General features: G+C 42.9%; 1 long non-coding RNA gene and 1 pseudogene across 2 annotated transcripts; one reads left to right on the top strand and one right to left on the bottom strand.

Moving 5' to 3' along the window:
* Nucleotides 1-19324: 19324 nt before the first annotated feature.
* Nucleotides 19325-30743, bottom strand: LOC129524899 (uncharacterized). Of its 2 annotated transcripts, none has more exons than XR_008668858.2 (4): nt 30389-30743; nt 29803-30313; nt 28965-29348; nt 19325-19941 (listed from the first exon to the last, which is right to left on the bottom strand). It is a non-coding gene; the product is annotated as an uncharacterized lncRNA (long non-coding RNA). The 2 variants fall into 2 exon arrangements; XR_008668860.2 differs by lacking the exon at nt 19325-19941 and adding an exon at nt 24715-24851.
* On the top strand, nt 29176-30403 carry LOC101126340 (uncharacterized; annotated as a pseudogene).
* Nucleotides 30744-72089: the final 41346 nt, after the last annotated feature.

Raw genomic sequence — 72089 nt, 5'->3', positions numbered from 1 at the left:
CACCTGTGATCTAGAGAACTGTGATATAATACATTTGCGAAGTTTAGAATAAATTCCTGGTAATTCATCATGCAGCAACAGAAAATGATACACTCATTCCCTGAAGTTGCACCCCATCACTTCTGCCTTTTCTCTGTTTGTCAGAAGTTAGTCACTAAGGCCACCCACATGTCAGGGAAGGGGTCTGCCTATTGAAGAGAGTGTTCAAGAACTTGTGGACTTCCTTTAAACCAACACAGGCTGGACAGTGCGTGTAGTGGGACCGTGTTGATACACCCAATGTGGAGATGAGCAATGGCTAATCATTCTAACATCTAGAGTGAATTTGCACAGGGTGATAATGGACTTACATAAGGCAAATGAGCATTTTATTTTAGGAAGTGACAATCCCAACTACAATGTCGTAGGTTGGTGCTTTTTTTTCCCCTTTTGATGTCCCCTTGCAAGCAATCTACAGAGTAATTGTGTAGATACAGGAGGAGGATGGAGCATTTCTGCCTTTAATTTGGAAGTTATGATGCATTAATCAGCCCCAGTCTGAGCCTTGCAGGAGTGCTAAATTTGGGACGCGTTAGTAAGCATCTTCCAGATGGGGTGGGGGAGGAGGACATGGGTGGAGTTCAGATGACAACCCACAGGCAAATCTTTTGGGACACTTTTAACAGGAAAAGCTCACTGTCACCAAAGCTACATTCCACTTCTGAGCCATAAAACAGTTCTTGGCTCTTGGATTAACCAGTCTTCGATATTTGCCATCATGTCAGTGTTTGAAGCAACTGGGAGTTTTCTGGCTCTGCTTGGTCCATGAGAGATCATCCGATACAAGCACAAATGCTGGCTCAGGATTTCTTTAATTCCCACAAAATTTTCTCCTACATGGCTACACAGATGAAATGAAGACACATTTAACTCCCCCTATTCAAGCTCTGCCTTTTGTGTTCCTAAGACCTGTGGTCTGGGTGGGTGACAGTGGCTCAGAGAGCCATCACTGTTATAAACAGAGGAGGGCCACATGCCTGTGACTTTATCTTCCCAAGAAGGAGAGAAGAAGAGAAAAAAACAAACTGGATAATTTAAGAACGTGTCAGCAATTTGGCAAAAGACAGAGAAGTGAAAGAGCCATAAGAGTTCATAAATAAGTCACAGATCCCAGCTGGATTTAGTAAAAATCCCCAAAGGTTTTGTGTACTGACACCAGTCAGGTTGGTTTCATTTCATCTTAGCTCTGGCTGGAGGCCTGCATGAAGCAGGATGGATGGGGACACGAGCAAACGCAGGTTGTGGTAGAAAGGAAGAGTCCCCTCCCAGAAGGCCTCTGAGCCAGAGGTGCGAGTCAGAAGGAGCTGGGCTACCTCTTAGGCTGCCTAGACTGCATTTCCCATGGAGTCTATTAACATGGTTGCATTTTCAAAATGATGATGGTGAGGGTAGCAAGTTTTATGGCCAAGTGTCCCAAGACAAAAGTGCTTAGGGATAGGGAATGCACTTGGGTTGGGGCTCACACAGTACCTTTTTTTTTTTTTTTCTTTTTGAGACAGCGTCTTGCTCTGTCTCCCAGACTGGAGTGCAGTGGCACAATCTTGGCTCACTGCAACCTCTGCCTCCCGGGTTCAATTGATTCTCATGCTTCAGCCTCCCAAGTAGCTGAGACTACAGGTGTGTGCCACCACACCTGGCTAATTTGTATTTTTATTATAGTAGAGACGGGTTTTGCCATGTTGGCCAGGCTGGTCTTAAACTCCTGACCTCAGGTGATCTGCCCGCCTCAGCCTCCCAAAGTGCCACCCAGGATCTTGAACACCTGTGATCCCTCAATCTGAGTCCAAAGGGAGCTGCTCCTGCTCAGTGCACTGACCCTTAGATCTGGGTGCAGATGGAGAGCTGATGTCTCTGCAACACCCTGCTCTGGCCTCTTCTTCTGTAGGTCATGGTGTCTGTGTACTAGGGACACAAGAAACACAGGAAAGACATCATCTTGCATCATGGGCCATCTGTCTTCTGTTGGAGGCAAGTTTCTCACCTTCGGCACAGAGACTCCCAATTTTTGCCACTTTCTCAGATTGGGTAGAAGAAGATAGGAGGTGCCCACTGAATCCCTGGAACTTCCTGAACTGAGCTGGGAAACTGAATGGGAGCTGAGACTTGACCCAGACTGCTCCATGGACAGCAGGTGTCAGAAGGAGGCAGCCGGTCTGCAGCCCTCCTCTCCTGGGCCACGCCATGAATCCTCACCTGAAGGTGTTGTGCTGAGTTAAGGTAGAATGTGCATGCATTTTATCACTTAATCCTCACAACAATCCTAAAAGGTAGTGATTATTCTTGTCTTCTTTACAGATTAAAAAGTCAAGCAGCAAGTTGTCTTGTCCAAGGACAGAGGCCTACCTAGTAAGTGGTTGAACCAGGACTCAAGCCCAGGCCTTTCACTCTCACACTCTGGCACCCTCATATCCACACACTCCTTGAACAGTACTGTGGGTCTTTGGCCTGAGGAATCTCTGGGGACAAACCCAGCAAACAGATCTTGAATTGGCCCAACAGGCACACACAGGGGTCAGAGCTGCATGGAGTAATTCAGTCCAGGTGACTTAGCACCTGGCAAAGAGAAACAAAACTTACCTGGGATCTACTCACTGCTGCACTTGTGTGTTTCAGGGCAATTGTTTGTGTGGGTTGTGTTTCTGACACTCCTCTAATATCCAATATCTGACATCTGTCCTCAGTTACATCAAGGGGTGTAGTGGGGTGAATAGTAACCCCCCAAAGTTATATTCTCATCTAAACCCCAAGACCTGAGAATATTACCTTATATAGCAAAAGATGTAATTAAGGACCTTGAGAGGAGGAACGTATCCTGGGTCATCCAGGGCCCTAAATGCCATGTATCCTATAAGAGGGAAGCCAAGGGAGTTTTGACCCAGACCTGCATAGGGGACAAGGCCCTGTGAAGACAGAGAAGGCCTTGGAGAGACATGACCACAGCCCAGGAACACCACAGAAGGTGCCAGAACCTGGAAGAGGCCAGGAAGTCCTTTCCCTAGAGCCTCAGGCAAGAGCACAGCCAGGCCAACACTTTGACTTCAGACTTCTAAATTCCAGGCCTGTAAGATAATAAAGTCCTGATAAAGCTGCTGGGTTTGTGGCCATCTATTACAGCAGCTGCAGGAACTAATACAGTGAGTAAAGCCCCTTCCCACCATGGCCTGTTCCACCTGCACTTAACGTGGCCTGGGAAGGGCATGGGGTGACGACTGTCTGATTGCACCTGTGTGAACCAGTGAATGAGAAAATCAAGAAGCAGTCACCCAGGCCAGCTCTGAAGACCAACCCCAGCCCAGCATCACACAAGCTGCCCAGACAACCACAGGGCCTTCCTGGAGATGCTACCCCAGGACCCAACACCCAGGGCCTAGAAACCAAGACACCAGAGTTGCACTCCCAGGAGGAGACGGAGGACATAGGATCCTTGGAAGCATACTGTTGTGCAACTCTGTTTCTAAATTAACATTCCATCTGCTACTATGGGAAAAGTATTTCATTCCTTTTACTGGCTACATAGTATCTCATTGCAGGATGCCTTTAGAAAGAGGAAAGAGAAAGGTTGTGCCTGGACAACACAGTGAGACCCCATCTCTACCAGACAAATTTAAAAATAGCTGAGTGTGGTGATGCACACCTCTGGTCATAACTATTCGGAAGGCTGAAAAGGGAGGATTGCTTGAGCCCAGAAGGTTGAGGCTGCAGTGAGTTCTGTTCCTGCCACTGCATTCCAGCCTGGGTGACAACAAGATCCTGTCTCTGAAAAATAAATAGGAAAGGGCAGCTGTGCATGCAGCTTCAGCAGGCTTAAATGTTCCTGCCAGCTCTGAAGACAGCAGCAGATCTCTCAGCACAGCGCTCAAACTCTGCTAAGGGACAGACTGCCTCCTCAAGTATGTCCCTGAACCCTGTGTCTCCTAACTGGAAGACATCTCCCAGCAGGGGTCGACAGATACCTCATACCGGAGAGCTCCAGCTGGCATCTGGCAGGTGCCCCTCTGGGACAAAGCTTCCAGAGAAAGGAACAGGCAGTAATCTTTGCTGTTCTGCAGCCTCTGCTGGTGATACCCAGGCAAACAGGGTCTGGAGGGGACCTCTGGCAAACTCCAGTAGACCTGCAGCAGAGGGACCGGACTGTGAGAAGGAAAACTGACAAACATAAAGGAATAGCATCAACATCAACAAAAAGGACGTCCACACAAAAACCCCATCCGAAGGTCACCAGCATCAAAGAACAAAGGTAGATAAATCCACAAAGATGAGGAAAAACCAGCATAAAAAGGCTGAAAATTCCAAAAACCAGAATGCCTCTTCTGCTCCAAAGGATAACAACTCACCAACAAGGGAAGAAAACTTGACGGAGAATGAGTTTGACGAATTGACAAAAGTAGGCTTCAGAAGGTGGGTAATAACAAACTCCTCCAAGCTAAAGGAGCATATTATAACCCAAAGCAAGGAAGCTAAGAAACTTGATAAAAGGTTAGAGGAATTGCTAACTGGAATAACCGGTTTAGAGAAGAATATAAATGACTTGATGGAGCTGAAAAACACAGCATGAGAACTTTGTGAAGCACACACAAGTATCAATAGCCAAATCAATCAACTCAAAGAAAGGATATCAGACATTGAAGATCAACTTAATGAAATAAAGCATGAAGACAAGATTAGAGAAAAAAGAATGAAAAGGAACAAACAAAGCCTCCAAGAAATATGGCACTACATGAAAAGACCACTACGTTTGATTGGTGTACCTGAAAGTGATGGGAAGAATGGAACTAAGCTGGAGAACACTCTTCAGGATATTATCCAGGAGAACTTCCCCAACCTAGCAAGACAGGCCACCATTCAAATTCAGGAAATACAGAGAAAACCACAAAGGTACTCCTCGAGAAGAGCAACCCCAAGACACATAATTGTCAGATTCACCAAGGTTGAAATGAAAGAAAAAATGTGAGTTGGGAGCCAAAATGGCCAAATAGGAATGGCTCCAGTCTACAGCTCCCAGCATGAGCGACGCAGAAGATGAGTGATTTCTGCATTTCCATCTGAGGTTCCGGGTTCATCTCACTAGGGAGTGCCAGACAGTGGGCGCAGGACAGTGGGTGCAGCGCACCATGCACAAGCCGAAGCAGGGCAAGGCATTGCCTCACTCGGGAAGTGCAAGGGGTCAGGGAGTTCCCTTTCCTAGTCAAAGAAAGGGATGACAGACGGCACCTGGAAAATCAGGTCACTCCCACCCTAATACTGCGCTTTTCCGGCAGGCTTAAAAAACGGCGCACCAGGAGATTATATCCCGCACATGGCTCAGAGGGTCCTAGGCCCACGGAGTCTCTCTGATTGCTAGCACAGCAGTCTGAGATCAAACTGCAAGGCGGCAGCGAGGCTGGGGGAGGGGCGCCTGCCATTGCCCAGGCTTGCTTAGGTAAACAAAGCAGCTGGGAAGCTCGAACTGGGTGGAGCCCACCACAGCTCAAGGAGGCCTGCCTGCCTCTGTAGGCTCCACCTCTGCGGGCAGGGCACAGACAAACAAAAAGACAGCAGCAACCTCTGCAGACTTAAATGTCCCTGTCTGACAGCTTTGAAGAGAACAGTGGTTCTCTCAGCATGCAGCTGGAGATCTGAGAATGGGCAGACTGCCTCCTCAAGTGGGTCCCTGACCCCTGAACCCTTAGCAGCCTAACTGGGAGGCAACCCCCAGTAGGAGCAGACTGACACCTCACATGGCCGGGTACTCCTCTGAGACAAGACTTCCAGAGGAACGATCAGACAGCAGCATTCGCGGTTCACAAAAATCCACTGTTCTGCAGCCACCACTGCTGATACCCAGGCAAACAGTGTCTGAAGTGGACCTCTAGCAAATTCCAACAGACCTGCAGCTGAGGGTCCTGTCTGTTAGAAGGAAAACTAACAAACAGAAAGGACATCCACACCAAAAACCCATCTGTACATCACCATCATCAAAGATCAAAAGTAGATAAAACCACAAAGATGGGGAAAAAACAGAGCAGAAAAACTGGAAACTCTAAAAAGCAGAGCACCTCTCCTCCTCCAAAGGAACGCAGCTCCTCACCAGCAACTGAACAAAGCTGGATGGAGAATGACTTTGACGAGCTGAGAGAAGAAGGATTCAGATAATCAAACTACTCCAAGCTACAGGAGGAAATTCAAACCAAAGGCAAAGAAGTTGAAAACTTTGAAAAAAATTTAGACGAATGTAAAACTAGAATAACCAATACAGACAAGTGCTTAAAGGAGCTGACAGAGCTGAAAGCCAAGGCATGAGAACTACGTGAAGAATGCAGAAGCCTCAGGAGCCTATGCGATCAACTGGAAGAAAGGGTATCAGCAATGGAAGATGAAATGAATGAAATGAAGCGAGAAGGGAAGTTTAGAGAAAAAAGAATAAAAAGAAATGAACAAAGCCTCCAAGAAATATGGGACTATGTGAAAAGACCAAGTATACGTCTGATTGGTGTACCCGAAAGTGACGGGGAGAATGGAACCAAGTTGGAAAACACTCTGCAGGATATTATCCAGGAGAACTTCCCCAGTCTAGCAAAGCAGGCCAACATTCAGATTCAGGAAATACAGAGAATGCCACAAAGATACTCCTCGAGAAGAGCAACTCCAAGACACATAATTCTCAGATTCACCAAAATTGAAATGAAGGAAAAAATGTTAAGGGCAGCCAGAGAGAAAGGTCGGGTTACCCACAAAGGGAAGCCCATCAGACTAACAGCAGATCTCTCGCCAGAAACTGTACAAGCCAGAAGAGAGTGGGGGCCAATATTCAACATTCTTAAAGAAAAGAATTTTCAACCCAGAATTTCATATCCAGCCAAACTAAGCTTCATAAGTGAAGGAGAAATAAAATACTTTACAGAGAAGGAAATGCTGAGAGATTTTGTCACCATCAGGCCTGCCCTAAAAGAGCTCCTGAAGGAAACACTAAACATGGAAAGGAACAACTGGTACCAGCCACTGCAAAATCATGCCACATTGTAAAGACCATCGAGGCTAGGAAGAAACTGCATCAACTAACGAGCAAAATAACCAGCTAACATCATAATGACAGGATCATATTCACACATGACAATATTAATCTTAAATGTAAATGGGCTAAATGCTCCAATTAAAAGACACAGACTGGCAAATTGGATAAAGAGTCAAGACCCATCAGTGTGCTGTATTCAGGAAACCCATCTCACGTGCAGAGACACACATAGACTCAAAATAAAAGGATGGAGGAAGATCTACCAAGCAAATGGAAAACAAAAAAAGGCAGGGGTTGCAATCCTAGTCTCGGATAAAACAGACTTTCAACCAACAAAGATCAAAAGAGACAGAGAAGGCCATTACATAATGGTAAAGGGATCAATTCAACAAGAAGAGCTAATTATCCTAAATATATATGCACCCAATACAGGAGCACCCAGATTCATAAAGCAAGTCCTGAGTGACCTACAAAGAGACTTAGACTCCCACACAATAATAATAGGAGATTTTAACACCCCACTGTCAACATTAGACAGATCAATGAGACAGAAAGTTAACAAGGATGCCCAGGAATTGAACTCAGCTCTGCACCAAGCGGACCTAATAGACATGTACAGAACTCTCCACCCCAAATCAACAGAATATACATTTTTTTCAGCACCACATCACACCTATTCCAAAATTGACCACATAGTTGGAAGTAAAGCACTCCTCAGCAAATGTAAAAGAACAGAAATGATAACAAACTGTCTCTCAGACCACAGTGCAATCAAACTAGAACTCAGGATTAAGAAACTCACTCAAAACCGCTCAACTACATGGAAACTGAACAACCTGCTCCTGAATGACTACTGGGTACATAACGAAATGAAGGCAGAAATAAAGTTGTTCTTTGAAACCAACGAGAACAAAGACAAAACATACCAGAATCTCTGGGACACATTCAAAGCAGTGTATAGAAGGAAACTTATAGCACTAAATGCCCACAAGAGAAAGCAGGAAAGATCCAAAACTGACACCCTAACATCACAATTAAAAGAACTAGAAAAGCAAGAGAAAACATATTCAAAAGCTAGCAGAAGGCAAGAAATAACTAAAATCAGAGCAGAACTGAAGGAGATAGAGACACAAAAAACCCTTCAAAAAATTAATGAATCCAGGAGCTGGTTTTTTGAAAGGATCAACAAAATTGATAGACTGCTAGCAAGACTAATAAAGAAGAAAAGAGACAAGAATCAAATAGACAAAATAAAAAATGATAAAGGGGATATCACCACCGATCCCACAGAAATACAAACTACCATCAGAGAATACTACAAACACCACTACACAAATAAACTAGAAAATCTAGGAGAAATGGGTAAATTCCTGGACACATACACCCTCCTAAGACTAAACCAGGAAGAAGTTGAATCTCTGAATAGACCAATAACAGGCTCTGAAATTGTGGCAATAATCAATAGCTTACCAACGAAAAAGAGTCCAGGACCAGATGGATTCACAGCTGAATTCTACCAGAGGTACAAGGAGGAACTGGTACCATTCCTTCTGAAACTATTCCAATCAATAGAAAAAGAGGGAATCCTCCCTAACTCATTTTATGAGGCCAGCATCATCCTGATACCAAAGCCTGGCAGAGACACAACCAATAAAGAGAATTTTAGACCAATATCCTTGATGAACATTGATGCAAAAATCCTCAATAAAATACTGGCAAACCTAAACCAGCAGCACATCAAAAAGCTTATCCACCATGATCAAGTGGGCTTCATCCCTGGGATGCAAGGTTGGTTCAATATATGCAAATCAATAAATGTAATCCAGCATATAAACAGAACCAAAGACAAAAACCACATGATTATCTCAATAGATGCAGAAAAGGCCTTTGACAAAATTCAACAACCCTTCACGCTAAAAACTCTCCATAAATTAGGTATTGATGGGACATATCTCAAAATAATAAGAGCTATCTATGACAAACCCACAGCCAATATCATACTGAATGGGCAAAAACTGGAAGCATTCCCTTTGAAAACTGGCAGAAGACAGGGATGCCCTCTCTCACCACTCCTATTCAACATAGTGTTGGAAGTTCTGGCCAGGGCAATTAGGCAGGAGAAGGAAATAAAGGGTATTCAATTAGGAAAAGAGGAAGTCAAATTGCCCGTTTGCAGATGACATGATTGTATATCTAGAAAACCCCATTGTCTCAGCCCAAAATCTCCTTAAGCTGATAAGCAACTTCAGCACTCCCAGGATACAAAATCAATGTACAAAAATCACAAGCATTCTTATACACCCATAACAGACAAACAGAGAGCCAAATCGTGAGTTAACTCCCATTCACAATGACTTCAAAGACAATAAAATACCTAGGAATCCAACTTACAAGGGATGTGAAGGACCTCTTCAAGGAGAACTACAAACCACTGCTCAAGGAAATAAAAGAGGATACAAACAAATGGAAGAACATTCCATGCTCATGGGTAGGAAGAATCAATATTGTGAAAATGGCCATACTGCCCAAGGTATAGATTCAATGCCATCCCCATCAAGCTACCAATGACTTTCTTCACAGAATTGGAAAAAACTACTTTAAAGTTCATATGGAACCACAAAAGAGCCCGCATTGCCCAGTCAATCCTAAGCCAAAAGAACAAAGCTGGAGACATCACACTACCTGACTTCAAACTATACTACAAGGCTACAGTAACCAAAACAGCATGGTACTGGTACCAAAACAGAGATATAGATCAATGGAACAGAACAGAGGCCTCAGAAATAACGCCGCATATCTACAACTATCTGATCTTTGACAAACCTGACAAAAACAAGCAATGGGGAAACGATTCCCTATTTAATAAATGGTGCTGGGAAAACTGGCTAGCCATATGTAGAAAGCTGAAACTGGATCCCTTCCTTACACCTTATACAAAAATTAATTCAAGATGGATTAAAGACTTAAATGTTAGACCTAAAACCATAAAAACCCTAGAAGAAAACCTAGGCATTACCATTCAGGACATAGGCATGGGCAAGGACTTCATGTCTAAAACACCAAAAGCAATGGCAACAAAAGCCAAAATTGACAAATGGGATCCAATTAAACTAAAGAGCTTCTGCACAGCAAAAGAAACTACCATCAGAGTGAACAGGCAACCTACAAAATGGGAGAAAATTTTCACAACCTACTCAAAGGGCTAATATCCAGAATCTACACTGAACTCAAACAAATTTACAAGAAAAAAACAAACAACCCCATCAGAAAGTGGGCAAAGGACATGAACAGACACTTCTCAAAAGAAGACATTTATGCAGCCAAAAAACACAGGAAAAAATGCTCACCATCACTGGCCATCAGAGAAATGCAAATCAAAACCACAATGAGATACCATCTCACACCAGTTAGAATGGCGATCATTAAAAAGTCAGGAAACAACAGATGCTGGAGAGGATGTGGAGAAATAGGAACACTTTTACACAGTTGGTGGGACTGTAAACTAGTTCAACCATTGTGGAAGTCAGTGTGGCGATTCCTCAGGGATCTAGAACTAGAAATACCATTTGACCCAGCCATCCCATTACTGGGTATATACCCAAAGGATTATAAATCATGCTGCTATAAAGACACATGCACACGTATGTTTATTGCGGCATTATTCACAATAGCAAAGACTTGGAACCAACCCAAATGTCCAACAATGATAGGCTGGATTAAGAAAATGTGGCACATATACACCATGGAATACTATGCAGCCATAAAAAATGATGAGTTCATGTCCTTTGTAGGGACATAGATGAAATTGGAAATCATCATTCTCAGTAAACTATCACAAGAACAAAAAACCAAACACCTCATGTTCTCATTCATAGGTGGGAATTGAACAATGAGAACACATGGACAGAGGAAGGGGAACATCACACTCTGGGGACTGTTGTGGGGTGGGGGGAGTGGGGAGGGATAGCATTAGGAGATATACCTAATGCTAAATGATGAGTTAATGGGTGCAGCACACCAGCGTGGCACATGTATACATATGTAACTAACCTGCACATTGTGCACATGTACCCTAAAACTTAAAGTATAATAATAATAAAAAAAAATTTTCTCTTATTAAGAGTGCAGTTGAGACATTAGGAGCCATTTTCATCTATTTTTTGTGTCAACTGTCTGTTCATATCTCTAACATTTAAAAATAAAACAGTGCTATTGGCTTTTTTTAACCTCAAATTTTAAATGCTGTGTATAAAACAGGGCTATTTTAACGTTTTGTATCCTATGTTGCATTTTTTTTTCTAGTTTGTCATTTATCTTTTAATTTTGCTTATGGTGATACTGTGAAATGCAATATTTTTAAATTTTTCTTAATCAAATTTATCAATATTTTCCTTTGTTGCTTTTGGATTTTGAATTGTAACAAGAAAAGTTTTTCCCACATCCAGGGTATAAAGTAATTTACCTATGTTTTCTAAAAAAAAAAAAAAAAAAGAAAAAATGTTAAGCGCAGCCAGAGAGAAAGGTCAGGTGACCCACAAAGGGAAGCCCATGAGGCTAACAGCGAAGCCCTCTGCAGAAACCCAACAAGCCAGAGTGGGGGCCAATATTTAACATTTTTTTAAATTTTATTATTATTATACTTTAAGTTTTAGTGTACATGTGCATTCTCAAAGAAAAGGATTTTCAACCTAGAATTTCATATCCAGCCAAACTAAGACTCAGAAGTAAAGGAGAAATAAAACCTGTTACAGACAAGAAAATGCTGAGAAATTTTGTCACCACTAGGCCTGCCTTGCAAGAGCTCCTGAAGGAAGCACTAAATATGGAAAGGAAAAACTGGTACTAGCCACAGCAAAAACATACCAAATTGTAAAGATCATCGACACTATGAAGAAACTGCATCAACTAACGGGCAAAATAACCAGCTAACATCATAATGACATGATCAAATTGACACATAACAATTTTAACCTTAAATGTAAATGGGTCAAATGCCCCCACCTAAAAGATACAGACTGGCAAATTGGATAAAGAGTCAAGACCCATCAGCGTGCTGTATTCAGGAGACCCATCTCACGTGCAAAGACACATACAGGCTCAAAATAAAGGGATGAAGGAATATTTAACAAGCAAATGGAAAGCGAAAAAAAGCAGGAGTTGCAATCCTGGTCTCTGATAAAGGAGATTTTAAACCAATAAAGATCAAAAGAGACACAGAAGGGCATTATATAATGGTAAAGGGATCAAGGCAACAAGAAGAGCTAACTATCCTAAATATATATGCACCCAATACAAGAGCACCCAGATTCATAAAGCAAGTTCTTAGAGATCTGCAAAGAGATTTAGGCTTCCACACAATAATAGTGGGAGACATACACAAGTCAATAAACATAATCCACCACATAAACAGAACCAATGACAAAAACCACATGATTATCTCAATAGATGAAGAAAAGGCCTTCGATAAAATTCAACATCCTTTTATGCTAAAAACTCTCAATAAATTAGGTATTGATGGGACGTATCTCAAAATATAACAGCTATTGATGACAAACCCACAGCCAATATCATACTGAATGGGCAAAAGCTAGAAACATTCCCCTTGAAAACCAGTACAAGACAAGGATGCCCTCTCTCACCACTCCTATTCAACATAGTATTAGAAGTTCTGGCCAGGCCAATCAGGCAAGAGAAAGAAATAAAGTCATTCAAATAGGAAGAGAGGAAGTCAAATTGTCTCTATTTGCAGATGGCATGATTGTATATTTAGAAAACCCCAGTGTCTCAGCCCAAAGTCTCCTTAAACTACTAAGCAACTTCAGCAAAGTCTCAAGATATAAAATCAAAGTGCAAAAATCAGAAGCGTTCCTATACACCAATAATAGACAAACAGAAAGCCAAATCATGAGTGAACTCTCATTCACAATTGCTACAAAGAGAATAAAATACCTAGGAATCCAACTTACAAGGGATGTGAAGGATCTCTTCAATGAGAACTACAAACCACTGCCAAAGGAAATAAGAGAGGACACAAACAAATGCAAAAACCTTCCATGCTCATGGATAGGAAGAATCAATATCTTGAAAATGGCCATACATCCCAAAGTAATTTATAGATTCAATGCTCTCCCAATCAAGCTACCATTGACTTTCTCCACAGAATTAGAAGAGACTACATTAAATTTCACATGGAACCAAAAAGGAGCCTGCGTTGCCAAGGCATTCCTAAGCAAAAAGAACAAAGCTGGAGGCATCATGCCACCTGACTTCAAACTATACTACAAGGCTACAGTAACCAAAACAGCATGGTACTGGTACCAAAACAGAGATATAGACAAATGGAAGAGAACAGAGGCCTCAGAAATAACTCCACATATCTACAACCATCTGATCTTTGACAAACCTGACAAAAACAAGCAATAGAGAAATGATTCCCTATTTAATAAATGGTGTTGGGAAAACTGGCTAGCCATATGCAGAAAACTGAAGCAGGACCCCTTCCATACACCTTATACAAAAATTAACTCAAGATGGATTAAAGACTTAAATGTAAGACCTAAAACTATAAAAACCCCAGAAGAAAACCTAGACAATATCATTCAGGACATAGGCATGGGCAAAGACTTCGTGATGAAAACACTAAAAGCAAAGGCAAGAAAAGCCAAAATTGACATGGGATCTAATTAAACTAAAGAGCTTCTACACAGCAAAAGAAACTCTAATCAGAGTGAACAGGCAACCTACAGAATGGGAGAAAAATTTTGCAATCTATCCATCTGACAAAGGGCTAATATCCAGAATCTACAAGGAACTTAAACATATTTACAAGAAAAAATAACCCCATCAAAAAGTGGGCAAAGGATATGAACAGACACTTCTCAAAAGAAGATATTTATGCAGTCAACAAACATATGAAAAAAAGCTCATCATCACTGGTCCTTAGAGGAACGCAGATCAAAACCACAATGAGATACTATCTCACACCAGTTAGAATGGCGATCATTAAAAAGTCAGGAAACAACAGGTGCTGGGGAGAATGTGGAGAAATAGTAACACTTTTACACTGTTTGTGGGAGTGTAAATTAGCTCGACCATTGTGGAAGACAGTGTGGCAATTCCTCAAGGATCTAGAACCAGAAATACCATTTGACCCAGCAATCCCATTACTGGGTATATACCCAAAGCATTATAAATCATTCTACTATAAAGATACATGCACTTGTATGTTTATTGCAGCACTATTTAGAATAGCAAAGACTTGAAGCCAACACAAATGCCCATCAATGATTGATTAGATAAATAAAATGTGGCACATATACACCATGGAATACTATGCAGCCATAAAGAAGGATGAGTTCATGTCCTTTTTTTGTTGTTGTTGTTTTGAGACACAGTCTCGCACTGTTGCCCAGGCTGGAGTGCAGTGGCGCTATCTCAGCTCAATGCAAGCTCTGCCTCCCAGGTTCACGCCATTCTCCTGCCTCAGCCTCCCCAGTAGCTGGGACTATAGACGCCTGCCAGCACGCCTGGCTAATGTTTTGTATTTTTAGTAGAGACGGGGTTTCACCGTGTTAGCCAGGATGGTCTCGATTTCCTGACCTCATGATCCACCCGCCTCAGCCCCCCAAAGTGCTGGGATTGCAGGCGTGAACCACTGCGCCCGGCCGAGTTCATGTCCTTTGCAGGGACATGGATGAAGCTGGAAGCCATCATTCTCAGCAAACTATCGCAAGCACAGAAAACCAAACACCGCATGTTCTCAGTCATAAGTGGGAGTTGAACAATGAGGACACATGGACACAGGGAGGGAAACGTCACACACTGGGGCCTGTCAGGGGGTGGGTGGGTATTTTTATTCAATTTGCATTAGGAGAAATACCTAATGTAGATGACGGGTTGATGGGTGCAGCAAACCACTGTGGCATGTGTATACCTATGTAACAAACTTGTATGTTCTGCACATGTATCACAGAACTTAAAGTATACTAAAAAATAAATAAATATTAAAGTTTGTGTTAAGGCTGGAATTCAAGCTAGTGTTGAAATGCAAAAATTGGCCTAAAATCTCTTACTGTTGGCTTTTTGTCTAAGCAGAGGGCCTATCTCATGAAAATTGTAGAGAATACATTTCACCCGGAGAAATGCTGATTTAATCAATGTGACGTTTAACCGAAAACACGGGCATGTAAGGATCCAAAGCCTCAGCCTACACATAAACTGCAGTTACCCTGGAGGATATCCAGTGATGTGCCTAAGTAAGACTGGCAGGAAAGGGCCATGGAGGAATTCACAGGGAAATGAAATGATTAGGAAGAGAGTGTGAAATAACCCTCACCCCTCAGGTGTGTGTGTACCCGCAAGTGGAGCCAAAAGGGAGTGGGAGGTCTGGGTCCTAGTGCAAGGATTGTATGTGAGCTCAGGTTTCCCTGAAGTTTGGTGGGGAGGCATCTGCAGCAGAAGCCTGCAATGCAGAGGCTGGGCTGAGAGCTGGAGCCTGTGTGTTGCTGGGGAAGATAGAAGAGTAAAGATTTTACAGGAAGTAGGGGCCTGGAGACCATATATCTCCACTGGCTGGGCTCTCCAGGCTCTGCCGCACACCCCTAACCCACCCACCCACCGCAGTGGCCTGCACCTGGGCCTGCCAGGAGGTCGTAGGCTCCCCCATGGAGGAGGGAGGGCTCTGCTGCTCCCAGGCTCTGGGGATGCTCAGGGCTGCCACTGTGACAGGGCTTCTGCCAGCTCCTGTTCCTCTCTGTGAAAAAGCTCTGCTCGTGGCTCCTGCCCCTGCATCCATGCTCCCTGAGGCCGGCCATGACTCACCTCCATGTCTGTGGTGTCTCAAAAGGGCATACTCAATGCCATCTGCAGATAAATTACAATGGAGTGGTTTCATAGACCCTTGGCCTCCAAGGACCAAGATTTCAGACAGCTGTGCCCTGGTAACCACTCATATGATTAATAAAGCAGGCAGCTTTTATGCCTGTCTTTTTTTAATTAATTTTTTGCATTGCTTAATCTTTGTGGTAATGTCTTACAAAAATAATCAAAATATTATAAAGACAAATGTGAATCATTTACCCAAGTGGCTTATCTTCTCTCGTTAACCCATTACCTCCCCCTCAGTTTTGCTCTCTCCCCATTGAAGCATATTTATTTACTTCGTCAGGAAAGGGACATGATGAGGCAGGTGAAGACTACAGAATGGTCCTTCTGGGCTTGATCACAGGCCTGATGGAGACAGCTGAGCAGTGCTGAACAGCAATGCCTGTATGAATCATATGAGCAGCAGCAGAAGTGAGACACATGCCATTACAGCACCTGGGGAAGTGCACGTCCTCTCTGATCCTGCCATGCCCTTTCCCAGCTCCCAAAACCACCATCTGCATTTAAGATGCACTTTTTCCAATTGCATAACTATGCATGTACTATGTTTTATGCAGATCATGTTCACTATATATGCTGCATGGAAATTTAGTTTTTCACTTAAGATCCAACTGGCATCTTTCCATTGTAATTTGTATAATTGATCCAACTTAGTCTTTTCAATGGCAGCGTATTATTGCATAGATTATGCCATATGATTCCAGTGCTCTGTTGTGGCATAATTTGTTGAATGAGTTCCCTGTCAATGAAAAGTTGGGTTTTTGCAAACAAGACTGTGACATATTTCGTGTATGTTCATCTTTATATACCCCAAACATATTTCTGTATTATTATTCATAAACTGTGGTGAAAGATTGAGTATATTTTATTTTAACAGATTTGATGACATCTTCCACCATAAAGTTTGTGCCAGTTTATAGCCCCACTCACAGTATGTAAGAGGATTTCACACTGGCCCTTTCAGAAGTTCAGGAATCCAATGTCAAGACTCAGGAACTTGTCTAGATGAGGCCATCAAGATACAGGGACTCTCATATAATGGAGGATTTTCCTTAGAGAATTTCAGGATTTCAGGACTGAACAGAGACTGAGAAGGGTAAAGGGTGGTAGGATTAAGTGAGTCAGGCCAGAAACCTCTAGTTAGCTACCATGACAGAAGGAAAACATGCATTCAACTTATTTAATTAAACCAAGCTGTGTCGTTTTCTTGGCATCCTTTGCTTCCTTTTTATAAGGAAACTTTCGGGAAGGTAGCATTCATGCTGTCCCTTCAGGGAAGCTGATATCTCACCCAGGAACAGGGTGTGGATTTTCCTTTGGCCCCTTGATAGTGGATTTACCTACCAAATGCTTGTATTTTTGTAACCGTTTTTTAATTTCACTGTACGCACGCTAAAGAGGTGTTTGACTTTTTTCACATGTCTTTTATTAAAATGATTTCTGGAAAACATACTGAGCTGTGGATTTTGGAACCAATAGGAGTGGAATGCTGCCTGCCTCATAAAAACATAACCAAAAGCATGTTGAGCAAAATGGAAGGGCTTCCAAGGGCTGGCAAAGCACATCCTTGGAGAAGGTCCTGGGATCGTTCTATTGGACAACACAGCACTGGTTAAGCAACAGCAAAACTGTGTATTTTCTCAAGCCCAAATGCCAGCAGACTCCTTGAAAATTCTTTTTTGTGTGCTTGCTGCCCCTCCCAAGAACCTAGCGGCAGAAACCCTAAAGCTTTGCAGTTTGTGCTTTGTACCTGCTACCTGGACTTGGAGAGCATTTGTTTCTCTATTTCCTTCCACGAGCATCTGTCCATGATCAATAGGTACAGCTAAATGCAACCGAGGAGCCGAGGTCAGGAGGACAGTGAAACCCCAGGGCTCTCCCACACTGCTGGCAGACACAGCACCTCAGCTGAGGCCCAGGCATACTGTCAGGATCCCTGCTTGGCTGGGGTATGAGGTTCCTTGACTGGTTCTCTGGATCTAAGTCAAGTAATCTAAAACATGGCACCTCTTCTCACAGTGTGTGCCAGGGCCACGTCTGCCACGCAAGCTGACGGCAAGGTGACCACGTGGCATCTGTGTGAGACAGGGGAACCTTTGGAGTAGCAGGGCTAAACATCTGGAAAGGAGGGAAAGCCAGGTGGAATGGGGAGGGAGGTGGGAGGAGAACGGGACAGGAAGGAAAGATGGAAGCGGTCAACAGCACAGCATGCTGCCAACAGGAGACAGGAAGAGAGAAAAGCGCCTCACTGGGCTTAGCAATTAGGAGGTTACTCAGATTTTGCCAGTAGTGGCCTCAGCCTCATGGTCAAAGCAGGAGTCAGAGCTGTCCCTGCTGCAGCTCACTCCTCTATGGTTCTAATGGCCCTTCTTCCTCTCCATCCGGCAGAGACCTCTCAGAAACGACACTTGTCTTCAGAACAGCCTGGTTTGTCAGACACGAGGAGCCCCTGAGGACAAGGGTGCTGGGGACCCAGGCTTGCCTTTCTAGGCGGCTGGGGTGGGTAGAGGGTGGGGAGGTGCTCTGGGTCCTCTGCCCACAGCAGGACTGTGGATGGAATGGTCAGTGAAGAGGTGAGGCTGGAATTTCAGGCAGGGCCCAGAAACGCACAGCCCACGCCATTTGGCAGCCTCCTGCCTTGGGATGTGGGGACCACCTATGCTCTGTTCCCTTCTCTCTCACTTCCTTCTTCCACCACCCTCTGGTCTTTCTGCCAGAGAGGAGCCCACCCTCCCCTGTCAATTTTGAAACTCAGTCCAGAAACTCAGGTAGAGAGCAGCACCCAGCCTGCTTGCTGCCCAAACACAGAGCCCTGCCCTGAGGACACATGAGGACACAGCCCAGCCAGAAGGAGGTGGAGCCGAGGCCTGCCAGCACCTGCAGGCCCCAACCATCCTAAGGCTCCAAGGGTCCTGGAAGACAAGCTGGAAGCTGAGGACATTTGAGTTCATCTTCTGAGGGCCTCAGAGAGGAAAATACTAACAATCACTAAATTAATAGTCTGACTACGCACCTGGCCATAAACTCTTGGTATGCATTACAAAGTTACACCTCACAATAGATAACTATCCTATTTTGCCAACTTGACAGATGAGGAAACTGAGAAACAAGAACAAAAGTGAGGTCTTCCAGCCAGTAAGTGGCTGGGTCTGTATTCTTAAGAATTTCACTCTGTTGAAAACCATGGAGATAGGGGAGTCTTTGGAGTCAAACAGAAATGAATCTTTGCCTGGATTCCACAATTTACTGTATGTATTGTGACATATAGATATATATACACATACACATGCTATGCATGCTCTATATAACATGAAATGTAAAGATAGATGTATTCTAAAATGCATATAATTTCCACATGTAAATCACACATCTTAAATCTTTCCCACCTCTTCTTCACCTGTACTTGTAGTGTGAGTCCTTGCAGGTGTAGTATGTGTATGTTGAAAACAGGGGAGAGCTCAAAGCCCTGCCTCCCCATCTATGCCACACTGCAATGTGGGGAACGCATCTGCCACCCAAAGGACAGCTGGCAGGAGAAATGTCTGCAGGCCTCACATGCTGCTCAAATGCAGGTGACACAGACTGGCTTTGCTCCCAGCTTTCCCCCATCTCTCAGACAAAGGAGAAGCAGACAAGAGACATTAGACATGTTGATATAATCAAGTCACTTTTCAAGCTAGCCCAGCTTTCTTTTACTTTGCCAGCACCAGCTTGTGTCTTAGAGGAGCTGACACCCAACAGCAAACTAAAATAAACTCCCTAAGTCAGCCATGTCGCTTCTCAGGACTATAGGCAGGTGGGAAGTCTGCCATGTCATCCCACTGGGCCATATCTGTTCTCAGTGCCACACCTCCTGCCGTCCTGTGGGGAGCCCTGGCCTTGTGTGGCCACCTTCAAGCCTTCTTTCTTTACACATGGCCCTCCCCATGCTGCTGGCCCTCCCAGGTTCCTGTGGAGGTCTGTCTTCCTGGCGGCTTTGATGGTAGAGCTCTCTGCAAAGCTGCCTTGACAGTGATAACGCAGTGTCTCTAAAAACAAAGAAAAAAATAAGATCGCTTAGATTAAAGGAGTCCACTGAATGCTCAGCTTTAAAGAAATATTTGGTCAGTTTGATGACATCAAAATTGTAAAGTCTTATATGACAAAAGCAATAAAAAAGCAAATAATTGCAAACTGGACAAGAGATAAGAGTAGAGCATTCACAGAAAAGGGAATCCAGATTGACAACAAACATGAAAAGACATAATCTCCCTGCAAACCAAGGAAATGCAAATTATAACAGCAAGGCCAGACTGCTGTTCTGCCCATGAGACTTATAGAAATTAAAAAGAAATTGGCAGTGGCAAGGATACAATTGGTGAGAGTATCAATTGGCAAGACCTTTTGAAGATAAATTTGGCATTATCAGTTAAATTTTAGATGCACATTTCTTAATTCTGACATTTTAAATTCTAGGTGGCCATTTTAGAGAAACACTACATACCTGCTCAAAAAGACATGCATGAAATATCATTTAAGGTAGAATAAAAAGGAAGTGCTCCGAATGTTCACCAACATTTGCAGCATTTGGCAGTTCACCAACAGAGATGGCTGCAGATGGAATTGGCATGTATTTGCACTGCAGTTCAGCCATTTAAGATGATTAGGTACCTCTCTATGTTCTGATCTGGAAATATCTCTAAGGCATAGGTGAAAAAAGGAATTTGATGACAATGTGTGATACAATGCTAAATATGTTAAGATGTTTAACATAATATGTTATGTTAATATGTTTAATATGTTAACTCCTAATTTTTACGTGTAAAAATGTATATAAGAGGTCAGACATCAAACTGATAACCTTTGAAGATACAGCTACAATTAGAACGGGGGACAGTAGTAGCCAAGGGAACTTGTACTTTATGTGTAATTTAGAATAGTTCAAAATTAATATGTCCCAAAATGGTATATTCATGTATTTATATTCAGGATTGCTTTTTTAAATGATGGAAATCAGGAGAGGAAAAGTCAGAGACAGCAGGACAGGTCTGGGAGAGCTGCTCTGTTTGTTTCCAGGAGCAGGGCTAAGCCTGGCCCTCTGAAGGTGCTCCATGAGGTGGGGCTGCACACTCCAGCTCCCAGTCCATCTCAGGCATGCCGCAGTGTGTCCACGCTGCAGCTCCCCTGCTGCACCAGCAACAGAGGTGCAGGCCACCAGCATCATCTTCTGTGCCCCTTGAAAGAATGTAGCACCCCTGGAGCCAATCCTGGAGGGCATCCAGGGGCCTCCTTCCCTTTTACTGTGTCCCTAAAATGGACATGCTGGTCTGTCTCCAGTGCCCCTCAACCTGCTAAGACCAGATTCCTGAAGGCTTGAAGTTCTTGAGAGGGAAGCACAGCATAGAACAAATAAGCCAAACAACACTGAAGACTGAGTGTCTGCAGGGAAATCCTTTCACCTGAGCCTCAGCTGGGGCACGCCTGTGGACTCCTGGTCACTTTCTGCCCTCCTATCACCCAGGGAGAAGGTGAGTCCTTGGACACCTCCCTCCTGCACTGCATCTCCACCCCCACACAATCATTCCCTAGTTCTGCCCCCTGAGGCCACCCTTTGTGTCTTGCATCTGCTATCTTGGCAACAATTGACAGGAAGAAATTCCACTATCATTAGGAAATAAATGAGTTTATCCTGAACTGACAAGATCTGGATGTAGGACTGTGACATTGTGAAAAATATACAGCCATGTACTGCCTGGGATGTTTCAGTCAATTATGGACTGCGTATAAAACAGTGGTCCCATAGGATTATTGCCCTATACAGGTGTACATATTCAATCTTTTATACAGTGTTTTTACTGTACCTTTTCTATGTTTAGATACACAAATATCACTGTGTTACAATTGCTGACAGTATTCAGTACAGTAGGATGCTGCACTGGTTTGTAGCCTAGGAGCAATAGGCCGTCGCACATGGTGTAGGTGTGTAGTAGTCTATATCATCTAGGTTTGTGTAAGTATACTCTGATATTCAAACAACAATGAAATTACCTGCACCAAAGAACATATTTGTCAGAAAGTAACCAATAGTTCAGCAACCATTTTATTGTTTTCCCCTTTTCCTGGCTTACAACTTCTTAAGTCCTCGGAATCTTCCAAAACGTTGAGTGTCTTTTTATGCTAATGAGTAGGCTGATGTCTGGCAGCCCCCAGGTAGCTTCAGGATGGGATGCTGGTCAGCAGAAATACCCAGGCATGATTTGAGGGTTGGGACTTTCCCCTCCATCCCCCAACCTCCAGGGATGGGAGAAGGGCTGAAGTTAAGTTGATCACCAATGGCCAATGACCTAATCAAGCATGCCTACATAATGAAGATTCCATAAAAACCCAAAGGGCTGGATCTGCAGAGCTTCCAAACATCCAAACCTGCAGAGGTTCCTGAAAGATGGTGTGCTCTAAGAAAAGAAAAGTAGCTCAGGGCAGTCTGAGGTATGTGAGGGATGCAAAACCCATCAGGCCCAGAGAGTCCGAGTGTGGGACTTCAGTCAGGCCCCACTTATGCTGGAGGACAATGGTTTAAAGTCATTTTGTGATACAAATAAACAATGTATAGCTAATCAAATCTTACATTATTTTAATGTAAATTATTGGTAAAAAAAAAAAAACTCAGGAACTTCTTTTTTTCCTTTAGAAATTCACTTGCAAGTACTGCTAATCAGAGTGTACATTCAGGGCAACCTGAATTTGTGATCCTGATTGCAATTCTGAAGCTTAGCCCCCCCACACCCCCTCCAACCCCCCAAATTATCTGCTTATATTAATTTGGCCTCAGCTTCTTCCTTCTAGGTCGACATATGTGGTGTAGTTGGCAGGATCCAGAGCTACTCCCCCCAACCCTCCAGGGTTTCTCTCTGAAAGCCCTGCTTGGCACCAGCAGGAACCCATCACATTCTCTCTGCCTTCAGAAGTTCCAACAGGTATTTCAGGTAAGTTCTATCGAACTTGTGAGTTCTCTTGAATTTGAAGCTTCTACTCTTTTGTTGAAAGTCTAGATGTTATTTGGATCAGTTTTCAAAACCTCTTTTTCCTTTAAGACTGAGGGCTTCAGTCTGTCTTTGGATAGGAGGTTCCAATAAAGAACTCTGCAGAGAACTGGCTTTTTTCCGCCTCTACCTTAGGACAGAAGGTTTGGGTTTTTCTACCTTTGTCTTAGGATCGGGAATTCAGGTCATGGGAATGGCAATGTGGACCAGTGGTCTCAGTTGACATAGTATGCTTTTTAAGATTGCAGAGGTTTTCTATTGTTTAAGATTTCGGCTTGGTTTTTCATTTGTGATCAAATCCTGTTAAAACACCAGCTGAATTTGTATATAACATTTATGGCACTTCATCTTATAAATACCTAGGAAAGTCGACCCACCCAACCCAGGATGTTTTTAAGCAGCAGTAGCCAATATGGGGATCCTTTGAAATGTTTAAAATAATTCATTTGCATGCACAGTTGGAGAAAAAAGCTGGCTTTGATAACTCTAATGATAACAGATTTGATAACATTTCATGTAGAATTCTATGGTCAGAAGTTGGCTTAAATAAAAGCCCATATTTAAGGTATAATGTTTTTGAGTAAAAATAACAAAAAGGTTTTTTATCTTTTCCTTTTTTGGATCTTGTTTGTGGGAATTTTTTCAGTTAACTAAAACTCCTGTTTAAGAATGTTTGGCCTGTCTGTTTCTATCTTGCTGGCATAATTCTTGCTGAGAAAAATGTAAAAACTTAGTCTTTAAAAAAAAAAGACTCCTCAATTTGGCTCCTCTAAGACTTATTGTTCTATTTCCTTCCACTTCTGGTTCTCTATCTTTTTGCCGTTTTTTATACCACATGAAGAAATCTAAGGGAGACTTCAAATGACTGTGAGGCCACTTGAAAAATACAGAAAAAGACAGTCCCCCTTTTGAGAGTTTTCTGTTTTTCTCGTGGAGTACAAAGAATTGTGGGCAGGTTCCTATCAGGTCTAAAACTCTTCTGTCTTTTGCAATAAGTTACCTGATCTCTTTGGCTTTGGTGGGGGGTCCCAGGAATTACTTTGTACTGTAAGAGAGAACTTGACTTTTTGTGTGTGCAATGGCTGACAAGTCACTGGACAAAGCTGCAGTTTTGGAAGCAGCTGACAGTGGTTGTAGTGAATATTTGCTCCTCCAGGGGGCAACTTGTTTCTTCGTATGTTCAGATTAAAAGGCAGATTTGAACACTTGGAGGCTGTGGGAACACTCCCCATCAAGCAGTAAGATTCCTGTGGAGAACAGGCTGCTCTAGAGAGGCCTGCTTGGCACTAGGTCACCCACCAGGCTCAGGGGAATGTCTGTACCAAGGAGTACTGAGGAAACATTGCACAGCCTGGTCCTGTGGTGCTTCCCTTTTTTGGGGGTCCTACAGCTCCATATAGAAGTGGGGTCCTTGATTTTTAAAGATCTAGATGCACTGTCTTCCAGTTGTGCTGCTTTTTACATTTCAAATATTAGGCCAGGGAAACTGCAAATACTTTCTTTGCCCTATTCATTAAAGGGATCCACTCTGAATCAGTAACCTAACCAAGAAATAAACTAAGTTGAAAGACCCCCTATCTAACTAGATTGCTGGCATTTAGCTGGCTAGTTTGACACTCTTTATAGAAGAAATGTATATCTTTAAGGAAATCTCCATTTATAAGGGCACCTCCCTGCACAGGAGCCGTTAGAAACTTTTACAATAAGAAAGACATTGGCTTAACGTTTATACACCAAATCGTACCTTTGTTTAGGATACTTTTCCTGACAATCTTGTTTTGAGTGGGCCTTTATCCATGTCCTTTTTGTTTCAGCAAATAATGGTGTTTAGATCTAAGTTCTGTGCCTTGGAGATGTAAACTTTCACCTGAGTCATCCCTTTGAAGGTGTAAATTTAGGGTTGCTTAAGTAACAACTGTCTAGAGCAATGAAACAGGTAATCAAGAGATTAATAGTTTAAAGGGGGAAGAAAATTATTTAAAAACTGGCAAATAAAAAACTGTATAAAGCTATACAGCCTGTTTTTTATCCAAGTGTCTGAATGTCTGTATGTTTATATGTGTCATGTTTATGTGATATTTCACTATCAAAATATATAAAATATCTATTTCATTGGCTTAAGGAAAAAGGAACTGCTTAAATAAAATATTTTAGCAGAAAAATAGAAATTAACTCAAATGCCTTTAGTTCACATGACTTGGAAAACATTAGTAAATAACTCGTTTAACATTATTGGTTTAATGAAAACAGCTGTGTCTTCTGATCAGCAAAATAAACATGTGTTTAACTTTAGAGCTCTTTTTCACATGATAACTGCCTAACATTATGGGTTACAGAAGTGATTAACAAAGAAATAACTCGAGATGATGCCTGACTTTGTTTAATGAACTAGTCAAGCATAATTGTTAAGAATGAATACATTAAATAAATATAAACGGAATAACAGTTTATAAACAAAATTTTCATAATTTCAAAAATCTTTTTCAGAAACTTAATCTTAAAGTCATATTATGTTAAATTAATAGGTAATTATAAAATACTTGAGTCATTTATATGATATAGAAAAACTAAATATATTTAGATCTGTTAATAAGGAAAAGTTATGAAATAGTTTTCATCTACAAGTACTGGTATAAGAGTTCAAAATTTACTTTTTAGGTTTTTCACTGGAAATTAGGGTTACTAATGTTACCGGTGGAAGGTATCCAAGTTACCAGTGGTGAATCCATACAGATCTGCAGCAATCTCAGTTTTTGCCTCCTCAGAAGAAATAATTCAACTAAGGGGCATATAGCAGAAAGAGACTGAGGCAAGTTTCAGAGCAGGAGTGGAAGATTATTTAGACAGGCATTAGAACAGGAGAGAAAAGAAGGTTCACTTGGAAGAGACCCAAGAGGGCACCAAAGGTCAAGAGTGGTGTTTAACTTTGACCCTAAGACTTTATAGGCTGGCCTCTTTGCCATGATCCTTCCCTTAGGGGGAGCTGCCCACATACGCAGTGCCCTCCTTACCCTTGGGAAGTGAGCATGCGCAGTGTGTTCAGGAAGTTGTATGCATTGCCATCTGAGACTTTCCTCCCTTTTCCAGTGGTGTGGCCCCAGAAGGTCATACTTAACCATTTTGTCTCTTAATGTAGATGTCCAGGAATTTGCTTCTCCCTGGCGCCTGCATTCAGTTAAATAACATTTTAGTGAAACAGACTTGACCATCAGGAAATGGCCTCTCTCTGGTGCTTTTTATCACTTTTGTTTTGTTTATTTTACTTATCACTTTCAGAGAGACAATGTGATAATTGCCAAACCAGCACCTAATGTTCCTAGTGGGTAGGGAGCCCTCTCCTGCCCCACTCATGCCTGTCTAACTACCTGCAGCACTAAGAGTCAATGTTATAGCTAATATGTATAATTAAAACTACTTGCTATAGGAAAAACCTCAATTATAGAGCATATAAAGGAAGTAAGATGCAAAGAAAGTTGAAAAGAGAAAGTGATTTTTTTCTTTTACATGACTGAGGACTTTGTGGTCAAAACAATAAGGAAGAGAGAAAATCACATTTTTATAGAATCCCAATGCAAAAAGAGAAAGTATAAGACAAAACTGGAGGTTTAAGTAAGTTGTAGGTTTGTGAAAGATGAATCTTGCGAAAAGAATTTTGTGTGCGATCAAGTTGGCTAAAATTATACGAGAATTATTTCAAGTTTTTCTAAAGATTGAGCATTAATATGAAAAGCATACTAATGCAAGGCCAGAGTCCTGGCTCCTATGTTTGAACAATAGGGTTTTCCCTATAATTTTAATAGAAAATTATAAAAGATTATAAGAGGTTTATGGAAAGCTTATCTTGCATGGTCAAAACTGATTGAGACTGGATGGATTTATTTATGTCTTTATTAAACTTAGCTTTAGCATTAATAATATACTGACACAAATGTAGAATATGCTTTCCTCTTTTGAACAAGATTTTCATGTAGTATTAATAAGGATAGTAAAAGGCTTTTGTTCAAATTTTGAGTAAACTGCAAAAAAAGATCTTTATTAGGTCTTTTGATTGTTTAGGTCTTTTGATTATTTAGATAACTGAGTCTTCTCTCTCAAAGAGTAAAGGTTGTCTGAAATTTTTGAATTATTGCTTTGGTTAAATGAATGACTATTATTTACAGTGAACTATGATCCTAATTTGATCAAGTGTTTTAAACCTTTAATATTTGATATACTACCCAAAGTCAAATTTCAGTTTCTAAAATTAAATCTTTTCCAAAAGTAACCTCTAGAAATCTAAGAAAGATATATTTAGCTTATTTGGTATGTTAAAATCATATGGGAAGCATTGTCAAATCTCAAATAAATAATGGAGTTTAATTTTTTAGTCATATTTTTCTGAATGTTATTATTTTGATATATCATGATATATGTTGTCAAGCATAATTATGATTTATCCTTGGTAAAAATGGGGAAATGGGAGAGAAAAATTGCATTTCAGAAGACAAGTACAGTATGCCTGTTATCAGATTCTAGTCTTGCCCATTGTTTTTGAGTTTTTATTATTTTCCTACAATTTGGACTAAATCCTGAATTCTTTCTTGGCTGCAAGTCTTCAAACTAATGCTTTTGGACTTTTCTCTCATTTTTCTCACTTGGAATCACTAGAATTTAAAACTGCTTTTCTTGAAGCCCTGCAAACTAAAGTTAGACAACTTGATATAAACTTCAGGAGGAGTCAGCACAGCAACTCACATGTACACAGCCTTTGTGCCTGCTGATGTATGGGCTACTCAGGAAGTTCACATGAACATGTAATTCAAACTATAATCCAGGAAAATCTGTAAGATTGCCACTACAATCTGAAGATATTTCTGAGACTCTAGAAAAACTAGTTTATTATGGACTATTCCAGACATTAAGAAAAACCTTTGTTTCCATAGAAATGCCTCTTATTAAAGACCAGCTTGCCTGCATCAGCTGTAGAAGCCCAGCCCCTCTGTAGTGCCACCTCCTAGAATGGACACAGCTGTTTGACCGAATGCTTCTACTCTTAGGACTAAGAGACTGATTCAAGAAGATATGGGACAATATATTTATTTATTTTTCTTTTCTGCTTATCCCAATTTGTTTTTTCCCCTTCTTTGCCTTCTTTTCCTCTAACCCAAATCTCTCCATAATCACTGATTCAGCTGTTGATAATGTGAAATTCTAGGGAAGTTCCAAACAGGAGGATTGAAGGAGTGCAGGGAACTTGGCCCCAAATATGGCTCCCTGGTATGAGTATTTCCAATTAAAGTCCCTCAAGATCAACAGAAGCTGGAAGAGTCCTCTCCCTTATCTACATGAAGACCCTGCAGACCCACCAAAGAGAACAATTACTTTTCCTTCTCCTCCCTGTTATCTCATTATCTATTGCAGAAAAGAAAACCAACACGTGACCACACCTGAACAGACACTTTCAAAAAAAAATCCATTTCTCCAGCTTATGAAATTTTCAAAGAGAACCATTTATGAATAACTCTCTGTTTCTTGACCCATTCATTCTCCTTAATAATAATTTATTGCTCCTCAACAGAATCACCTACATTCCGCCTTCCACCCTCCTTTCTGAAAAAACGCTGTATAAGTATCTGGACCTCATGGGATATTGGGTAATCACCTTATTTGACCCGTGTACACGTTAATAAATTTGTATGCATTTCTCTTATTAATCTGCATTTTACACTTAAAAAGTATTAAAAGAGTGAAATTTATGTTATGAATATTTTATCACAATAAAACAATATTTTAAAAAACTGACAAAAATTCTTTTTAATTTCTTTCAAGTGAGGAATTACCAACTACTTAACAGGGTGCTTAGAATGGGGGATTTTACCAGATAAATGGCATGCTTTTTACAATTAACAATTGCTGTTATTTACTGAGTATCCACTTTCTCTGCCAGCTCCTGCATTAAGCACTTTACATATACTAATTCAAATCCTTAAAAAAGAAAATAAAGAAGAAAAGGAAAGAAAAATAAGAACATGTAAGGCTATAAGGTGCCTCACCTTTGCCAAATTCTACAGACTGGCCAGGAGACTGCAGGCCACTGCAGCTTCCTAAGGCCACTCAGGACAAGGCCAGTCCGCAATTTGTTTCACTGTGAGACGGCTGCGCGGTCAGAGCCCAGACACGGTCATCAGACTCCCCGACTTGGATTCAGCTCCACATGGTGTCACCCTGGGTAAAGGATGTACATCTCTGCGTGCCTGGGTTTGTATGGATGGCAGCATGGATGCTCAGGCAACTGACCGGTCAGGACTGCAACAAATGAACAGAAGCTGGGGGAGAGCGCGGGCTGGTGCTGTACGGAGCTCTGGCGCAGAAGGCGCTCACCAGGGGTGCCCAGAGCCGGGGTCTGTGCGCCGCGGGCTGGATCCGGGTCACAGGCTCTGGGTGGACAGAGTGAGAAGACAAAATGAGGATGTACTCCTCAGATGCTCACGAAAGGCCTCCTTCCCCTTCTTTGGGAACGACCCCCCCCACCCCCTCCCCGCGACAGGCAGTCCCAGGCCTCGCCAGGACTCGGACGCAGGCAACTCGGAGGAGCAGGAGCCCAGGGGCCTCGGGAGTCGGGAGGTGAAGGGGGCGTCGGGAGGGCCGCGGGTGGGAGGCGGGATAGGGAGACGGGGAGCGGGGTTGGGGAGGCGAAGAATGGAGGTGGGGAGGTGGGGAGGGGGGCTTCGGGAGGGCCGCGGGTGGGAGGGGGATGGGGAGGGGGTCCTGGGGAAGGTTGGAGCTCGCTGAAGGCAGGCGGTGACGCAGGCCCAGTGTACTTCTCCTGGGGCTCCTTTCTAGGCCCACGGAAGCTCCGTGTTGGTTTCTTTGTACCCATATCACACTCACTGTATTTCTTCTTTGCTTTCCTCTCCCAGCAGCTGTAAGCGCCCTACAGTTTGCATGGGAAGGCAACAGGGACTTCCCTTTTGCACTGTCTGCGGGTACCGCTGTTCCAGCCCTGAGAGGACGAGGGGACGCTGCGCTGTGGGGAAAGTCCGGGTGGCAGGAGGTGGCGGGGCTCATGGAGGAGGTGCTGGGATGCGCTGCTGTGGCTGCAGAGAAAGGTCCCGAGGACGCAACCCGCCCCTTCCCCCGAACTGCGAAGGAGCCCCGCGGGGAGGACGGGCAGGGTCTCCCGGAGGACGGGCAGGGTCTCCCGGAGGGAGGAACAGGGGAGCCTGGAGTCTCAGGGTTGCGGGGAGCAGAGGCGTTCTGGGTGGTGAACGTCCCCAGCCTGCCCTCCCTGCTCACTGCGGGGTCGCGCACCGGCTCTGCTCCAGGCCTTCCCTCAGCCCTGGCCTCCAGGCAGTTTCCGTTTTTGCCAGGTGGATTCTGTGCGGCTTCATTTATTCAGAATCTGGGTCAACAAATGAACACTCAGAGAGGAAAAGGGTGTTTGGAGGGGTGGAGAGGTTTCCAAGCAGGTGCCCACCTGAGGGCCCCCTGAAAGGGGACTTAAAACCGAGTTTCCAGCTGAGCCACCCTTTTTTTTTTTCTTTCTTTCTTTCGTTCTTTCAGAAATATAAACAAAGAGCTTGAATTATTTTGAAATAACTGTTGGTAGCTGGACTGTGTTCTCTTGACCGCAACATTGCTCTGGGACTGAACCGCGTGGGTCTCTGCTCTTCCTAAGTGTTACATAAGAATAGCGAACCCATGAGGTCAGCTTCTAAACCAGTTTCTTCCCATAACCTCCTGGACCAAGTCCCAAGCAAGGCCCAGAGGAGCTCAAGGTCCCACTCTCCCCGGGACACTCCTCACTCTCTAGTTGGAAGGAGGAGATGAATGTCCCCCAGTAATTGAAGGCTGCTCATGTTTGTGTAGAAAAGCCAAGCACAGGCCCATATTCTAGAGGGTTGCTTGTGGCAGGCGGAATGCCATCAAAGGCAAAACGAAACAAATGAAAAGGCATCTTTTGAAGCTAACGGAACAGATCAGGTGGTCAAAAATGGATAAACAATGGCATTTGGAGCAAAACTTTCAGCTTCTTCGTTTTAGTTCGACAGCCCCAGGAGGACATGGAAGCTTCTCGCCCTCCTCATATGTCTTGCCCCAGGCATCTCTGTGTCTCTCTCCTCTGTAACATCCTTTATAGTAAATGTAAGTAGGCCTTTCCCTGAGCTCTGTGAGCTGCTCTAGCAAATTAATCAAGTCTTAGGAGGCGTCCTGGGAACATTGATTCGTGGGAACGCCAGTGGGTCAGAAGCACAGGTAAGACCACCTTGCCATTGGCATTGGAAGTGGAGGGCAGGCTTGGGACATGAGGCTTGGGCTTGTGGGGTGTAAGGCCACCTCCACGTAGAAGGTGTCGATGTTGGAATTGTCCGATGTAGAACTGCCTTCTTGCTTGTGGTGGGGAGAAAACCCACACATTTGGTCACAGAAGTCTCCTGTGTTGATTGTTGTTGAGTGAGAGAAAAAAAGTACTTTGGTTTGTTCTGATATTTTCAGAAAGGCTGTAATCAGTTCCTGGGCAATGCGTCATAATACCTCCGCCTCAGTACACTGCCCATCCTGAGGGGCGGCGCTTGCCATTTCTGAAAGGATGCCTCTGTGGGGCCTGGGAGCAAGGCAAGGCTGTGTCATTTCAGTCCTCTCAGCCCAGTCCCCACCAGGACCTGCCAGCCTGGAGTGAAAATGCATCTTATTGTCCTTCTGTCGCCTTCCAGAGACAGACTCCTAACCAGAACGCACATGCCACACATGCATACACACACATTACACACACATGCCCCACATACATACACACAGGCCCCACATGCATACACACGCACCACACATTCATATGCACACAGCACACATGTATACACACATGCCACACATGCATACACACACACCACACCATCCCACCCACATCACATATGATATACACAAGACACACCACACCGCACCGCACCATAGTCACCATGCTAAACATACCACATCATCCACAAATGCACCTACACATGCCACACATTATGCCACACCATGTATGCTACTGCATGTTACACCGTCCACACACACCAGACACACTACACACATCACACACATACCAGACATATTACAACATCCACACAAATATCCCACACATACCACACAATACACACACGCTTGCCACACACACACACACCACAACACACATGCACACGATACCATGTATGCTATACACAAGTGCATGACATACCACCTAGACGCACGCTTGCCACTCATACCACACTGGGCACACCACACACACATCACAGGCACACACACTGCCTACACGAATTCCACATTATACTTCCAGATACCACAGAAAACAGCATCCAAATCACACAAACACACAAACTGTGCACATAGACACATATACCACAAACATACCACACATCCACACACACTGCATACACACACCACATACAGAGACACAAGCCACATACACACCACAAAGTACACATTCCTACACCCAGCTCCTACCATCGACACCACAAACACGTTTTCACATGCTCATTCCACATACTTATGAAAACAAAAGCTGTCATAAACAGCACAGTTCAAACCTGGGTCAATTAAAAGAAGAACAAAACAGTTGTAAAGGAAACACAGTATTCCAACGTGTTCACCTCCTCTCCTCCCACATAATAGTCGTTTCTATTGTTGTGTGCTTCACTCATCATTTTCTTTCCCTGAATAGGATCTCTGTGACATAGACAAAGCCACACTGAACTCATTTCCTCCAGAAAAGGCTGAACCCAAACTTCTCCCTGGCCACCTCTCCAGCTCTGGGGTATCCCCATCTGATATGAGAAGATAGGAGGAGGGAGGGAAGTGAAGATCTTTCTCTTCCAAAACTGTGTTTCATGGGAACCATTTCATTTTTTATAATTATAGCAAAATGTAAGTTTAAGATTTTTTGTGTGTTGTATTTGGGTTTGTAAAACTGAAAAGTAATCACTGGAAAATATATCCTTTATCCAATATCCAAATATTTCCAAATATATCCAACATCCAATATCCAATATATTTGGAAATACACCCAAATATATTCAATAGAAATTGGATAAATAACTTGCCAAATGCTGAACAAACGAAAGAGGAAAATATTACTGATCAACCCACTGAAAGAAAGGAAGATAAAATCAGAAATACTGGAAGTGTGATAAATGTAAAAGATAAAATAAGACTATTACTGAATGTATTGGTTATCAGAATACATCCAAAAATAAGTGGACTAAACTTCCCTATCCAAAGGCTAAGTACCTAGAGTGCTTCAAACAGCAAAACCTGATCCATCTAAAGTAAAATGAAGGATAGAGGTTGATACTTTGACACTTAGGAGTTAGGCGAGGATCTAGCAGATAAGTTCAGATATAGACAAAGCAAGGGAGGGAACATTTATGTCAAATAGAGAAAGAAAGCCTAAAAATAGTCAATGAGGCAAAAATGATCATATTATTAATAAAATATACAATCCACAATGAAGACATTGAAGTCATGAACATTTGCATTTCAAATACTAGTCTCAGAGGAAATAATGTGAAAATACAAAACATAAAAATTTGATAAAATTGTTTGGTACTGAAAAGCTCTAACATATTGTACAGAATTTTGTGGATTAACGAGATAAAAAAGGACATACAAAGCGTGAGTAATGTAACTAACAAACTTGGCATAGTACCTACATAGAAAACATTGTAAGCCACAAAGAGCCAAAGTAATGTATTAACTCAGTATTTATAAATATTGATAATGAATTAGGCCTAACAAAGTCTATTCTAAATAAGGTAGAAATTCTACAAGCCTTTTTCTCTTAGTACAAGTAGTAAATAATGACAAAATGATTATGAATTTTAACCACACAGAACTGTAAAACTACTTTTTTTGATCAAAGGACTCCAATCCCAAGGAGGGAAAGCTTTTTTCAAATGCAAATTACTTCCTTCCCACCTTCCTTTGGATCCCTTATAAGTAATCCAGGTCATAGGTGATTTTTATCAGACTTTGAGGGAAATAATTCAGTATGATGCTATTTTAAAGTTCCCAAAGCATAGAAAGTTTAGAAATTGTTTGAAACTGATTATATAAGACTAGCATCACGTTTAAGCCCAAACTCAACAAAGATAACAATGAAAAGCATCTATAGAACAATTGCACTTAAGAGTATAGATATAACACTTCCCTATAAAATATTTTTACGTTAAATGCAGGAATAAATTCAAAGAATAATATACCACAAACTACCCAGCTTTATTCCTAGGAATATGGAAGTAATTTATTAGCATGACATATATTAATATAATTTATAACAATAATTTGTTAAAGGAGAAAATCCAAGTAATTATCACACTAATTACTTCAGTGGCAGATCATACAATTCAACAACTGCACCTACGTGTGTTTTCCTCACATCTTGGAAGGTATTTGTCAGAAGAGGTCAGCCAGCATTATACCGAGTGGTGAAGCACAGGAGAGATCCACGGTAAGGGTAGGAATAAAATGAGGATGTCCACTCTTGCTCAGCGTGATGTCTCAGCATTGCCATACAGCCATATTCTGGCAACTCCAAGGAGGAAAGAGAGATATGTTAATTATGCAAATACTGGAAAGGAAGAAATAAAATGTTTGCTGTATTTAGATAACAAGACTATTCTAATTCTCTGCAAGGTAATCCATAAATATAGCAAAGTGTCAATTAACATTGCAACAGCATGCATTCTAAAAGTCATCTGGAAAAATGACTGAACTAGCAATACAAATGTTGATAACAGAAGAGAGGCACCGAGGGGCTTCCCCGGCAGGTTTTGCACTCTCACAATGCCAGGATGCCTTCCGCTGTGCGGGGCCCACAAGAGCACATACACATGTAAAGGTGTCTCTTTAAATCTCCAGGAAAAGGACAGATTAGTGGGGAATGCGTTGTGACAACCTACTAACCATCTTAGGGGAAAATAGTGTTACAGTCCTACCTCATACCTCACACCAAAATGAATTCCAGATGGGCTAAATATTTTTAATATTTTAAAAAAAGAAATCATAAGAGCAGTAAAAGAAAACATTTAGTGAAAATTGTATGAATATCTGGGTGTGAAAGTGCTTTCTAAGCAGGCAACCAAAATCTGAAGTAATATAAGGAAAAGACTAATAGATGTTAATACATAAAAACTTAAAATGTGCTCTGAAATAAAACAAAAACCTGCCATGTACAAAATTAAGAGATAAGGAAAACTGGGGAGAATAGCGAGCAGGAAGGGAATTGCCAAATACATATAAAAGAATTAAAATTGCTATTACCTAAAAAGATCTTATAAAACTGTTAGGAAAAGGCAAACACACCAACTTTTAGAAGCAGAGGGAGAATACAAACAGGCAATTCAAATAAAACAAAATGCAAATGACCAATAAATTTGTAAAAGCCCCAGTGAGGTATAATTTATAGCCCCAAACCAGCCTAGATTAAGGAGAATGTTAAATGTGCAAAAAGATTATGGGGTTCTAAAGAAAGAGTTCCAGGGTGCATAGCTATGCGATCAGGCAGTCCTCACAGTGCTTTCATTTTTAACAAAAAAAAAAAGAAAGGAAAAATTTTAAATGACCATCAATATAGGTTTAAAGAAAACTCATAACCCTGTTCTATAAAATATTATCCAAAAATTTACATATGACACAAATCCATGTTTATGAACATAGAAATCTATCCATATTGACTACTAAATAAGGAAATCTGGAAAAAGAACAGTATGGATAATATAATTGAAAAGTAGGGTGTGTGGGTCTGTCTGTCTAGAATAAAGCATGACCCCAAATATTACCAATGATTAAATTATGGCCTGACCCTATTGACATAAGGCGGTACTCATTCATGCAATGTCAATTCAGAAGGCAAGTTGGATACAGAATGTAATCTCTAACTACCACCACTGTCAATTTGTCTCTGTATATAATATGGATTTTTAAACTGTAAGAAAAATGACTGAAATAGTAACTGAAATTTTCTCTGGGTAGAGAGATTTAGAAAAATAGTCATTATTTTCACAATCTAAATTTGTGTATATCTCCTCAATTTTCTGTGGAAGGTGTATTAGTTTGCTAGGGCTACCATAACAAAATACCACAGACTGGGGGCTGAAACAATGAAAATTTATTCTCTCACAGTTGTGGAGGCTGGAAGTCTGAGCTCAAGGTGCTGGCAGAGTCCTGAGGTCTCTCTCTCTCCTTGGCTTGCAGATGCCCTGTGTCTTCACGTGGTCTTCCCCCTGTGTGTGTCTGTGTCCCCATCTTCTTAGAAGGACATCAGTGAAATTGGATGAGAGCCCACCCTAATGACCTCATTTAACTTATTTACTTCTTTAAAGATCCTATCTCCAAATACAGTCACATTCTGAGGTGCTAGGGGTTAGGGCTTTAACACATGGATTTGGGCGTGGGAAGGCCCAATTCAGCTCATAATAGTTGGTATGTGGTAATTCTATAATCTGAGGAAAACGTTAAAACAAAAGGAGAACAAGAGAGGGAGCAGAGGGTCAGGGCGTGTCCTTGTTGCCACCAGCACACAACCATGCCCTACTGCAGAACCAAGGCTGGGGGTGGTCATAAAGGACAGTCCAGGACAGCACTGTCCCAGAATGAAGAGCACAGGCTGGCTGCCTGGGCCTGCATCGTGGCATGCACCAGGCCTTGCTAACACCCTTAGCAACTACTGGCACAATTCTGGTGGTCTGCAGCAGGAATGCATGTGCCCAGAGGACTGGCCCACCACCCTTTGAACCTTTTCCCAGAGGAGCCTTGGCACCTGGGAGAGACTTCCTAAAGCATTCTTCATTAACAATCTAATGATAGGGACCACACCATCTCTTAGAGATGTGTGCGTTCAGGGTAAAATCTCTCAGGGGATGGCAAAATGTGTTGTTAATCCATCCTCAAAGATGTTTTTCTGTGCCATGCTACACACCTGGGCATTAAAATTACTCACTGAAATGTTCTGGCCACAGGCTTTGCTAATATTGCTGGGTTTTGTTAAAGTCGTTTATCTCTCCTGGAGACATGAATGAGGTCCACCAACTCTGGAGTGGCCACAGGCAGCATCTCTTCTGAAGAGAGGCTGGGATGTTGAGAGGCTATTTTGCAGCCCAGTCTGCATCCCTGCACCCCACTTCCTCCCCGGCAGCTGATGTGCATGTGCCTGACCTGACCCCTAGCTACAAGAAAGGAGTCCAGGGTCCTGCAACTTTCTGGGGTTCCTTGGAGATTCCTGGTGTTGGGTAAAATGAGGGCATTCAGCCCTGCCAGAAGTGAAGAGAGTAAGTGAGGTGGAGACCAGGATGGGCCTGAATGAACACGTCCAGAAACAGAGTTCTCCAGCCTTCCCACGGTGTTTCCATGGTGCCTGGTATAACAGAAAGCATGGCATTTTAACTGGATGCTGTGAGTCTTGTGTTTGTATCATTCCCCAAGAGACCCTGAGTTTCTTGATGGCAAGGGCCATTAAGGCCCAGCACAGTAGTTTCCTCATCTTTTGAGCTCAAAAAGATGTCCATTGAATGAACGAATACATGCACAACAACATAAAGAAATAAATGGAGGTACTTTTAGATGTAGGCATCACAATGCAAATCAATTATGATTGTTCGTGTTATTACTACAGCTTACCTCACCAGATAGTCATCTGGCTACTTTTTGCTTGAGCAGAAGATGCCTAATTGCTGGAAACTAAATGACTCAGCATCTCGCCAGCCTTAGTGACAGACATGCCCTCAGGCTGCAGCCTTGGCTCTGCTCCCTGGAATTAGATGTGGTCAATGGTTCTGATTCACAGAAGCTGGTTTACCGACTTGTCTGTCTTTCTTGATTTGAGATGTAGCTGACCTCACTGCCCGTCATCACTGGAGTTAAAATCCCTGTGGCCATGGTCTGATCAGTCATGATGGTCATGATGATGCTGGGAATTTGAGTGTGTGGGATCATTTGCATTCTATCATAGAGAAAGCACAGCTGATCGCCACATCACTCACAGCACCTGCTTCTCGCTTCCCTGGACCTAATTAATCTCCTTGTGTCAGAAATTTGTTGGCCCTGAGCCGACTCCGGGGGATGATGGTGCCAGCTCAGCACACCAGGCAGGGCCGGGAGCCAGGAGCCAGCACAGGGTATGCAAGGCCTAGACAGCAAAAGGAGAGAAAGGAGCAGAAAGCTGGGAATGTTCCTAGGCTCTAGGACAGACTAGCAAGTGTCAAAGGATGATTCTTGAGAAAAGAACCATCCCAAGATTTTTTAACAGCTCCAATAAGGAAATAATAAGGTCTGTGCTGAAGGAGGCCATGACAATGGCCTCCTTGATATCTAAGGCAGGATTTCAGGAAAACCTTTGGGGACAGTGAGAAGTAGGGGACACGTTGCTGCAGAGGTGCCCAGGGCTCTTGTCTGAAGGCACCATGGATTCTTCTGGATCAGAGCACTCAATGTGTCCATAATGTAGTCATTCAAAAAGTCCTTTTAATACAGCACACAGCAGGACAAGTTATTCGTTGTATGACACATGGCTGCTTGGCATTATTCCAGCTTTCTGTATTACTGTCACCAAATAAATTAAAAATTAAGAAATAGAGATATTTTAGATAATCAAGTGTTACTTTCCCTGCCCCCATCCCCATCTCTTCATTTCTGGAAAAGCCACAGCCCAGGTGCCTCTGTGCTGGGAGGTGAGAGTATTTCTGAAGAGGTGGTAGAAGAGAACTAATGGGATTATCCGCCAGAGTGATCATTTGCAAAGAGTAGCTCATGGTTGCTGGAAAGGTTTCCACTGTCATCACCATTGACCACAGTTATTTGCTCTACTTGGTGAAATGATTTTAATAAGTTATCTGAAATCAAGTATTATTAAGTTATGCCAGGCGAGGGGCTCTGCCCGGGTGGGCCTTAAAATGGCCCACTTAGAGGAGATAGGAAGCTGCATCCCACCAGAATTATGATGTGACCTTAGGCACTTTGTTAACCTCAAGTTGTTGAATCTCCTGAGTCTCGTTTCATCATGTGTGAAATGAGAAAACAAGGCAGTTGTCAGGGTTCGAGGAGCTAAGAGATGTAAATCCCTTAGCATGGTGTCTTGTCACATGTGGGGGTGCTCAGTCAGGTCAGCTGCTGTTGTCATCATTACTACCGCTGACATTAAACTGTTAGGCTTTGAACAAAGTAGCAATAGAAAGCATCATGTTCCTAGGTTAAAATTTCCCCTGTTAGGAAGATTAGAGCCAAAAAGAGAGATATCCCATCAAAGAAAAGCCCCAGGAACAGATTGAATCACTGCCGAATTCTACCAGACATTAAAGAATAAATACCAATCTTACTCAAACTCTTCAAAACAAATGGTGAGGAGGGAGTACTTCCAAGCTCATTCTAAGAGGCCAGCATTACTCTGATAACAACACTAGACAAGGACACAACAACAACAACAAAAAACTTCAGGCCTATATTACTAATGAATATAGATGCAAAAATCCTCAACAAAATATTAGCTAGCCAAATTCAACAACACATTAAAAAGATCATTCATCATGACCAAATGGGACTCATCCCAGTGATGCAAAGATGGGGCAATGCAAATAAACATACACATGCAATATATGCAAACAAACAAACATAATACATCACATTCACAGAATCAAGAACAAAAACCATATGATTATTCCAAAAGATGCTGAAAAAGCATTTGATAAAATTCAATGTCCCTTTATGATAAAAACCCTTATAAAAATGGGTAATCAAGGAACATACCTCAAACTAATAAAGGCCATATATGACAAAGCCACAGCTAACATAATACTGAAGGGGGAAAATTTGAAGGCCTTTCCTGTAAGAACTGAAATAAGACAAGGATGGCTATTTTCACCACTATTATTCAACATAATACTGGAGGTCTTGGTCAGAGCAATTAGGCAAGAGAAAGAAATAAAAGGCATCAAAATTGGAAAAGATGGAGTCAAATTAGTCTTGTTCACAGAAGGCATAAATCTTGTACTTAGAAAAACCTAAAAATTCCACCAAAAAACTGTTAAAACTGATAAATGAATTCAACAACATTGCAAGATACAAAATCAATATATTAATACAAACTTAGTAACATTTATATATGCCAACAGTGAACAATCCGAAAAAGAAATCAAGAAAGGAATCCTGTTTACAATAGCTACAAAAAATATGAAATACCTAAGAATCAATCTAACCAAGGAGGAATCAATCTAACAAAGGAAGTGAAAAATCTCTACAAGGAAAACCATAAAGCTCTGATGAAGGAAATAGAGGAGGACACACATGCACGATAGAAAGATATTTAATGCTCATGGATTGGAAGAAATAACATTATTTAAATGACCATACTACCCAAACCAATTTACAGATTCAATGTAATCCCTGTCAAAACATCAATGATATTCTTCACAGAAACAAAAAAAAATCCTAAAATGTATATAGAACCCAAAAGACCCTGAATAGCTAAAGCAATTGACACGGTTTCACTCTGTGTCCCCATCCAAATCTCATCTCATATTGTAATCCCCATAATCCCCACGTGGGGGAGGGTGGGACCTCGTAGGAGGTGACTGGATCATGGAGGCCATTTCCCCCATGCTGTTCTCATGATAGTGAGCGAGTTCTCATAGGATCTGATGGTTTTGTGTTTGACAGTTCCTCCCTCTCTCTCTCTCCTCTCTCTCTCTCTTTTGCCTGCCACCATGTAAGACATGCCTGCTTCTCCTTTTGCCATGATTGTAAGTTTCCTGAGGCCTCCCCACCCATGCGGATCTGTGAATCAATTAAACCTCTTTCATTTGTAGATTACCCAGTCTCAGGGAAGCTCTTTACAGCAGCATGAGAACAGACTAACACAGCAATCCTAAGCCAGAACAAGGCTGAGGCATCACATTAGCTAACTTCAAAATCTAGTACAAAGCTCTAGTAACCAAAACAGCATGGTACTGGCATAAAAATAGATACACAGACCAATAGAACCCAGAAATAAATCTACACATTTACAACAAACTCATCTTTGACAAAGACACTAAGATTATACAATGAAGAAAAAACAGTCTTTTCAATAAATGGTGCTGAGAAAACTGGATAACTATATGCAGAAGAATGAAACGCAATCAAATCAAATCAAATCAATATGGATTAAAGACTTAAATCTAAGACCAGAGACTATGAAACTACTTAAAGAGGACAGGGAAAATGCTCTAGAACATTGATCTAGGGCAAAGATTTTTTGTATAAGACCTCCAAAGCACAGGCACAAAAGCAAAAATAAACAAATGGGATTACATCAAGCTAAAAAGTTTCTACACAGTAAAGGAAACCATAAAAAAAGTGAAGGGACAACCCACAGAATAGGAGAATATAATTGCAAGCCATCCATTTGGCAAGGGATTAATAACCAGAATATATAAGGAGCTCAAACAACTCAATAGCAAACTCTTCTCAGGGGAGTAGAGAAAGTCAAACAAAACAAAACAAAAACAAAAACAATCTGATCAAAAATCAGATCAGACATTTCTCAAAACATGCAAATCATCGACAGATATATAAAAAATACTAACGTCACTAATGATTGGAGAAATTCAAGTCAGAACCACCATCAGATATTATCTCACCCCAGTTAAAATGGCTCATGTCAAAAAGGTAAGCAATAACAGATGCTGGAGAGAATATGGAGAAAGGGGAACCCTCATGTGCTGTTGGTGGAAATGTAAATTAGTACAGCCAGAAAGAAGAACAGTATGGAAATTCCTCAAAAAAACTAAAAATAGAACTACCATATAATCCAGCAATTCCACTGCTGGGTATATACTCAAAAGAAAGGGAATCTATCAAAGAGATATCTTCACTTGTAAGTTTATTGCAGCACTATTCACAATCACCAAGATTTGGAACAAACCTAAGTGCCCAAGGATGAATGAATTCTTAAAATATGGTCTAAGTACCCAATGGAATATTATTTAGCCATAAAAATAAATGAAATTCTGTCATTTGGGGTAACATGGATGGAACTAGAGGCCATTTAAGTGATATAAACCAAGCACAGAAAGACAAATATCACATGTTCCCACTCATATGTGGGAGCTAAAAAGTAAATCTCATGAAGGTAGGGTACCTTAGTGGTTACCAGAGGCAGGAAGGGGAAGAGGGAAGGAGACATGAAAGAAAATAAAAAGAATATAAATGCATTTATTACCATTGAATGTACACTTAAAATGGCAAAGATGGTAAATTATATATGTAAAAATTAATTTAATTTTAAAAATAACAAAAAATAAATACAAAAAAAAAAGAGATAGCAATTCCCACAAGAAAAAAAAGTTAGAAAAGTGTTCTATATAGGAAGAGATCCAGGCCAAGCATGATCTTTTCTAGGGTTTATCAGTGTAAATCAAGGCATGTATAAAAAAAATTTCTAGGGTAGTCAAGATTTTACTGTAAAGCCAGTAAAGGGACTGAAATGCAACCACCAAGAATATTAAGGAAAAGAAAGGATTAAATTTGATTATTAGTAAATTAGAACAATTTACTCCAGGGAGGCTGAAAATGGATGAAATCGCTCCCTTTGCCCCTTTAAAAATCACAAAATGTAATTAACTTGGGTTCAAATGCACACATCAAAAAGCAGGAGCATTTATGAGAGTTGTGTGATGGGATTTGATGTGAAAGGAATCCATATAAAATGTTCCTTCCCCAACCACCGGGCCTGGAGGACATCAATCAGTCCCATAGTGATGGTGCCATCCAATGCCAGGGATAAGAGATCACACTCAAGGAGTCACCATGCTTCTCAGAGGACAGGTCAGAATGTTCCCCTGCCTTCCGTGTGGATAGCAGTGTGGAACGTACAAGTTGCATTACTTTACAGCCGCTCTTTTGTTCCCACTCATTTTAAAGCTATGAAGGAAGTTGAATGAGGCAGCCATGGTTTCAAGGAATTGGGTGACTTGCCCAAGAGAGCAGAGAAAGTCACTAGTGAAATTGACCTTAGTTCCCTTCTCAAGATCTCCTAGCCTGGCAATAGCACACACTGATGCTGGACTTGAAACTTGAGCAGCAGGGTATGAGCTGAGTCACAATGTTTGGCACTAGTAAAAGGCCAGCCCACAGAAGTTGGGATGCTGAGAAGAATTGGAGAGTGGGGCAAGGGAGAAGAAAAGTAGAAGACAATGCTAAGAAACTAATAACCTCTTTTACAAAGTGGAGTGTTGAGAGTCTGTCAAAAGTTGTCTTAGTCCGTGTGTGTTGCTATGAAGGAATACCTAAGGCTGGGTAATTTATGAAGAAATGAGGCTTATTTGGCTCATCGTTCTACAGGCTGTACAGGAAGTGTGGTGCTAGCACCTGCTTCTGATGAGGGCCTCAGGAAGCTTACAATCATGGCAGAAAGTGAAGGTGGAGCAGGTGTGTCACATGGCGAGAAAGGAAGCAAGGGAGGGGAGGAGGTGCTAAGCCGTTTTTAACAATCAGGTCTCATAGTAACTAACTGAGTGAGAACTAGAAGAGTGCCCACAGGAGGGCACCAAACCATTCATGAGGGATCCATCTCATGACCCAAACACCTACCAGAGGCCCACCTCCAACACTGGGGGTTCACATCTCAACATGAGATTTGGAGGGGACCAACATCCAAGCTAACTCAAAAGTAAATGGAAATAGAAAGAAAAGGATGAGTGTATTATTTGAAGTTACAATATTATCAAGAGAGATGCTAGAAATAATCTAATTCTCAAACATTTCAAAGAACAGAGGCGGGAAAGGTTTGGTTGTCAGGGAAGCAAATCTTCTATATGCTTGACGCGATGTGGATAAATAGGTCAATAGAGATAAAGCATTTTATTTAGAACTGTGGGATAGGCCTCAGGACAATTACTAACAGGAATACTCAAAAATCTCTGTATTGTGGTTCTGGGCTGGGGTGGCATCTGGTGAGAGGCTGCTCTTTCATATTATAAACCCTTTGTAATATTGTATTTGATTTGTTACTATGAATGTCTATTACTTTAATTTAAAAAATGACACAAGATCAATTTTCTGTATTTCTAGCATAGAGACAGTTGCTGTCTTTTCATAAAGAATGTTTTAAAGAGAAATCCCTACAGAAATAATAAATAACATGCTTGTCATTCCTGACTCCCAGGGTTCACGGTTGCTTTAAAACATAGGTTTTATTCATTTAGGTGTGGCAAGGCCAACAGATAAGGAGGGGACTGCTGTTGAACAGATAGTCTGTCATGCACAGATCTGGAGAGGAGGTGCATGCCTTGCCATGGGGGCCACGCTGTGCCATGGGGGACCACATGGGGAAACTCCAGTGTTGGTTAGAAGTGTGGGGGCAACTCTAGCAAGAGCCTTTAATGTGGTTTTTGTGAGAAGGAACCAGCAAGGCAGTACAAGTAGACTTAGAATGGACTACTTTGAATAATTTTAGTGGGCTCTGGACACAGGGGTGTCATGAGTTACCTGGTGCCTGGCCCTGGGGTGATTAGGGCAGGTGGCCGTGGCCCAGAGGGTGAGAGCCCAACGGAGGAGGTGGTTGGGAGGGCTCTGGAGCGGTTGGTTTGCATTGGAAAGCTGTGATTGCTGAAGTCATTTACCATCTCTAGGAACTGGCCAGCCTGGGAGGGGCAGTCCCTCCAGGCCCAGCAAGGCACCGAGATTTCTACACCTTTTGAAATAGTTTAGTCAAAAAGCACCCAGTGTCTATTTCTTGCAACTGCAAAAACAATATTAAAAAGAAAGCACCGATTGCTAGATATTGCCACCCTAGGTAGTGGTCACAAAGACCATTAGCCCCTGAACCCTCATGGATGGTTGTTAACAGAATCTTCTGTTTCTATCTCTGCTGTCCTTTCAGCCTTTCCCATTGTCCCCTTATCTGCCTCTGAACCAGAACAATATGCATAGTTCATCCAGTGGGCAGTGCGTCCTCAAGGTGAGTAGCTCTCCTGGACCTAAGTCCTTGCATGGCGAGCAACCTTCTGGCTTGCACTTGGCCACTGCAGAAAAAGGGAATATGCCAATCCTTTCCATGGGAGCATGGGACATCTCAGAGCTCATTAACAATTGATGCTTTGGTTACATATCAACTTTGTGTTTTTCATTATCACAAGCTAATTCCCACGCCAACATTTTGGATCTCTAAGCAACTGGCAGGGTTAAGCTTAGCATCCTGGCTGATATTTGGTTGCTATCACTTTAATGTTAATAATAGTTTCAGTCAACCAGCTGGCAATATGGTAATTAGATAAAGCCTAGAAACAGGAAGAGACAGTAAAGGTGTCAACCTGGGACAGGGAAGCAGAGTGGCAGCCTTCTCTGTGAACCTACCTAGCTTGGCTAAATTTTCATAACACAAACACATACAACAGCACTCTGCTATTAAAAAAAAAATCTGGGGCCCATCAGCTTTCTTCTCATTTTTCCAGTGAATGGTTGGCAGAAATCTTCCAAACTGTTTACTTGACAATTTGTTTAAAAGTATAGTTTTGCAGCTGGGTGATTTGTTTGCTCTTTTTCCCTCCAAGAATCAAGTGTTACAATCAGGGATAGCTTGTTATGATGGAAGCCGTGCGGGCGGTTTGGATTTTGATGGGTGTCCCCACCCTGCTGGCAGGCAGCTGGCTTTGGAGGCCTGTCCTGGATCCCTCTCACTGACTGCATCTCCCCTCCCCTGGTCCAGGCTCCAGTTTACATGGCTCTGCCATTGGGAAGTGGAATGGCAAAGCATATGTGGCCGTGCTGCTCAGCCAGGTACAAATAAGAGTTGTGTTGCTGCTCATCTGGGGCTGCTGGCTGCCTAGAAAAATGAAATAAAGTGAGTTTGTAACAAGCAAAGTCCTGTGAATTGTGGCCTCTTTCAATCATAAACAGACAGTTTATCCACTGAAAAGATCATATGGCCCAAATAATCAGTGCCTTTTGGAAGAGTAATCCACGTGGTTTTATATTAAAGAGGGGGAGGGAGGGAAGGAGGTGGCGGGGTGAGGGAGAGAGAGAGAGAGAGAGCGAGCCAGGTGTCTCCACAGAAACAGAAACGATAGGATATATAGATATAGGTGGATGAGGAGAGCTGTTGTGAGAATTGGCTTACTCAATTATGGATGCTGAGAAATTCCAGGCCACGCCATCTACAAGCTGGAAGCAGGGCCAGGCCAGTCCAAAGGCCTAAAATCCAGGGAGGAAGGGGACTGGTGTAAGTCCCAGAATCCAAAGGCCTCAGAACCAGGAGCTCTGATGTCTGAGGGCAGGAGAAGGTGGATGTCCTAGCTCCAGAAGAGAGAGACAATTCACCTTTCCTCTGCCCCTTTGTTCTCTCTGGGCCCCCAACAGGTTGACCAGTGCCACCTACATTGGTGAGGGTGGACCTTCTTACTCAGTCCACTGATTCAAATGCTCATCTCTTCCAGAAACGCCCTTACAGACACACTCACAAATAATGTTTTACCAGCCATCTGGGCATCCTCACCCCAGTCACGTTGACACCTAAAATTAACCATCTCAGAAAGCCAAAAGGTGGCTGGGGACGCGGGGGCAGCATCAGCCGGCTCCCCGCCCCCTGACCAGGAGAAGGTGCGCACCGTAAGCACTCCACTCTCCCATTCGGCCTCTGGCCCCAGGTGGAGCCACTGTGGACTCACCCTGCCTGGTGCGGAACACTCCCTCCCTGTGATGTGCAGTCCGCAGATGGAAGCCTGGAGGGCCCACACACTTCCGAAGCAGGGTGGCCCTAGGCTGGCTTGTCAGCGGAAGCTGTCTAGCGGGGATATGGCGGTGGCAGAAGTGAGGGGGCTGAGGGGCGGGGCGGAATTTAGCAGGAGGATAGAGGGGAATGTCCCTGTTTCATAAAGCTGAAGTGTGCCCAAGCAATGTCCCGGCATCTCTGTGAAAGGTTGGCTGCCTGGTGTGACTGAGAGACCGGAGATTTGGCCCTGGAAGGTCAAGTGTGGTGGTCTTTTTCTTTTTTCCACTTTTTAACCTTTTTCTACTGTGGGGAGGTCGCCCAAGATTACTGAATTTGCTAACCCCACGGGAAGTAGGCATTTGAGTCTAACAGCGCCATCCCGCACTCCACAAAACCCTGTAGAGCAATGTTTGCTCTATGATGTGTGAAGGTGAAAAGCCACTCAGGAAACCAGAGAGATCTGGCACTAAAATATATGTTTTTCGTATCCAGGGCAGGTTGGGCTTCCCTTCATCACACACCAACAGATGCACACGGAGCCCCGCGCGGCCCATTCCTGAGGGCGGATTCCCCAGGGCAGGGCGAGAAAGGCCCTCGGGCCCCTGCCTGTGTGCCCATCTCTCCATCCTGGGTCGAGGATGAGCGGGTGTGCGCAGGCCCAGCGTGGGAGAGGCAGGCAGGCCAGGAGCGGCCCGCCAGAAAGGTGCAAGGGAAAGCCCCAGAGGCGGAGGGGAAGGTGAGAACCTGGGGCGGTGATGCTGCACGCTCCTGGGGGACTGCATGGAGAAGGGGAGGGTGCGCGGGGCCGGGTGGTCCAGTGCGCTCCGGCGCGGCCCGGGCACCCGTGGGCACCGCCATGTCCTTCGCTCAGCTCCGCCGCGGCTACCTGCGGTGTCTGCGCGGCTGCGGTGGCTAGGTGAGCACGTCTCTGCCCTTGCGCGGCCTGCGCTGTATGCTTCCTGCCCGGCCCGCGCTTCCCCTGCCTGCATCACCCGCTGCCCGCGCGGCTGGGAGCGCGCCCTCTGCTGGACCGGCCACGGCCGGCGGGCGGCTGCCTCCAGGCTCCACCACGGGAGGGGGAGCACGCGCCCTGCTGACCGCACGCCCACGTGGTATCGCCTTCTGCCGTCGCAGAAAGCAGCGGTTCAGCCTCTCTGCCTGCACACTTGCGTGATGGGGAGCTCACAAGCAGTCCACTGCATTGCTGTCAACGCTGACCATTAGAAACAGCTTCCTTATGTTGAGCCCTTTGTCGCTCACTCCATTTGTCCTACCTCTGCCCTCCAGGTCTCGCCTGCAAAGAGCTTAGCTTCTCATGACAGCACTTAAAGCATTTCAACACAGCATTAGCACCACCTAACCCCAGTTCTTCTGCTCTGCCCAAACCTCCCCGGGCCCTCCAATCGTTGTGGTATGATGTAGCGTCACCATTCAGATGACTCACGTTAGGACACAAACCATCTACAGAGTCCCTTCTCCATTGTGGTGCCCAGGAGTACACCTGAGCCTGCAGGTAGGGTCTGCCCACTGCACAGGACGGGATGTCGCCTGCGGGACTCTAACCGCTGGCCTTCGGACACACAGGCAGAGGTCACAGCAGTCGATGTGCCAGAATCTTCACACTTCTCACGCGCTCTGAGTTTAGGTTCAATTTTTATTCATTTTCATATGTTCTACTAAGTAATCCCATCCCTGAATCCAGCCAGCGAACATTTAATTCCTAACGAGTGCCAGACAGCTGCTATTATTGCTGTTCAGTCTAAGGGTATATCTTCACAGTTTCTGCACTAAAGTTCATCTTGGCTTACCACGTCCATAATTCTCATTTATGTTAATCATTTGGTATGGCGATGTTTTTAAATATCCAATATATCTGTAATGGCTTCCAGATCCATCTAATTAGTGAGTTTGACAGGCAGCCTTCGTATGTCCTAGTGCTGTTAAAATACCGAAATCCAGCTTCATGTTCCGGTAAAGAGGCTGCACAGCCCCTTTCCCCTTTGTGAAAGATTGCTTGACAAACTACCAAGGCTTTTATGAGGAGCCCATGAAGATCTTAACCTATTGTCTTTAAATTGATCAAAAAGCTTCCTCGTGTCACCTTGTCACATGCCTTACAGAAATCCAGAGACACTAAGTCCACCACATTTCCCTGATGTACAGCCCAGTAATTGCACTAGCGTCTTGCTGCCCTGCTGGGCGGTTTTGACAGAACACCTGTCATTGCCTCTCCTGGTCTCTAAGCCTGTTGTTCTGCTGGGCAGGCTGGACACTGAGGTCCCACGACTGCACACAGAGGCACACTCAGTTCTCAAACAACCACTCTATGCACTCCTGACTCAGAAAGGAGCCTGGGACTCAAGCTTTGTCTCTGATGGTCCCCTGAGGAGGTGGGTGCTTTGTTCCTCTCTTGTGCTTAGCCATGCCTTGTCCCAGCAGAAGTGTCTCAAGTCATGGGGTTTCCCCGTGTCCCTGCAGAGGGTATTTTAGTCTAAGAATACATGGCATTCTTAACAAGGGCTTCCTGATATTAGTCATAAATAGTCCTGCACTGATTTCACACTATTATTCTTTCTTACAACTTTTGTTTTTAATACAGCTGAACACCCACCTCCTCAGGCTATGCCTGAATATGTGTGTGATGTGTATGGTATGTAGGACAAGGATCCTATAGAAGATAATGAGTATTTTAAATATATAAGACATATTATTTACTACTATATATTTTTAAGGAGAGAGAAGATGTAGCATTTTAATTGCACTGGAAACTATACTGCAGTGATGGCTGAGGCCTAGATGTGTCCTTGAGGTGGAGGAGTGTTGGGGAGCAGGAGGTTGGGTATGGGGAGTCTGCTCTGTCCTGCTTTCTGGCCTCAGCTTCCTAGTTTAGTGAATGGCTGGGATGGGATGATCCCAAACATCGCTCCCAACTCTTCTACAACATCCGCAGGTCCTGACTTACAATATAGACCTATGGTCTCTGAGATTTGTAACTGACTTTTGTAAGAGTACTACTGCTACTAATGAGAATAGTAATTGACACTCACTCAATATGCATCTGTGACTTGGGCTTCAGCAATTTGCTGAGTTCTTATAACATATCTCTGAGATAGATGTACTACTCTATTTACAGATGAGAAAGACCCAGGTCTGGCATGCTCAAGCCACTCGTTCAAATGAACATGCTGTTATGCAGCAGCCAGAAAGCCAGGTCTGTCTGGATCTTTTACATCCTCTGGCCAGAGACTGCAGTGTGGAGATTCTACCTGAGGAGACATACGGAATCTAGAACTCTGCAGCCCAGTGTCCAATATGGGAGCCAGGCCGGGCGTGGTGGCTCATGCCTGCAATCCCAGCACTTTGGGAGGCCAAGGCAGGCGGATTACCTGAGGTCAGGAGTTCGAGACCAGCCTGACCAACATGGTGAAATCCTGTCTCTGCTAAAAATACAAAAATTAGCTGGGCATGATGGTGCATCCCTGTAATCCCAGCTACTCAGGAGGCTGAGGCAGGAGAATCCCTTGAACCTGGAGGCGGAGCTCTGAGCCACCTCCCCCAGTCTGGGAGCCAAGTCCTTGGCCTCCATGGTTGACCCACTTCTTGACCCTCTCCTTCACTAGGCAGCCAGTGGCTGCTTCATTACAGCTCCACACTTCAACAACTCCCAAAGAACCCAAATATCATTAAGCAATTTTATAGCAGTCTGGGGCTGACTGACAGTTCAGAAGTGGCTGCCGAGTTACTTGCCATCCAACAATTAGAAAACAGTCAAGGCCTTGGTGGGGGGTGAGGGTGCTTAGCACAGGGCTGAGGGCACAAGTATAATGTCTAAGACCCTGCACAGAGTCCTGCCAAAGCCTTGGCAACAATCCCAGTGCTGTGTCTGTAGAAAATGACAAATGTTCCAGAAGTGGGAGGGCACATGTCTCTCCTGGAGAGACTCTGCTTGAGGCTGCATTTACACTAGAGCACCCTTTGGGTTACTGTGGAAAACTAGATGACTAGAACCCCAGTAAAAGCTGCCTACTGTGTGGAAACTGCATGCAGATAGTTCTGGCATGGGAGGGTGGCTTCCTGATTGAAACAATAATAATGCTGGTGTGTGTGTCACTACAAGGAAAGAAAGGTGATTTGTGGAAATAACTACTCATACAGAAAGACAACTCAGCTTGATTAGGGAGAAGTAAGGAAGACAGGGTAAAGAATGATTTTCCTCACCTACCAATGCCAGGAGCAGCTCCAGGACCAAGTAAGGGATGTCACTTAAGGAAGTGCTCCTGCTTAGGGTAGTAGGGGTGCAAGGTCAGCTCCTGAGAATGTGTGCCTCTTACATGCTGGGCCCTGGGAGGGTGGTGTCTGCCTGGCTGTACCCTAGTTGCAGCCCTAAGCAGGGATTTAAGGATCTACTTACTTTAGCTTATTTATTCCATATAAAATCTTCATGGTGCAGAATTACTATCACCATTTTATAGATAGAAGAAACGGAGGCTCAGGTTCAAAGTCACCCAGTGAATAAACTCAGACAAATAGCCTCACGATCTCATAGTCTGCTTAAAACCATTTCAGATTTTTTCCCAACATTAAAACAACTCTGGAGGAAAGATAGATCAATCTGGTCAGAGTCATGTCCCAGCCACTTGCTGTTTGACTTGAGGCCAATCACTTAATTTCTCTAGGACTCAAGTTTCTTGGTTTTAAGTGGGAAGTAATACTAGGACATGTATAGATTTATTATGAGGCTGAAATGAGAACATGCACATAAAGTACTCAGCAAAGTGCCTGGCACAGGATACAGGCAACGCTAACAGCCAATGAACAGCAAGAACCAAGAGTCACTCATTCAACAAAATGTTTCCATGCCCAGATGCCTCCAGCCAGTGACTACCCTCAAAGAGCTCATAGTCTGGAGGCAGAACAGAAAAAAAAATAAAGCAGGAGGAGTGAATAGCATGAAATAAGGCTTGTGGGAGCTAGAAGAGGAAATTTCCAAAAGTTGGGAGGAGACCCAGAAGCTACACAGAGGAGGCGACTTTGGAGACGAGTCTCGAAGGGCCACTCTGAGGCTTGCAGGCAGGAAGGGCACCCCAGGGAGCTGCGTTTCAGCTTGTGACCCCTTAGGAAACCCGAGCCAGCCTCAGGATGCCTGGAGTGGAAGGAGGGAAGAAGAGATAGGAGAGTTGGGTTCTAGAAAGTGTAGGGGTTCCAAACACAAATGTGTTTTGCCATGAGGACTTGCCCAGCCCAGACATGTGGTCCTTTTGCACTCTGATTTAGAGAGTGCCTATAGTCCCAGCTACTTGGGAGGCTGAGGCAGGAGAATCACTTGAATCCGGGAGGTGGAGGTTGCAGTGAGCCGAGATCGCTCCACTGCACTCTAGCCTGGAGACACAGCGAGACTCCATCTCAAAAAAAAAAAAAAAAAAAAAAAAAAGAAAGAAAGAAAGAAAGAAAGAAAAGAAAAAAGAAAAAAAAGAGAGTGCAATTCCTACATTCTAGTGCAAGGATGGTTTTGCTCAATCCTGGCACCCTAAAATCAGGGAATGGTGAGAGTCCAGGTTATAACCCAGAACCACCTTTCACTCTTTTCAGGACATAATCTTTCTTCTCTGTTCTTTTTCTTACAAGCATGGGGCTCCTGTATCTACTCCACCATCAGCTTCCTGTGTTTCCAAACATGTTGCCCTCTGTTGGTGCTGTAGTCCAGCACGGATGCCTTCTGGACATCCTGGTCTGCACGTACCTAGCCGAGAAGGGTCTCTCTGGCAGCTGTGGGCTGACAGAGGCACTGGTGGCCTTTGGGGAGGGCAGCAGTTTAGGAAGAAAGAACTGCAGAGACCCCTGGGGCTCCCTCAGGCAGGAGACTCACTGGTCAGACCCTCGGATCTCTTCATGTCTAGTGGCCATGCTGAAGCAGGAAGGCAACTTCTTCCTCTTAGGAGTGAAAGAGTGGTGTGATTACCAGCAAGATCATTATTTTTATCTCCATTTCTCAGGTAAAGAGATATCACCTAGCTCACAGGTGGCAGAGTAGGGTTCGCATTCAATTTTTGCTGCGTTGGAAGTTACAGCAATATCAAGCACTGCCAGGAGTCCTTCAGCTACGAACAACCAGCACTACTAATTTTCCCAGCTTCCCACTCTTACTTTGAATCACTTTTTTCCTCTTCATTGCTATAATGACACCAAGGAATGGAAGACACTTGTGTAGGTCTTCCCCGTCCCATCCACTTCCTCCACATCACTTTCCTCCAGCGTTGAAACGTGACTGGTCTAAACTACTCTTTAGGAAAAACAAACAAAAGCAACTACTCTTGGCCAGTGCCTAGACACTGGGTCTTTCCCACCACCCCTGACTCCTCCCACAAGCCTTGGTCCCTCCCACTAGCCCTGAATCCTCCCACCATCCTCGGCCCTTCCCACCACCCCTGACCCCTCCCACCATCCTCGGCCCTTCCTACCAGCCCCGTCTCCTCCACCAGCCTCAGCCCCTCCCACCACCCGTGGCTCTGCCCACCATCCTTGTCCCCTCCCACCAGCCCCAGCCCCTCCCACCACCCCTAGCTCCTCCCACTACTCCTGGCTCCTCCCAGGATCCTCTGCCCCTCCCACCAGCTCTGGGCCCTCCCACCACCCTCAGCCCCTCCCACAGGCCCTGGTCCCTGTGTGCCAGCACAACTCACTTTGCTGCTGGTGAGCACGGTCCCCTTCAGGACCTCTAACCTGGTCTTTGGACCCTGCTTCTCGGAACCATGGCCCTTACAAGGTGGAGGTAGAGACCTCCCCTTCCTCGACAGTCCCCCACCTTTTGATCGCCACCTCGAAAGGAAGTAGAGGTCTAGCTGCTCAAAGGTTTGGGAGGCTGGGAGGCTGGGAGGCGGTGAAATGCCTGCAGCCTGCAGTCAGGAAGTAAACTTGAATCTCTACGGGCTACCGTTTCAAAGGAGTCAGCTACGCTGTGCCTCTGGGAATTTCAAACTGAACACATTTCTAAGTGGGCCGAGTAGCTCTCCCCTCCTCCCCTGCTCTCAAACACCTCCATGCTCATCTTTGGCCTCCCCAAACCCACGTTTCTTTTTATTTCTCAATGTGTTTTAGTTATAGCTTCGCTTTTCTCTTTCCAAACATCACCTCAGAAGCCTCATGTTTAACATTTCAAGGTATTTTGCTAAACAACGACATCTACTCTATAGCGAGATTGCTCCACCAAGTCAGTTGCAGAGGTCAACAGAATACATTTGGGGAGCTGCTCCGCTGCACACTCACAGACACACAGCAGTGTTTTACTTCGGGCTGTATTTGACTAGGCCCAGGGTGAGAATATCATCCAAGACCCATCATACATCCCACCGGTGCCCTCATCCCTAATTCTGACACAAGGCACACTGCTGGCCCAGTCCTGGTGCAGCCTGGTGTGACCGCAAGGAAAAGCGAGCTGTTTCTCTATTTTCTGAAGCTTTTGGCTGTTTTGTGCCAAGACCTATGGTTACTTTACTTTTGGTTATCATCTTTGGAAGCCCTCGGGCTCCATTTTTTTTTTAAATGAGGCAGCTGTGAGCATCGTAATTGCAGTGATGTGCCCCAGCAACTTCCAGATTTTCTCTTTAAAATAGTTTTCTAGTTATAACTCGAGTTTATCATGTCATCACCAAATCACTGAGTAGAAAATGTTACATTTGGGTGTCATCATGGATAATCACTCTGAAGAAAGAGTTTTATTCTAGTAAAGACTGTGTTTAATAAAGCCTCTGGTGAACTTCACCCTTGCCAGGCTGAGCAGCAACGGGTGACCCTGGCTGGGAGGGACTAGCTGCTGACTTTCCCCACCTCTTTCTTTATGCCCTGAGCCAGGCATCCTGTGTTGCTCTGTGGCAAAGAAAAAGTGTTTCCATTTTCAATATGTGGCTTAACCGCATGCAGCAGTGGAAGTTGCTGTGCCTAGCCCTGCTTGCGGGGCCACAGACTTCTTGAGGCTGTGAGGAATATTGCTTTTCTCCTTGCACTCGAGAAGGGATGTAGACCTGTGGGTCCCTCTCCTCCATCTTCTCCTGCTATTGTATTATTGTCTTATATTGTATTATACAATCTTCTGCCCCAGAGCACATTGCCCATTCTAGGCATCCATTTTCTTGCCCAAAGTCCTGTTTCAGTTCATGGAGAAATTGATCACATGCACTTTTTTTGCACCCAGAATGTGAAAGTCAGAGATCTGGAGTACAACTGCAGGCCATTTGGCTGCAGAAAGCAAAATGGATCTCTGTATTTTCTACCTGATGCATCGTCATCAACATGATCCATTCTCTGATATGCACAGCACTCTACGAGTTGCCAATTTTCACATCCATTTTTCTTATTTGATATTCACATATTTGGTTAGAAAGTAAAAGTAGATGTAATTTCCCCCCATGTTATAGAGGGGGAAATTAAGGCGAAGGCAGGCAAAATGCTTTTGTCAAACAAAGAAAGTGGTAGGTTTTCTGATATCTAGCCTAAACTATTTCAGATATACCAGGATGTACCAAAGAGAACATACTTGTCTGTTAGTCTATTACATGCTAAGATATCACTATTTAGGTTTAAATATATTATACAGAGATCATGGGGAGAAATTGGCCTCTGCAACTTTGAAGATGCCAATATAGCTTCAAATAGCTCTTGAGGTATGTGAGAGCTGGCAAATGAAACTGACTGGTAGTGAGAATCACATAAAAAGTCAATCATGCAACTTGATAAATGTCACTTGCAGAAAACCCATGGTACCATCTTACTGGTGAAATAATGGATGCTTTCCCTCTAAGATCAGGAACAATACCAGGATGTCTGTACTTGTCACTTCTATTTGACATTGTACAGGAGATTCTAGCAGGGTGGCAATTAGACAAGAAAAAGAAACAAAAGGGAGCCAGATGGGAAGGGAGAATTCGAACTACATTTGCAGATGCCACGATCTTGTATTTAAAAACTCCAAAGGAGTCCAGTAAGAAAGCATTAAAACTGTTACAAATGAGTTCAGAAAGGTTTCTGGATACAAAATCAATGTACGCACATTTATGATAGTAGCCCTTCCTTATCCACAGTTTTGCTTTCTGTGGTTTCAGTTATCCAAGGTCAAATGCAGTCAGAAAATAAGTAAGTACAATCCAACAAGATATTTTGAGAGACAGAGAGACTACGTTCACATAACTTTTATTACTGTATATTGTTATAATTGTTCTATTTTATTATGTTAATTATGCTAATCTCTTACTGTGACTAATTTATAAATCAAAATTATAGGTATGTATGGAAAGGAAAAAACATAGGCTTCAGTACTATCTGTGGTTTCAGGCTTGCACTGGGGGTCTTGGAAAGTATCCCCCACAGATAAAGGGGTCTATTGTGTTATTTCTGTATACTAACAATGAACAACCTGAAAGTGAAACTAAACAATTCCATTTACAACATCATCAAAAAGAATAGCATACTTAGGAATAAATTTAACAAAAGAAGTACCGGACTTTTACACGAAAAACTGCAAGATATCATTGAAATACATTTAATAAAACCTAAGTAAGGGCCGGGCATGGTGGTTCATACCAGTAATTCCAGCACTTTGGGAGGGCAAGGCAGGTAGACCACCTGAGGTCAGAAGTTTGAGACCAGCCTCGTCAACACGGTGAAACCCCGTCTCTACTAAAAATACCAGCTGGGTGTGGTGACACGTGCCTGTAATCCCAGTTAGTTGGGAGGCTAAGGCAGGAGAATCGCTTGAACCCGGGAGGTGAAGGTTGCAGTGAGCCGAGATCACGACATTGCACTCTAGCCTTGGTGCCAGAGCAAGCCTCCTTCTCAAAAATAAAAAATAAAAAAATAAATAGGTGGAAGCACATGCCACATTCATGGATAAAATAAGTTAACATTGTTAAAACGGCAATACTTCCTACATTAATCTACAGCTCAAATGCAGCTCCTATCAAATTCCCAACCTCCTCTTTTGCAGAAATAGACACACTGGTTCTCACATTTACATAGAATTGCAAGGAGATCCTAAATAGTTAAAACAGTCTTGCAAAAGAACAAAATGTGGAGGACTCACACTTCTTAATTTAAAACTTACTACAAAGCTATGACAATTGCAACAGTGTGATACTTGGGTAAGGACAGTCAAAGAGATCAATGGACTAGAACTGAGAATCTATAGATAAACCCTCACATTTATGACCAACTGATTTTTTATGAGAGTGTCAAGATCATTAAACAAGAACCACAAAATCTTCTCAACAAATGGTGCTGAGACAACTGGATATCCACATGCAAAAGAATGAAGTTGGACCTCTGTCTCATACACCATATAAAAAATTAGCTCAAAATGGATCAAAGACTTAAATGAAAGAACTAAGACTATAAAATTCTCATAGAAAAAAATAGGGTATATCTTCATGACCTTGCATTTTAAGATATGACACCAAACACACACACACACACACACACACACACACACACACAATCAGACAAGTTGAACTTCATCAAAATTAAAAACGTGTATCACAAGATATTATCAAGAAAATGAAAAGACAACTCACATGGGAGAAAATATTTCTATACAATATATTTGATAAGAATCTAGTATCCAGACAAATAACCTGATTTAAAAAATAGGTGAAGGATTTAAATAGCCATCACTCCAAAGATAAACAAATGGCCAATAAGCACATGAGAAGATCTTCAACTTCATTAGGTAAGTGCAAATCAAAACCACTTTATGCCCACAAGGACAACTATAATAAGAAGGAGAGATAAGAACAAGTGTTGGCAAGGATGTGGAGAAACTGAAATCCTCATGCACTGTTGGTAGGAATGTAAAATGGTGTAGCTATTTTGGAAAACAATTTGGCAGCTTCTCATTAAGTTAAAGTAGGATTACCATATGATCTAGCAATTCCACTGGATGTGTAATCAAGATAACTTAAAAATATGTCCACATAAAAACTTGTACATGAATGTTTATAGCATAATTGTTCATAATACCCAAAAATGGAAACAACCTAAGTGTTCCATCAACTGATAAATGGATAAACAAAATGTTATATATCCATACAATTGAATATTACTTGGCAATAAAAAGGAATGAAGTACTGACGTGTGCTATAGCACAGATGAATCTTAAAAACATGTGAAAGAAGTGACAAAGCCAGACACAAAAGGGCATATATATATATATATATATATATATATATATGGTTCATTTTACATAAGACGTCCAGAATAGACAAATCCATAGAGACAGAAAATAGATCACTGGTTGCAAGGGGTGGTGGTATTTGGGGTGGTAATGGAAAGTGACTGTTAATGCATATAGTTACTTTTTGTTGTGGGGGGGGGAGATGAAAATATTCTGGAATGTTATTCCAGCGATGTCATTAAAAATAAAGTATTTGTCAGTGTCACTAAACTCTACCCTGTGTAAACGCTGAAATTTCTGCTCCCTTTCCTAAGGGGATTTGATTCTGGTTGCCTGAGGGAAGGGAAGAAATCAGATTTCAATGTGATGACTGGATGCCATATGTATGGCAGGCGAGTTTATCATGTGGGTGAGCAGGGCTCCCGTTTATACAATGTTAGAGTCTACTTACTTAAACTCTACCACCATAGGAGTGTGGATGTTGTTACCATTAGGATCACATAGTTGTCCCTGGGTAGACCTTCTCTTGTGGATGGCATGCTTCCCTTCTGTCGCCACAAGTGAGATATGGAGTCCTAGGCCCTGAACAGGTTACCTTGATGCTGGTAACCCTAAAATCAAATACATTTTCAATAAGAGATTCTGTGGTCATGCTAGCTTTCTGTTTCACTCAGATGATGGAGAATAAATTGTTTAGATTCAGAGGCTAAACTTTGTCATCAGTGGATATAGATTATCCTAGAAGCTCAGCCCCTGAGCCTTATCCAACAGAAGCACTGGGGGGCTTCCAAGCAGAGAAAAGCAGGGCCACTCTTGCTGAATCAAGAGCAGGGGTCACAGGGCTGCCTGCCCACCTTCTAGCGTAGCCCATCATGTGCCCAGACCTCAGTTTGCCTCTGCCCTCACCATCGTGGCACCTTTGCACAAAGCATGGTTTAAATCCACTTTATTAAGACTGCTTTCAGTTACTAGACTAATTTCCATCATACCCCAAGGCAGATATTCAAGGAAGAATCCTGCCTCCTTCAAACCCTGGTGCCTTTATGAGTCATGAGGTGCATCATACATATTAGTTAATATATAATAAAGCATTTACATACACATAACAGGGAATTTTTTAGACTTCATTTTTTGAGAGCAGTTTTAGGTTCACAGCAAAATTGAGAGAAAGGTACAGAGATTTCCTCATATATCCTCTGCTTCACACGGGCACAGCCCCCCCGGCCCCCATTATCAACATCCCCCACCACAGTGGTGCATCTGTTACCACTGATGAGCCTACATTACACGCCATTATCACCAGAGTCCACAGTTTACATTAGGGTTCACTCTTGCTCTAATACATTCCAGGACTGAGCCCACTAGCTTAGGGCTCTCTTCCTCTTTTTAGAAAGCCACCATAGCTCCATTCCCCTGATAACCTATTAATCCATTAATCCACTAATCCATGAAACGATTAATCCAATTATGGGGGCACCCTCATGACCCTGTCACCTCTTGAAGGTCCCACCTTTCAATACTGCCACATCAGGGATGAAGTTTCAACATGAGTTTTTGAGGGGACAAACATTCAAACCCTAACAGTCTTGTTATCTTACCTACTTATCTTTTACTGAATCAACCAGATTGTTTTTACTGTTATAACTTTATAATGACTCTTATCTGCTTTCCTTGTCCTTAAGCTAGTCATTTAATTTTACTGTTCTTACTTACTGTTTTACTCACTCTAGGAAAGGAGGCGGGTAGTGAGAGAAGAGTGCATAGATAGTTGGAAGCAAAGCCATGCCAAGTGCCGGAGAAGTTGTACTCATGAACAGGGAAGGTGCTGCTAAGCATTCAGAGTTCTTCAGGTCTATTTCTCAGCTGTTATTCCAGGCAAACTGGGTCTCCTAGGTCCAGTTGGTAGAAGACCCTACAATTTTCTGCAGCAACCTGAATGTGGGAAGAAGTTTCCACTTCTTTTCATCCAGGTCATACCTTTCCCTGGTGTAGCCCCAAATTCTTGTACTTCTTCCAGTTTACTACTACTAATAGCTACCATTTAATAACGTTAAATTATTGCCTAACTTAATCCTCTCAATAACCCTATAACTTACACATAACCCATTCCATGGATGAGGAACCTCTGGTTTGAAGAACTTAAATGACTTTCCCAAGATCGGGTTACTTGGTGGTGTAGCTGAACATCAGTCCCAGGAAGGTCTGGCTGCTCAGGCTTGCCCACCTGCTTACTTTCTCTCCCAGCTGAGGAACGGTCTCAGAGCACTGGATCCATTGTCTTGGGTATTCAGTCTGAAGAAAGAGGACTTACCTGAGGGCTTTGATTCATGGGGCAAGAGAGTGATTCTAGGGACTTTCTAGCAGAGATTTTTGTTGGGATATGAGGTACAGGGTGAGAACAGTGGGTAGCAGGGCACACAGTGGATGACAGTGGTGGTGGAAGGAAAGAGGTTGGTGAGAGGCTAAGGTAGGTGTTCCCTGTTGCTTTCATACTGTAGTGGGTTGAGTAATCCCCCCAAAACTCATGTCCACTTGGAACTTCAGAATGTACTTGGAAATAGGGTCTTTCCAGTGTAATTAGTTAAATTAAAACGAGGTCATACTGTATTAGGTATCCTAATCCTAGCAAATTCAATGACTTGTGTCCTTACAAGAAAAGGCCAGATACAGTGGCTCACACCTCCCAGCACTTTGGGAAGCCAAAGCGGGAACACTGCTTGAGCTCAGGAGTTTGAGACCAGCTTGGGCAACATAGAGAGACTCTACCTCCATAAAAAATATAAAATTAGCAGGGCATGATGGCACAGGCCTGTGGTCCCAGCCACTCAGAAGGTTGAGGCAGGAGGATTGCTTGAGCCCTGGAGGTGGAGGCTGCAGTGAGCTGTGATCCTACCACTGTACTCCAACCTGGGCAACAGATTGAGACTCCATAAGAAAAGAAAGAAGAAAGAAAGGAAGAAAAAGAAGGAAAGAAGGAAAGAAAGAAAGAAAGAAAGAAAGAAAGAAAGAAAGAAAGAAAGAAAGAAAGAAAGAAAGAAAGAAGGAAGGAAGGAAGGAAGGAAGGAAGGAAAGAAAGAAAGAAAGAAAGAAAGAAAGAAAGAAAGAAAGAAGGAAGGAAGGAAGGAAGGAAGGAAGGAAGGAAGGAAAGAAAGAAAGAAAGAAAGAAAGAAAGGGGAAGTGAGAGGGAAAGGAAAGGAAAGGAAAAGGAAAAGAGAGAACTGAGAGACAGACACAGGGGGAAGAGGCTATGTGAGATGGAGATGGGAATTCTGTTCCCACAAGCCTGAGAAGACTGAGGTTTGCCACAGCCACCAGCAGCTGGGTGAGGCAAGGAAGGATCCTCCCTTAGAGGCACTGGAGGGAGTGCAGCTCACCTGACACCTTCATTTCTGCCTTCTGACCTCCAGAAGTGTGAGAACATAAACTTGTGTCATTTCAAGCCACCAAGTTTGCGGTGATTTGTTAGAATAGCCATGAGAACCTAAGAAACCTGCTGAAGAGCCAAGAGTGATGTCCCCGTTGAAATCACTGAAGTGACACCTGCAGATATCACTCATTTCCTATTCTTTTGATTACCTGGCTTGTAGAGTAATCTCTGCGTCTCAATATGTGAGACATAAATGAAACATAACCTGCAGCTGCAGTAGCTTTCCAGTATGTTTGGTTTAGGCTGTGATAAGCTTCTCTAAATGAGAAGTGCTTGGCATGTAGTAGACCAGCATATGTAAATTCATTAAATAAATGAATGAACTCAGAGGAGATGACTACACCTGTCTGTGGAAATAAGACTATATTTTCCCTTGACACCATTGTCTTTGGAGGACAGTCTGGTTTGCCATAGTCACAGAGAACACACAAGCATGAGAGCCAGACAAACATAGAGTGAGTCACCATGGGACTTTGAGCTGGTACCTGAGCTCCACTGAGCCTTTGTTTTCTCACCTGTGAGTGAAAGGACCACGCCTTCCTGGAAGGGTTACTGAGAGAATTAGTTGTCAGAGCACTTGGCATATCATATGCCAAGCTATGTGATCTGAGCTGTTATAATGCTGACCTACCTCACTCCTCTTCTCCATCAGGAGGCAAGTAATGGTAGCACTCACAGTGGCTCTCTGGAAATATGAAATTGCATGCACGTGTTTTGTGGTGTGTGTGTGTGTTGGTACAGTGTGTGTATTTTTAGGTGTGAAGCGTGTTCATCAAACAGCTGTACTTAGATAAACGTGAAAAACCATGACACCCTAGGCAGTTTAGCTCTAGAAACATCCAAGTTTTCCAAGCAGTCCTCCTTTGAGAGTAAAGCATCAAAGAATTAAGTCACTTAGTCACACATTTTCCATCTCTGTAACATTTTCCTCATTCATCCCAGGACTGTCAACACAGCTGTTACTAGGCCTAGGTGTAGACAGCTTTCTAAACGGAGTGGTAAGTCCATTGGTTCTGGTTTAATAGACAAGGTATTAGATGTTTTCCAATTTTGGCTACTGTACTCAATAAATCATCTTCTCTGGAGGAAATAAAAAGGAAAAAAAAAAAAAGGAGAAGGAGAAGAGAAAAGACATCAATCTTGACTGACGATGATCCCCGGAGCTTCTCTTGCAGGGAAGCGTTTAGGAAGAGTATGTGAATGCGGCACTGTGAATGGACACAATTAACCTGTCCTGGGATCTGTGTGTCTACTTTTCTGACACCGAGCAGTGCCCCTGGAGAACACACTCCCAAGATGCTTGTAAGAGAGCAGTGGAAAGTCTGACTGCCGAAAGCAGCAGCTCCACGTACCTTGAAAGCAGATGTTGGCAAACAATTATTCCACAGGCCTGGTCTCCAGCCAGTTTCTTAAGCTTCACTAGATCCTATAACCAGAGCAAAGTGGCTTCAAGCTCCACTCAGCTGATGTTAAATCCAGACACATATACCAACCATTAGAAGATATTGAGTTGGTATTTTTACGGCTTCGTAAATCCATTCTTTGCTTAATGCCTTAGCCACCTTGGGTGGCTGGGAGGGGGGAAAGCAAGGAATCCCATAAACAAGGCAGCATCCCTGTTAAAACTAGATCATCTGATTCCAGTCCCCATGCTCTTCCCACCATGGTGCACTGCTGTGGAGGTGGCAGATGTTGAAGGCCTCCCTCAATCTGGCCCCAGATTCTCTCCTTGATCTAATTTCCCATAAACCTACGCTTGCCTTCCAGGTCTTCAGCCACACTGAGTTCCTTGTCTTTCATGGATGTACCATTAGTTAGTGCTAAGTCAATGTCTTTGCTCTTGCTGTCCCTCCCTTCTATCTAGAACATTATCTGCTTAGAATAGTTTTTGTCCCCTTGGCTGCCTGCCAAATTTCTAAATAAAGGGCAGCCACTTCTGAAAAGTTTCCTTCAACCCACTTTTTCCTGTCTCCTGGCTCCTTGTAGCTCCCTTTCCCATAGGACTTGTCCCTGCATCTGTAATTGTTTTGTTTACTTGGCTGCCTCTCTCACCAACCTGACACCTTCCCCTCTGCAGCACCTGACTCTGAGCACTGCTGGGCTCTAGTGGCTTTTGTCAGAGATTACTTAATGAATGCAGAAATTAATGAATGATCAAATCCAGTTAGAGTCCCAAAAACCTCAAGATGAGGTGAGCTATTATTATTACATGTCACCCTCATCATTATGTATTATGCTAACTGAACCCTGACTGAACCAGGTCTCCCTGAATCAGACTGTACACTTCTTTCTCAGAAGGCAGAAGTCCAGTTAGATTATAAACTAAGCATCAGAAATATGTAGCATTGCAGATATCAGCTAGCATGACCAATTAACTCATAGATCTAAGGAGGGAGTTTACTAATTCAGCTATTGGCTTAGCATGTGACCTTGGGCAAGTATCCATTCCTTAATCTTTCCACTTATAACAGACAGATAAAGACTTTGATCTTTACCTCAAGGACCAATGAGGCTGAGTGTCTGAAAGCTCTTGGGGGAAATGCTTGCTACAGGACTTTTGGCCACGTACTTGCATCTCACTTGGGACATAGAGGACGGTGAAGGTTGTCTCCATTCTTCTCTGCCAAGTAAGGCAGATAATCTGGATTCAATAGGTCACTGTGAGGAGGGCTGCAGTTAGATGGATAATTCTGGGTAAGGAAGAGATACCGTTGACATTTCCGTTGATGTATGTTTTTCCCAGCATGAGGTACAAAGGAAGGCCACTCCAGGTTTATAGGGCTAAATTTTGAGCACCCATCCTGCAAACCATGGGAAGTTCTATCTTCCCTCTCAGGATTCCTTCCCGTGATAAATTTGAGATGTGCTTTCTCATAGCCAGATGGTTGGTCCTGGTGACATTGCTATCTACTGCTCCACTGCTGTGGGTGCTGAGTTTTGTCAAAGCTTCCTCATGTGAAGGGTGGAGAGGGTCCTGTACTTGGTTATGGGTGCTCTACCCCAAAGAAGCCTGGGTCCTGGGTGCTGTGGTTTTTGTAAGAGTCACATGCAGTTCCTGTAATGAGCCTTTCCCACAGTAAAACATAATAACATTTAGATCGGAGCTTCTCTCAATTCCAAAGAAGGAAGTTACTACAAATAAGCCAAGATGAGATCCTAAAAAATTGTTCCAGTAACTCACAGAAAAGTAAGAAGAGAAACACAGGAATAAGAAAGAAGAAACCAACAAAAAACAACAAAATGGCAGATGTAAGTCCTGATGTGCCAATAATGTAAATGATCTAAGTATACCAATGATCTAAGTACACCTTAAATGTAAATGATCTAAGTACACCAATTAAAAGAAATTGACAAAGTGAATTTTAAAACATGGTAAAAAGTATTCTGTTTGCAAGACACATAAAATGAAATGACACACAGATTTCATAGCCAGTGAGTGATCTAGGTAGGTTGAAAGTGAAAGGATGGAAGAAGATATACCATTATACATAATTTTTATAAAGTAGAAGTAGATACATTAATATCAGGTAAAGTAGACCTGATAAGAAAGAAAAAAGTAACTAGAGATAAAAATGAGATCACATAATGATAAAAAGATTGATCCCCTAGGAAGCCATGATAATCCTAAATATGTATCCACCAAAAAACAAAGCCTTAAAAAACATGAATAAAAAACTGATGGAACTGAAAGAAGAAATAGACAAATCCACAATTATAGTTACACACTTCAACACCCCCACTCTCAGTAATTAGAAGAACTGAAGAACACCAACAAACAGGAACTGCCTGGCATTTATAGAGCACTCTAGTCAATGCCAACAGAATACACATTCTTTTCAAGCATCCATGAAGCATTCACCAAGATAGAGCATATTCTGAGTCATAAAACAAGCCTCAATATATTTAAAATAATAAGAATCATACTGAATATGTTCTTTGACCATAATGTAACTAAACTAGACATCAATAACAGAACAACAGAAAAATCTCCAACCATTTGCAAATTAAACAACAAAATTGTAAATAACCCATAAGATGATGAAGAAGTCTTAAAGGAAATAAAAAACAAATGAAAATACAACACATCAAAATACATGAAATGCAGTTAATGTAGTGCTGAGGGGGGATTTATAGCCCTAATTTATTAGTTTAGAAAATCAGAGAAATCTCAAATGAATACTTTAAGATCCTACGTCAAGAAACTGGGAGAAGAAAAGAACAAAGTAAACCCAAAGCAAGCAGAAAAAAGAAAATAATAAAGAGCAGAAATTCACAAAATTGTAAATAGAAAAGGAATAGAAAAAAATCAATGAAGCAAAAAGCTGGTTCTTCAAAAAAAAAAAATTAATACAATTAGACCTCTAGCAAGGCTGATATGGTTTGGCTGTGTCCCCACCCAAATCGTATCTTAAACAGTAGCTCCCATAATCCCCATGTGTCATGGCAGAGACCTGGTGGGAGGCAATTGAATCATGGGGGTGGGTTTTTCCTGTTCTTAGTGAATAAGTCTCATGAGCTCTGATGGTTGTATAAAGTGTAGCTCCCCTGCACATGCTCTCTTGCCTGCTGCCATGTAAGATGTACCTTTGTTTCTCCTTTACCTTCTGCCATGATTGTGAGGCCTCCCAGCCCTGTGGAACTGTGAGTCCATTAAACCTCTTTTCTTCTTTTTGTTTTTTAATAAATTACCCAGTCTCAGGTATTTCTTCATAGCAGTATGAAAATGGACTAATACAAAGGCTGACAAAATAAAAAATTTAAAAAACAGAGAGAGAAAAAACACACAAATAATATCACGAATGAAATAGGGGATATAACTACAGATTCTGCAGTCATCAAAAAAGACAATAAGAAAATGCTATGAACAACTTAATACTTATGAGTTCTTTAACTTGGAAAAATAAACCTATTCCTCAAAGATCATCAACTAGAAAAATTCAGTAAGGATGAAATAGACAACCTCAATTGTCCTATAACCATAAAAGGAGTGGAATTTGTAATTTAAAAGCTCCCAGAGGCTGGGCGCTGTGGCTCACACTTGTAATCTGGGCACTTTGGGAGGCCAAGGCGGGCAGATCACAAGATCAGGAGTTCGAGACCAGCCTGGCCAACATGGTGAAACTCCGTCTTTTCTAAAAATACAAAAATTAGCCAGATGTGGTGGCGGGCACCTGTAATCCCAGCTACTTGGGAGGCTGAGGCAGGAGAATTGCTTGAACCCAGCAGGCAGAGGTTGCAGTGAGCCAAGATCACATCACTGCACTCCATCCTGGAGGACAAAGCGAGACTCTGTCTTGAAAAAAAAAAAAGCTCCCAGAAATGTCCAGAACCAGACAGATTCCCAGGAGAATTCTACCCTACATTTAAAGACAAATTAACATCATTTTTTCACAATTAGTTCAGAGGAGGGAGCACATCCTAATTCATTTTGTAAAGCTGGTATTGTATTGATACAAAACCAAAGACAGTACCAAAATAATAATAATAATAAAAATCTACAGACCAATACATCTCATGAACTTTGATGCAAAAATCCTAAACAAAATATTCACAAAGTGAATTCTGTAATGTATAAAAAGAATTATAAGCTATGACTAAGTGGGATTTATTTTAATTGTGCAAGGCTAGTTCAACATTTGAAAGTCAATCAGTGTAATCCACCATATCAGCAGGCTAAATAAGAAAAGCCACATGATCCTATCAATTGATGCAAAAATGCAAAAGCATTTGACAAAAAAGGAAAGTAAAATTCTCCACAGAAAACAAGTTGTGCTGGCCTTAACCAGCTGTGCAAAGGAGGAAATGAACAATCTTTGTGCTCTGGCCTTGGAAAATAAGGAAGTGTAAACTAGGACACAGATACAGAGAAAGATGAAGATAAAGCACTTGGATTACAGGCTCAGAGAGGCTAAGTCATTTGCTTAATGTCACATTACCAGTAATTGAGAATCATATCTTTTGATGGAAAACCCATAGATATGTACACCAGGGTACCCTGGAATTATGCTCTTGATCAATGTCTTTCCAATTATATTTGTATATTCATATATATTTTCTTGGTCCATTTTCTACTGCTATAACAGAATACTACAAAGTAGTTAATTCATAAATAATAAAAGTTTATCTGGTTCATAGTTCTGAAGGCTAGGAAGTCCAAGATCAAGGGGCCACATCTGATGAGGGCCTTCATGCTGTGTCATCCCATGGTGGAAGGGGTCACATGACTAGAGAGCACACACAAGGGAAAAAATCTCGGCCAAACTCATCCTTTTATCAAAAGCCCACTCCTGCCACAACTAGCCCACTCTTATGATAATAGCATTAATTCATTCATGAGGGCAGAGCCATCAGGCCCTAATCACCTCTTAAAGACCCCACCTCTTAATACTGCTGCAATGGCAATTAAGTTTTCAACACATGAAATTTTAGGGACATATTCAAACCATGGCATATAGATATAGATAGATACAGATATTGATATAAGTTGAGTATCCCTTATTTGAAATACTTGGAACCAGAAGTGTTTCAGATTTCAGATTTTTTCAGATTTTGGAATAGTTGTACTATAGTGGTCAAACATCTCAAATCAGAAAGTCTGAAATTTGAAATGCTCTAATGAGCATTTCCTTTGAGTGTCATGTAAGCACTCAAAAAGTTTCAGATTTTGAAACATTTTGGATTTAAAAATTTTAGTTTTGGAATGCTCCACCTGCATATACACACATATGTGTGTATATATTGCAGAAATGAAGAACAGCATTTCTCAAGAGAAGAGAGTGAATACAGCAATTTGAAATTTTTGCAATAATTTGAACTAGTGAATTCCATTCTTAACATAATATTTTAGAGAAATAACTGGCATGACAGCACTCTTTCAGGGGCTCTTAGTTTTACAGTGATGAAATTGAACTTCAGAACAGTAAGCCTTACCTGAAGCCACACAGCTTATGAAAGGCAGCAGGTAAAGTAGACCTAGTTTGCTGTCTTTCAAGAAAATGTTAGCTGTGATTGCACACCTGTATTAATCATATGAGAACCACATGTATTTTTTAAATGCTAAGGCCATGTAAAAATCCAGCCTCACTGTATCGTTAATTGGAATTAAAATGTGGCTATAAACTGTCTCGAATTCTTTTAAAATTATGTGGGAAATGCTTTATAAACACACAGCCTTGGATTTCACATATTTGTTTTCTCAAATGAACATTCCAGCAAACACGGTAAATATCCATACCTATTTAATAATAAAATCTGGTTAGTTTTAGAGGATGTGGAAGGGACTGGTTTGGAGGGATTGCCCATGTTATTCACAAAACTGTTCATAAAAATGGGAACAATGTCTTATTTTCTCTTCAATACATTTCCTCAAAGCAAACAGCTGCTTGGAATTCTTTCATTACTGTTCTTTTCTCAGGGATCATGGCAGGCATCCCCAGTGATCCAAGGTTTGAACATTTGGAGGGGAAAACATTTCTTGAGTCTTCTATCATTAACATTAGTGATAACTTTGTGCACAACACGGTTCTTTGTAGATATATATTTTTTAATTCTCACAACTCTTTTTCAATGTAAGTATTATGATTATTCCAGTTTTACAGGAATTGGTTTACCCAATGTGTCAGCAGGCACATGGGGAAGCTGGTCCCAAGATCCCGAGAGGTTTGGATTCAGAAGCCTGTGCTCCTTCTCAATCTTATTGTTGTACCCACAGTAGCCCTAGGCACTGGGGGATGGGGTGAAGTGACCTTCCAGGATGCTACCGAGGGAAAAGCCAAAGGGACTATTCAGGCAGAGAGGGGACCAGGGCAGTCTTTGGCGGTCACGTTCTCAGGCTGATGTGCCTGCCTAGAGTTTTGCAGAAATCTCGGGAGCACCTAGGAGCCAGGACGGTAACAGCTAACCACTATCTGGGAGTGCAACTGAAAGTGTGCTCACAAGCTATGCAGATCCATCATACACAGCCAGCCAGGGACCCCCCAAAACGTCCACCCAGAAAGCAGTGGCTACTGAGGGATGCATGATGACTCCACTGAGCTTCTCCCCATCCCAGGTGCACCTGGCTTTGAGGATTGATCAGTCCTCTACTAATGTCTGTTCTTTTACTTCATATTTTCCAAAAGTTAGGGAGAAACTATAACTAGGTCCAGGAGGAACAGGTAAGTAATTAAGGCAAAAAGTAACTAGATCATTGAAGAAAAGGTAAATGGGGAGGGGGTAATTGGTGGGAAAATGACACAGCCCAATGCTAATATCAACCATGGAGGAAAATTACTCTTGAAATAAATTTGAAGAGGAAGGATGCAAAAATATATGGTTCTGGACAAAAAGTGGTGAAACAGATCCTGTATTAGTCCCACTTTCCAACTGTCCCTGGGGAATTCATTCGCTGCTTCTGACATTCCATAATCCCGGACCTAAAGAAGTGTTGGAGAAGTGGGTGTGATAATGGGTGGAAAGTGCTCTGCAAACACTTTATGTATGTAAAGAATCATAGTAACTCTATTTCTGCTGAGGGTCCCTGAAAGATGATGGCTACCCCTTATCTTCTCTGTCCAGAGGTGATGCCACTCAGAAAAATAAACTTTTGTTCAGAAAGCAGGAAACCAGACAGCCCTGGAGGCACATGCTGGTGTCCCTGAAGAGCGAGAATCTGAGTGGCACTACGACACCACAGAGCCAAGCGACGCTGTCTCAGTCAATTCAAGGCTGTTATCACAGATATCTTAAACTGGGTAATTTATAGGCAATGGACATTTATTTCTCACAGTTCTGGAGGTTGAGAAGCCCAAGATGAAGATGCCAGCATGTTTGGTGCCTGGCGAGGACGTGTTCCTCACAGACAATGCTGTCTAGGAGGCCTCGCGTGGCAAAGGGCAAAAGGGGCCCATGAGGAGTGAGCACGCCATGCGGGTGGAGCCCTGGAGAAAGGGGTTGGTGTTCTTATGAAAGAAGCCCAGGGAGCTTAAACACAGTGTCCATCCAGTTCCATACTATCCGCAGTTTCAGGCATCCACTGGGGTCTTTGAACAGGTGCACCTGGGATAAGAGGAGACTATTGCAGTACATGTATCAACAATTTGTTGAGTACCAGTTAATTGCCTGATGCAGATCTGTTCTAAATGAAGAAACAGAGAAAGAGAAAGGGGAGAAAAGAAAACAAACCAGTGAAGCCTGACATTTTTCAGAAAGGAAAAGTAACGCCTCCTTCCACTCTGGCTATGCAGGTGGTCACAGGGCTGAGCTGGAGAGAAAGATGAAGGACAAGTCGCACTGCAGAGGCCAAGGTCAGAAGCTCAAGGCTAAGTCGACCCCATACCCAGGAGTGTCCAGCCCAGTCCTTTGCAGCACCAGAGTGGAAGGAAGGCCTCCTGATTCCATGCCCAGCCCTGCCCCTGCATCTGGGTGACAGAGCAAAGGGCTTTTACCTAACCCTCGGAGTCTCCTCTGTTTCTTCCATGCCCTAAAAATTCAGACACTGAACTCTTCTTTTGGGGTCTCGCAGCCCTGAAGATTGCATCCTGCCTTTTAGCATGGATGTCTTTCTCCCAGGTGCAGCTGCCCAATCCAGAGGTCGCCACCACCATAATTTACAGCTCAGACCCTGGACATCGGTGCGGTTGAGAAGGCCAAAGATCAGAAGGGGTGACCCATCCACTGGGGCTTGGATTTGCTCTCTTCTGACTTGCTCAGCTATAAACGCTGCTGTTCTGAATAATAAACTGGGGATAATTACTTTCAAACCCCAGCGTAAGATGATCCCTGAAGGCCCCAATCACTTGCAGGTGCTGCCTCCTTTCTGTGCTGCGTGTTGTCATTTTCCTCTCTCTATCTTTGTGGAGACTTTTGCAAGAATCCTGTTCTGTCCCTTTTGCAATAACCCATAATGTGGGGGCAGCATCTGTCCCATCTGTGTTCTCTCTGAAACCCCAAATAAAGACAGCTCAGTGCTCAGATTCCATGGGATCCACCTCATGCTGAGGCTCCTCAGGTTTCCAGGCACACAGCCAAGAAACCACCACCTTCTGTCCCTTTGTCTTGCCCTTGGATTACCTAGAAAACAAGAAACATCACAACTACCCACTTCCCTGGACAGGCAACATGAAGGATCAACTGGGCTCTCCTGGGTAAAGGAGCTCTGTGATTTGTGAGGTCTTGTGATTGTACAGGGGTTAGCTGTTGTTATTATTAGCTGAGCGATGTCCATGACTCACAGGATACAATTAGGTTAATTCCTTGCTAAACCCCGTGGTCCCCACAGCTGCAGTAAAACAGTTAGAGAAACAGGCTACAGAGAGGCCAGAGTGGCCATGGAGCTGCATGGTCAGCATTGCATCTGCGTGAGTTCCCAGCAGATATGCAGTTCACCTGCACCAGGCTAGCTTAGGAAGCTCCATAATGTAGGCGTGTGCATTTGCAAACTCTTCACTTGGGGTTTTCCACTTAAGTTCTGTTCTAGAATGGAGCACAAACATCAAGCGTATTACTGGTGTTAGTGAGAGGGCTGGTCTGAGGACATAATCTAATCTCCCATGCCTCAGTTTCCCTGTCTGTAATGCAACAAGAGAGCAGGCCTCATTGGGTTGTGAGATATTTATTGGAATACATAGGGAGCCCTCTTGCCTGGCACAGGATAAATGTTAGCTATTATTATTAAAATGATGCATGCACAGAACTTAAATTTAGACCTGTCCAGGGCAGTCTCCAGTTACAGACAGAGAGCCTTCAGTTCTCATGTTCCTAAAATGAGTGCAATCGCCTTCACATCACAGATGGGCACAGAGCTGGTGATCACAATCAGTTAGGAAATTCTGGAGACGTGTCTCATGGGGACTGTGCCCCAGCCACTATATCAGCACAGAGAAGTTGGAGACTCCCATCCCTAGCAAGCC

The sequence above is a fragment of the Gorilla gorilla genome, chromosome 8, assembly GCF_029281585.2.
Source record: "Gorilla gorilla gorilla isolate KB3781 chromosome 8, NHGRI_mGorGor1-v2.1_pri, whole genome shotgun sequence".
Classification (NCBI taxonomy): Eukaryota; Metazoa; Chordata; class Mammalia; order Primates; family Hominidae; genus Gorilla; species Gorilla gorilla.
This window is presented reverse-complemented; position numbering and strand designations above follow the sequence as displayed.